The sequence below is a fragment of the Mus musculus genome, chromosome 7 (assembly GCF_000001635.26).
Source record: "Mus musculus strain C57BL/6J chromosome 7, GRCm38.p6 C57BL/6J".
NCBI lineage: Eukaryota > Metazoa > Chordata > Mammalia > Rodentia > Muridae > Mus > Mus musculus.
The window spans coordinates 9,852,030-9,924,118 of NC_000073.6; the positions used below are offsets into that span (position 1 = coordinate 9,852,030).

Sequence of the window (72,089 nt, forward strand, 5' to 3'; positions counted from 1 at the left end):
AAATACCTAATAAAACCCACCATTTGTATAAACTGAAACATTCAGATATGCAGCAGAATCTTCATGTGGGACCCCTACCAGCTGGAGTAGTAGCTGTCTTTGACTTTGATGCCTGTTCTTGGATTCCTTTCCCATAATTGGGCTGGCTTGTCAGCTTCAGTAGGAGAAATTTACCTAGTTTTACTGCAACTTGATATGCCAAGGTGGATTGATATCAATGAGAGGCCTCCCATTTACTGAGGAGAAAGGGAAGTGTAGTGGACAGTGGAGGGGATGAAATGAGAGGACTGAAAGGAGGAAAGGCAGGAGAGGCCGCAATTGGGATGTAAAGTAAATAAATAAGATAAGGCAATTACTATTACTATTACTACTAATAATAAGAAATAGTAATAATACAGGGCTAATATCTAACAAAACAATGTGATGGAAAATAAAATCAGGATAAACATAGTGAGATGGTTTGAATTTTTAGCCTTAGGGAGTAGTGCTATTTGGAGTTGTGGCCTTATTGGAGACCTTGTAGGATGAAGCATGTCACTGCATAGGTGGACTTTGAAGCCTTCTACATGTAAGCTCTGATTAGCGTAGAAGAGACCATCATCCTGGCTACCTGCAGAAGACAGTCTCCTTCTTTCTACCTTAAGACTGCTGGAGACTCTTGATTTCTAGAGTACCAAGTCTGCCAGAATGTTGCCACGCTTCCACGCTTCCACCATGATCATAATGGACTAAATCTTGGAAGCAGTAAGCCAGCTCCAATTAAACACTGTACTTTATAAAAGTTGTCTTGATTATGGTGTCATTTCACTCCATTTACACAATAGAGTACTACTCAGCTATTAAAAACAATGACTTCGAGCACCGGGTCACCTCGGGTGCAGAGTCAGCAGACACCCCCCAGGTTACCCTAGAGGATTCTCCATGCCATCTTAGGACCACCGGTGAGTGGAACACAACTTCTGCTCCAATCCAATCGTTCAGGACCTGAGACAGCATTAGGGAAGCTGAAAAGCCGGCCTGACCAGGGTCACAAATCTCTTCTGGTCAGTGCCAGCAATGGGTCTGCTAGTTCTGGGGACGGCAGACACCCCCAAGATCCCTAGAGTACAGCTTCTGAGGCAGACCCCATTTTGGGCTCCAGACATCTGGGATCCTTCCCTGCCAGAGGAGAGGTGTCCGTCCCACCCAGGAGGGCTTTACAGGAGTATCTGGGGGTGCTATCTTGGTTCCCGGATCCTTGAGACTAGTCTGCACAGGTGAGAATGTGGACTACAGAAGCTAACAGCTTCTGGGACAGGCCCTGTTTTGGGCCTTCATCCTCTGGCAGGAGGGAGGTCCGAATACCAGATATCTGTGCACCTTCACTGTAAGAGGAGAGCTTGCCTGCAGAGAGTGCTCTGGCCACTGAAACTCTGAGGAGAGAGCTAGTCTCCCAGGCCTGCTGATAGAGGCTAACAGAATGACTAGAGGAACAAGCTCTAACCAGACACAACTATAACACCTAACTCCAGAGATTACCAGATGGTGAAAGGCAAACACAAGAATCTTACAAACAGAAACCAAGACCACTCACCATCATCAGAACACAGCACTCCCACCTCGCCCAGTCCTGGGCACCCCAACACACTCAAAAAGCTAGACCTGAATTTAAAAGCATATCTCATAATGATGGAGGAGAACATCAAGAAAGACTTTAATGAGACATCCAGGCACCTTCTCTGTCAGAGGAGAGGCTTCGTCCAGGCCCAGGAAGCCATTGACTGAACATCTGCCAGAGACATCTTGGTTCCCAGATCCTGCCAAGACAAGTCAGCAGAGGTGAGAGTGTGGACTACAGAACCTAACAGCTTCTGGGTCAGGCAGGAGCCACAGAGCTTCTGTGGTAGATCCTGTTTCACACTCCAGACATCCAGCACCTTCCCTGCCAGAGGAGAGGTGTTCACCCCTCCCGGGAGGGCTTTGCCTTAGCATCCTTGGGAGCCATCTTCCTTCCTGGATCCCACCAAGACTAGTCTGCACAGGTGAGAGTGTGGACTACAGAAGCTAACAACTTCTGGGACAGACCCTGTTTCAGGCTTTCATCTTCTGCCAGGAAGCAAATCTGAACAACAGATATTTGTGTACATTCTCTGCAAGAGGAGAGCTTGCCTGAAGAGAGTTCTCTAACCACTGAAAATCAGAAGAGAGCTAGTCTCTCAGGTCTGCTGGTAGAGGCTAACAGAATCATGATAGGAACAAGCTCTAACCAGAGACAACTATAACAACTGAGTCCAGAGATTACCAGATGGTGAAAGGCAGATGAAAGAATCTTACTAACAGAAACCAAGACCACTCACCATCATCAGAACCCAGAACTCCCACCTCAGCCAGTTCTGGGTACCCCAACACACCCGAAAACCTAGACCCGGATTTAAAGGCACATGTTATGATGATGGAAGAGGACATCAAGAAGGACTTTAATAATTCACTTAAAGAAACACAGGAAACACTGCTAAAGAGTTATAAGTCCTTAAAGAAAAAGAGGAAAACACATCCAAACAGGTGATGGAAATGAACAAAATGATACTAGCCCTAAAAAGGGAGGTAGACACAATAAAGAAATCCCAAAGTGAGGCAAAGCTGGAGATAGAAACCCTAGGAAAGAAATCTGGAACCATAGATGCGAGCATCAGCAACAGAATATAAGAGATGGAAGAGAGAATCTCAGGTGCAGAAAATTCCATGGAGAACATCGGCACAGAAATCAAAGAAAATACACAGTGCAAAAATATCCTGACTCAAAACATTCAGGAAATCCAAGACACAATGAGAAGACCAAACCTACTGATAATAGGAGTGTGTGAGAATGAAGATTCTCAACTCAAAGGGACAGCAAATATCTTCAACAAAATTATAGAAGAAAACATCCCAAACCTAAAGAAAGAGATGCCCATCAACATACAAGAAGACTACCGAACTCCAAATAGACTGGAGCAGAAAAGAAATTTGTCCTGACACATAATAATCTGAACAACAAATGCACTAAATAAAGATAGAATATTAAAAGCAGTCAGGGAAAAAGATGAATTAAAATATAAAGGCAGGCCTATCAGAATTACACCAGACTTTTCACCAGAGACTATGAAAGCCAGTAGATCCTGGTCAGATAATATACAGACACTAAGAGAACAAAAATGCCAGCCCAGGTTACTCTACCCAGCCAAACTTTCAATTACCATAGATGTAGAAATCAAAGTATTCCACTAGAAAACCAAATTCACACATTATCTTTCCACAAATCCAGCCCTTCAAAGGATAATAACAGAAAAAAAAACCAATACAAGGACGGAAACCATGCTCTAGAAAAACAAGAAAGTAATCCTTCAAAAAACCTGAAAAAAGACAGCCACAAGAACAGAATGCCAACTTTAACAACAAAGATAATCGGAAGCAACAATTATTTTTCCTTAATACCTCTTAATATCAATGGACTCAACTCCCTAATAAAAAGACATATACTAACAGACTGGCTACACAAACAGGACCCATCATTTTGCTGCTTACAGGAAATCCATCTAAGGGAAAAACCCTTACACCACTTTCACCAATGGACAGATCATGGAAATATAAACTAAACAGGAACACAGTGAATCTAACAGAAGTTATAAGACAAATGGATCTATCAAATATCTACAGAACATTTTATCCTAAAGCAAAAGGATATAACTTCTTCTCAGCACCTCATGGTACCTTATCCAAAATTGACCATATAATGGGTCACAAAACAGGCCCCAACAGATACAAAAATATTGAAATTGTCCCATACATTCTATCAGATCCCCGTGGACTAAGGTTGATCTTCAGTAACAACCATATGATAGAAAGCCAACATTCATGTGGAAACTGAAAAACACCCTTCTCAATGATAACTTTGTCAAGGAAGGAATAAAAAAAGAAATTAAGGACGTTTTGGAGTTTAATGAAAATGAAGCCACTACATACCCAAACTTAAGGGACACAATGAAAGCATTTCTAAGAAGTAAACCAATAGCTTTGAGTACCTCCAAAAAGAAAGTAGAGAGAGCACATACTAGCAGCTTGACAACACACCTAAAAGCTCTAAAACAAAAGGAAGCAAATTCACCCAAGATTAGTAGAAGGCAGGAAATTATCACGCTCAGGGGTGAAATCAACCAAGTGGAAACAAGAAGAACTCTTCAAAGAATCAACCAAAGGAGGAGGTGGTTCTTTGAGAAAATCAACAGGATAGATAAACCCTTAAGAAGACTCACTAGAGGGCACAGGGACAGCATCCTAATTAACAAAATCAGAAATGAAAAGGTCTTCATTCTATGAAGCCACAATTACTGTGATACCTAATCCAAAAAAGACCCAACAAAGATAGAGAACTTCAGACCAATTTCCCTTATGAATATCAATGCACAAATCCTCAATAAAATTCTCGCTAATCAAATCCAAGAACATATCAAAACAATCATCTATCCTGCCCAAGTAGGTTTCATTCCAGGGATGCAGAGATGGTTTAATATATAGAAATCCATCAATATAATCCATTATATAAACAAACTCAAAGACAAAAACCACATGATCATCTCTTATACTAGGAGAAAGCATTTGACAAAGTCAAACATCCATTCATGATAAAAGCCTTGGAAAGATCAGGAATTTGAGGACCATACGTAATCATGATAAAAGCAATCTACAGCAAACCAGTAGCCAACATCAAAGTAAATAGTGAGAAGGTGGAAGCGACCCCACTAAAAACAGGGACTAGACAAGGGTGTGCACTTTCTCCCCACATCTTCAAAATTGTACTTGAAGTCATAGCCAGAGCAATTCGACAACAAAAGGAGATTAAGGGGATACAAATTGGAAAAATAGAAGTCAAAATATCACTTTTTGTATATGATATGATAGTATATATAAGTGACCCTAAACATTCCACCAGAGAACCCCGAAACCTGATAAACAGGTTTAAGAATTATCAGGATATAAAATTAACTCAAACATGTCAATGGACTTTCTCTACACAAAGGATAAACAGGCTGAGAAAGAATTTAGGGAAACCACAGCCTTCTCAATAGTCACAAATAACATAGAATACCTTGGCATGACTCTAACTAAGGAAGTGAAAGATCTGTATGATAAGAACTTCAAGTCTCTAAAGAAAGAAATTAAAGAAGTTTTCAGGAGATGGAAAGTTCTCCCATGTTCATGGATTGGTAGGATCAATATAGTAAAAATGGCTATCTTACCAAAAGCAATCTTCAGATTCAATGCAATCCCCATCAAAATTCCAACTCAATTCTTCAATGAATTGGAAAGGATAATCTGCAAATTTATCTGGATAACAAAAAAAAAAAAACAAAAAAAAACTAGGATAGCAAAAACTCTTCTCAAGAATAAAAGAACCTCCGGTGGATTCACCATGCCTGACCTAAAGCTGTACTAGAGAGCAATTGTGATAAAAAACTGCATGGTAATGGTATGTTGACAGAGAAGTAGACCAATGGAATAAAATTGAAGACCCAGAAATGAACCTACACCTATGGTCACTTGATCTCGACAAAAGAACTAAAACCATCCAGTGGAAAAAAGACAGCATTTTCAACAAATGGTGCAGGCATAATTGGTGGTTATCATGAAGAAGAATGTGAATTGATCCATTCCTCTCTCTTTGTACTAAGGTCAAATCTTAGTGTATTAAGGAACTCCACATAAAACTAGAGACACCGAAAGTTATAGAGGAGAAAGTGCGAAAAACCTCAAAGTTATGGGCAGAGGGGAAACATTCCTGAATAGAACCGCAATCAATTGTGCTGTAAGATCGAGAATCGACAAATGGGACATCATAAAATTGCAAAGCTTCAATAAGGCAAAAGACACTGTCGATAACACAAAGAGACCACCAAATGATTGGGAAAGGATCTTTACCTATCCTAAATCAGATAGGGGACTAATATCCAGTTTGTATAAAGAACTCAAGAAGGTGGACTCCAGAAAATCAAATAACCCCATTAAAAATGGGGCTCAGAGCTAAACAAAGAATTCTCCCCTGAGGAATACAGAATGGCTGAGAAGCACCTGAAAAAATATTCAGCATCTTTAATCATCAGGGAATTGCAAATCAAAATAACCCTGAGATTTCACCTCAAACAAGTCTGAATGGTAAGATCAAAAATTCAGGTGACAGCAGATGCAAGCAAGGATGTGGTGAAAGAGGAACACCCCTCCATTGTTGGGGATTGCAAGCTTGTACAAACAATCTGGAAATCATTCTGGTGGTTCCTCAGAAATTTGGACATAGCACTACCAGAGGATCCTGCAATACCTCTCCTGGGCATATATCCAGAAAGTGTTCAAACCAGTAAGAAGGAAACATGCTCCACTAGGTTCATAGCAGCCTTATTTCTAACAGCCAGAAGCTGGAAAGAACCCAGATGCCCCTCAACAGAGGAATGGGTACAGAAAATGTGGTACATTTACACAATGGAATATACTACTCAACTCTTAAAAAGAATGAATTTATGAAATTCCTAGGCAAATGGATGGACCTGGAGGGAATCATCCTGAGTGAGGTAACCCAATCACAATAGAACTCACACAATATGTACTCACTGATAAGTGGATATTAGCCCACAAACTTAGAATACCCAACATATAATATACAATTTGTAAAACACATGAAACTCAAGAAGAACGAAGACCAAAGTGTAGACACTTTGCCTCTTCTTAAATTGGGAACAAAACACCCATGGAAAGAGTTACAGAGACAAAGTTTGGACCTGAGACGAATGGATGGACCATCCAGAGACTGCCAAATCCGGGGATCCATCCCATAATCAGCTTTCAAACGCTGACACCATTGCATACACTAGGAATATTTTGATGAAAGTACCTTAATATAGCTGTCTCTTGTGAGACCATGCTGGTGCGTAGCAAACACAGAAGTGAATGCTCACAGTCAGCTATTGATGGATCACAGGGCCTGTAGGAAACCATTTCAGACTCCCTGGCCAGCCTGATTTAAATCTGTGCCAGGCAGTAAACAAGCCCATATTTGGTGGATGGCTTACCCTTAATCCCTGATTGGCTGAGCAAGCCTGCCCGGGGAGGTGATGTGACCTGTGGTGATTGGTTGAAGCATGGCGGTGGCTTGAGTGGATAAAAACGCTTGTACCCTGAAACACGGGGGATTTGAAGAGAGAAGCTGCCTGAGTAAACTGCTTTAAGAAGAACCAGTGTTTGGAGCTGAGATGAAAGGATGGACCATGTAGAGACTGCCATATCCAGGGATCCACCCCATAATCAGCATCCAAACGCTGACACCATTGCATATACTAGCAAGATTTTATCGAAAGGACCCGGATGTAGCTGTCTCTTGTGAGACTATGCCGGGGCCTAGCAAACACAGAAGTGGATGTTCACAGTCAGCTAATGGATGGATCACAGGGCTCCCAATGGAGGAGCTAGAGAAAGTACCCAAGGAGCTAAAGGGATCTGCAACCCTATAGGTGGAACAACATTATGAACTAACCAGTACCCCGGAGCTCTTGACTCTAGCTGCATATGTATCAAAAGATGGCCTAGTCGGCCATCACTGGAAAGAGAGGCCCATTGGACTTGCAAACTTTATATGCCCCAGTACAGGGGAACGCCAGGGCCAAAAAGGGGGAGTGGGTGGGTAGGGGAGTGGGGGTGGGTGGGTATGGGGGACTTCTGGTATAGCATTGGAAATGTAAATGAGCTAAATACCTAATAAAAATGAAAAAAAAACCAAAAAACAAACAAACAAACAAACAAAAAAACAATGCTGGAAAAAAAAAAAAAGAAGAACCAGTGCTTGCATTTTCCTTGTGTGCTGAGTTGGACACAAGAAGTGGTGCCGAAACCCGGGACCCGACTCCCCCACTGAAGAGGTTCATAACTTTCTGTAGTCAGGGTCTGTCGACAGGATGAGTACTGTAAGGAACTCACCATCCTGAGGTTGGGATTAGGCTCTCTGTAAGAGACGATTAGGTTCTTGGTATGAGACAATTAGTCTCTCGGTAAGAGACAATTAGGCTCTTGGTAAAGAGACAATAAGGCTCTCGGTAAGAGACAATTAGGCTCTTGGTAAAGAGACAATTAGGCTCTCTGTAAATAGACAATTAGGCTCTCGGTAAGAGACAAAAAGGCTCTCCGGCTCTGGAGACAAGAAAGTGAAGGTAAGATGGTAGTGAAAGTAAGAGGGTAATAGGGACAGTCTATGGATTACTTTCTTTTTCTAGCCATTTGGGTAACTTTTCTAACTGCATTTTGGTTTAAGGACTGGCCAAAAGGATGGCCGATTCAGGAGTCAGAACAAATATTACAAGGCCTGGGCTATGCGAAGAGCCCAGATGTAAGTGCCAGGATGCTCCCCTGGAAAGATAAGGAATGGCATAATGGGATGTTTCAAACATATGTGCTTGAACTGCCCATTAGCTTATGGGGTAGGTATTTGTTGAAAATAGTGTCCTATTTAGGAGCAAGGATTGCCCCTACGGCCATTTGGCCTCAAATGATACAGTTGAGGGTTGATTCCTTGCATTCTTTAAATGATTTTCAGAAATTGTTAGGCGATATCAATTGGATTCGGCCCTATTTGAAGATCTCAAATGTTAAATTAAAACCTCTGTTTCAAATTTTAGAAGGAGACTCATAGTTAAGTTCCAAAAGGGAATTAACACCTGAGGCTAGAAAGGCCCTTACCCTAGTGGAAGAATTGGTTAAAGCCCAGCTTCAGCGTTGTAGAGAAGGGTTACCCATCATTTTGATAATATTACCTACTGAGATGCAACCCACAGGATTATTGTGGCAAGGAGGCCCATTGTGATGGATCCATTCCAAAATATCTGCTGGGAGGACATTAGATCATTACCCTACAACAGTGGCTTCTTTAGCCTTGTTGGAAATTCAGCATTGTTTACAATTTTTTTTTTTGGTATAAAACCCAGCTGTATTGTAATCCCTTATGATGGGTATCAGCAAAAGGTCCTAACAGCAAATATTGATGAGTGGGCTATTTTAGCCTGCATTAATGAGGGCCCATTTGATAATCATTATCCCAAACATCCGTTAATGACCTTTTTTAAGGAACATCCAGTCATTTTCCCTCAAGTGGTGAGGAAAACACCCATTAAGGATGCAGTTAATGTGTTTACTGATGGATCAAAAACTGGATGCAGAGTAGATATGTTAGAGGGGAATGATCCTGTGTCAGGCAGTATTATCACTGTACTCCGCAGATGGTGGAATTACAAATAGTTATTGAGGTCATTAAGGATTGTGATTTTCCTTTTAATCTAATTTCAGATTCACAAAATGTAGTTAATTTAGTTTTATACCTAGAAGTGGCTGGCCAAATAAAAGCTCGTAGTACCATCCAAGCCTTAGCCTTGCAGAAGTTGCTGTGGGAAAGACGCCAACCATTATCTATTGGACATGTCTGCCTATAGTGGGCTTCCAGGACCCTTAAGTAGGGGAAATGATATTGTGGATAATTGTACTCATATGGAGTTCATATTTTTAGCATCCCCTATTGAGTTAGCCTCACAATTTCATTCTAAATTTCATGTTAATGATAAAACTCTGCAGAGAAAATTTGGAATCTCTAGAACACAATCTTGGGATGTAGTCACTACCTGTGGACGTTGCCTTGAGTTTCAACACCCACCTTTTTATGGAGTGAATCCTAGAGGATTGCTCCCTCTACAGGTGTGGCAGATGGATCTGACACATTTTTCAGAATTTGGCAAATTGAAATACATTCATGTATCCATTGATACATGTTCAGGAATAGTTTATGCATCTCCCATGGCATGGGAAAAAGGCCTCCCATGTTATACAGCATTGTTTGGAGGCCTGGGCAGCTTGGGGTAAACGCCAACAACTTAAAACAGATAATGGCCCTGCATATACTGCCAAAACCCTGGTGTCTTTTTGTCAACAGATGGAAGTACAAGTTAAACACAGCCTGCCATATAATCCTCAAGGCCAAGGTATCATTGACCAAGCACATAGAACCTTAAAGGAATTATTAATAAAACAAAAAGGGGGAATAGGCTATGGCCATACTCCAAAGATAAGACTCTCCTTAGCTCTTTTTACCTTAAATTTTTTTGCAATTGGATAAGGAAGGTCGCTCTGCTGCTGAACGGCATGCTAATACCAGCCCCAGTAAACTGGGGTATGCTAAATGGAAGGATGTGCTTACAGGATCATGGAATGGTTCAGATCCCGTGTTGGCCTGGGCGAGAGGGTGTGTTTGCATGTTTCCACAGAATCGCGCAGAGCCAGTGTCGATTCCAGAGTGGCTAGTGTGACACTGTCAAAATGAAATAGCTGATCTTGCTGGTGATGAGCATGTGTCTGCCCCTGATGGGTGCAGAACCCAGATGGGGGATACTGTAGGTGTTTAAATTGGACTGCAAATTTTGATGGCAATATGAATGAGCTTTGCTCGGCAATTGTCATTGTGAATTCTACCTGAGTGGATCCTGGCTTGGCATTGGGAAAGAATGGGCTGGGATAGGTGCCCTTGCTGTGGCCCTTGTTTTGGCATGCATGTTGTGTGTAAATACAGAGATTGCAACCTGATGTTTTTACTTTTTTATTTTCATTTTGGCACTAAGTATTGTAAACAGACATAGGGAAATTTAATTGAGGCTTTTTTTTTACCCAACACTATCCTGTCCTTATGAGTTTGAAGCTTTTTATTAATTGGTAATTGATACAGGTGTGTCCATCTCACTATGGGTAGCAGATCCAGTAAGTAGTATTCTTGTTTTCCATCTTTTTTTTTTTTGGATATTTTCTTTATTTACATTTCAAATGTTATCCACTTTCCTGGTTTCAATTCCTCGTGAAAACACCCTATCTGTTCTTTAATATCTATGCTTTAATGCCCGTTTCCCAATATCCACACTTGTCTTTTCATGAGTGTATATAAGCCATATATCAAATCTTTCCTTCCTACTTACTTTACTTATTATCATAGTTTATTTAAAGCAACAGAAAAGCAAGTTAGTATTGGAAGAAATTTGAAATAGGAAAAAATATGTCCTTAAATTACAGATAAGAAATAAAACCTTGAATAAATAAGCATGGCAAAGCATGAAAGACTGTTTATGAAAAACAGTGGAACTTGCAGACACCGGTTTAATATTGTTGAAAACGATCAATCTATGTGTAGTGACCCTGAATATGGAGTGTTCCATGAAGATACCCTTATATGTTATGAAAATTTTGCCCTATTATGATGTCTTAATTTTTTTTAATTTTGTTTTACTTTGTTATTTTCCCATAGAATCCTGTTATTTCCTAATGAGTAAGAGAAAATGTATCTGATGGAAAAAGCTGTTGGGAGGGAAATAAGAGTATTAATTATGATATATTGCAAGTAAAACTGAGAATTGGTCATATCCCAGTAGAAGGAAAGGAAACTGTAGGTAGGATATATTATGTGAGAGTAACATGCTATTTTCAATAAATAAAAAAGAACTCTCAATTCAAAAAAATTATCTCTGTTGTCAGAGAATGAATTTTCTGTTTTGTGTTCTGTTTTTTTTTTTCCTCTCTTTTTTGGGTGGGTAGGTGTTTTTGTCAAGAATTATTCTATAAATATCTATCTCAAATTTTCTCAAATTTTTATTGTTCTCAAATATCCTTTCTCCTCTTACTAAACATTATGCTTTACTCATTTTTAAAATAAAGAAATGCTCTCCTCTTGTATGTGAATGTGTCTCCCCACCTTCTGCAGGCAACTAAGGAGTTTCTTAAAAAATTTAAGCCAGCATTGTTGTCTTTGATTTTATTTACAGAATTTTAACAAAAGTGTTCACTTATAACTGAAAATTACTTGTTGCTTTTGTCTGGTTGCTATTATTGCTGTACTTGAGGTGTGTTAATAGGTATTTCTTTGTTTGATGTTTTAGTGCAGTTCCTTTGAAATTCTGTTCATCTTAATTAAAAATATGACTGGGTTCTTCAATTTATTAAAAAGTCATGTTTATGTGAATATGAATTTTTATAATTGTGTTCATTATTGAACGTGGTATGTATCCGTTTGTTTTGTGGGAAAACATTTTTGGGTAAAATGACAAGGGTTAGCAATTATGGCTCATAGCGTTTCCTAATTGTAACATTGGTCTCTCTCTTACCAACACCTGTTTCAGTGGTTTAAGGTAAGGGAATAGATTACTGTGTAATAACAGCAACAAAGTGAAAAATATTTTGTTTAATTTAAAGGAAAGAATATCAAACAGTGATGAAGAACAGTTTGTATTCATTAAATTTCAGAAAATAGTTCTGATATGACATAGGTATATTTTATGCATGTTTGAATCTTCAAAGAATTGGGGAAAATGTCAAAATAAACATAATATAGGAACTTAGAAATTGTTTCTTGATGTTAAAGTATTTTTTTCATTTCAATATGTTAATGTGTATCCACTTGACAGTGTTTACTGCTGTGTATTATAAATCAATAAGTTAGTACACACTCACCTTTCTCTTTGCTGTAGCCAACTTGAACATGTCTACATATAAGTGAAAATATTCACCATGTGGAAAATATCGGCTGAACTTTCCTAACTTCACCTTTATCCCAAGGTGTTGTGAGAGATTCCCAAAGTGAAAAATGTCATAGTCTTCCTGCACTATCACTCTCTGTTTCATAATTACTTTGCCCCCCAAGCAGACTCATAAGGTGGGCCTTTCTCATAAAGGAGTTTACCTAACATACAAGCATTGCCCTATATTGTATATACCATTCCCTACATGCTAACCACTAGTTGATCCATCACCTTTGGTTGAAAATGCTGTCTTATTTCCACTGGATGGTTTTACCTTATTGTCAAAGATTAAGTGACCATAGATATGTGGGTTCATTTCTGCATCTTCAGTTCTATTCCATTGATCTACCTCTATGTTGCTATACCAGTACCATGCAGTTTTTATCACAATTGCTCTGTTGTACAGCTTAAGGTCAGGAATGGTGATTCCCCCAGAAGTGTGGGAAGCCAACTCCAAGATGGCACCAGTTTCTGGTTGCTGTTTTTATAAACAACACCACTGCAAATTTGCACTGCATGCAAATTGGGTGCTGGCAAACTGACCAATTCCAGGGGGCCACGGAGCCTTCTCCTGTGCTGGGGTGCATATAAGCAGGGCTCCCTGGGTGACCAGGGTCCCCATAGAAGCATCGAGGCGTTCCTGCAATAAAGGCTGTTGAACAGAATCCAACTGTGTCATGTCGTTCTTGCTGGTCGAGAGCAGATGCAACATATGGTAGCCCATATGAGGACCCGAGGATCTTGTGGATTCAGAATTCTTCAGCTGGGGAACGGCAGTACCAGTAAGTCTCCCAAATTGATCCCCGTGTTTAAGGGGGATATGTTTTTTCTTGCCCATAGACCCAGTGTGGGTAGCTCTTATCCTTGTTGTTTCGTTTTCTGTACAGGTCAGAAAATTCTTATGGAACAACAAGAAAGCATGTCAGAAGAGGACAAAGAGCGTATGAGCAAGAGAACAAAAAAGGGCGAAAAAGAAAAAGGAAAAGAAAAGGGAGGAAAAAATAAAAGGAATCAGTGATGAAGAAAAGGAAATAGAGAAGATATTTAAATCTTTAAAGGATTTAAGTTTATCAAGCTCCACTTCCAGTGACTCGGAGCTTAGCAAAGATGAGGAAGCTGACCTAGAGAAAGAGGCAGCTTGGTATGAGAGGGAAAGATATGACCCGGATTGGTCATATAGAACCAAGCTAATGAAAAGGGGAGCATCAGCTAATAAAAGAACAAAACCGAAAGTGCCAACAGTTCCACCTTACAACCCTGATTACACAGGAAAAAAGGTCCACTAGGGCTGTTAGACCAGGTACCTCCTTCTGCCCAGAGGTGTGGAAAGAAATAGGATTAACCTTTCCAGTTTTTAGATTGCCAAACTCAATGGCACTCGACTGGACCCAGTCACCTTGGAGGACTTCACCTCCTGGATCACCATTGCCTTCTCATATTTTAAGGAATGGGGGAAAATGTTGGCCTGGGGGGGGGCAGTGGTCCTCCTGGGTTGTGTCTTCTGCATCTGATCATTGTGTCGACTAAAAAGAGAGCATGCTCTACATAAAGCAGTGGTGTACCAAGCTCTGTTGGCAATTGAAGATGGCGCATCTCCCAATATTTGGCTGGCCTCTTTGAAAAACTTAGAGTTCGCCCTAGGTCATTTGGCAATTGTAGTCAAACAGATCCATGGTATCCAGAGACAGGCAACTTTCCTCATGCACAGACCAACCTAAGACACGGGGCCTAGAGGCGATAGGGCTACCCTATGACAGGTAAGGCTGTGACACTAGAAGATCAACTTAAAACAGGAGCCATGGCCGATGGACAGATTTACCCAGACCTAGTCCAGCATCACTAAACAAAAAAGGGGGAGATGTGGGAAGCCAACTCCAAGATGGCGCCAGTTTCCCGTTGCCATTGTCATAAACAACACCACTGCGCAGGTGTCAATTCGAATTTGGCGCCAACCCCTCCTGAGCGGGTGCATGCAAATTGGGTGCTGGCAGACTGACCAATCCCAGGGGGCCAAGGAGTATTCTCCTGTGCTGGGGTGCATATAAGCAGGGCTCCCTGTGCACCCGGGGTCCCTGTAGAAGCATCAAGGCATTCCTGTAATAAAGGCTGTTGAGAAAAACCCAACTGTGTCCTGTCATTCTTGCTGGTCTAGAGCAGACATGACACAGAAGTTCTTTTATTGCTGAGAATATTTTTTCTAGATCCTGCATTTTTTAGTTATTCCAGATGAATTTGCAAATTGCTCTTTCTAACTCTATGAAGAATTAAGTTGGAATTTTGGTGGGGATTGCATTGAAACTGTAGATTGCTTTTGGCAAGATGGCCATTTTTACTTTATTAGTCCTGCCAATTCATAGGCATGGGAGATCTTTCCAACTGCTGAGATCTTCTTTGATTTCTTTCTTCAGAGACTTGAAGTTCTTGTCATACATATCTTTCACTTCCTTGGTTAGAGCCACATCAAGGTATTTTATAGTATTTGTGACTATTGTGAAGGATATCATTTTCCTAATTTCTTTCTCAGCCTGTTTATCCTTTAAGTAGTGGAAGTCTATGATTTGTTTGAGTTGATCTTACATCCAGCCACATTGTTGAAGTTGTTATTCAGGTTTAGAGTTCTCTGGTGGGATTTTGGGGTCCCTTAAGTATACTATCATATCATCTCCATATACTGATATTTTGACTTCTTCCTCTCCAATTTTTTCCCTTTCACCTCCTTTTGTTATCAAATTGCTCTGGCTTGGATTTCAAGTACTATATTGAATAGGTAGGAAAAGAGTGGGCTGCCTCGTCTAGTCTATGATTTTAGTGGGATTGTTCCAAGGTTCTCTCCATTTAGTTTGTTGTTGTCTTCTGGTTTGTTATATTTTGCTTTTATTATGTTTAGGTATGGGTCTTGAACTCCTGATCTTTCCAAGACTTTTAGCATGAAGGGATGTTGAGTTCTGTCAAATGCTTTCTCAGCATTGAATGAGATGATCATGTGGGGTTTTTTTCTTTGCTTTTATTTATATAGTGGGTTACTTTGATTTCTGTATATTGAACAATCCCTTCATTCCTGGGAAAAAACCTACTTCATCATGATGGTTGATTGTTTTGTTATGTTCTTACACTCTGAGAATTTTATTCAGTATTTTTGCATCAATATTCACAAGGGAAATTGGTCTGAAGTTATATTGTTTTGTTGCATCTTTGTAAGGTTTGGGGATAAGTATAATTGTTGCTTCATAGAATGAATTGAGTAGTGTCCTTCTGTTTCTATTTTGTGAAATAGTTAGAACAGAATTGGTATTACTCTTCTTAGAAAGTCTGATAGAACTCTGCACTAAACAGAGTTTGGTCCCAGGCTCTTTCAGTTGGGAAACTATTAATGATTGCTTCTATTACTTTAGAAGTTATGGGACTGTTTAGATGGTTTATCTGACCCTTATTTAACTTTGGTACCTGCTATGTGCCTAGAAAATTGTCCATTTCATCCAGATTTTCCAGTTTTGATGGGTATAGGCTTTTGTATTAGGATCTAATAATTTTTAGGATTTCCATGGTTTCTGTTGTTATGTCTCCCCTTTCAGTTCTTATTTTATTAATTTGGATACTGTCTCCATGTCCTCTTGTCACTCTGGCTAAGGGTTTATCTATCTTGTTGATTTTTCTCATTGAACCAGCTCTTGGGTTTATTGAATCTTTGTATAGTTCTGGTGTGATGTGGTATCCAGGACTTGCTATAATGGGAAAACTGGGTTCTGATGATGCCAAGTAACCTTGGTTTCTGATGCTTGTGTTCTTGATCTTGCCTCTCTCCATCTGTGTATCTCTAGTGCTACATGCACTCAATGTCTCTGACTGGAGCTTGTCCATCTTGTTTTTCTGGTTGTATCAGAGCTCCTCAGAGTCCTGATGTCTCTGTGATCCATTGATTCTGAAATTCTGTGTGTAAGAGAGCCTGGGAGTCAAGGTGCCTCTAGGATCCTGAAATCCTGGCATGATCAAACTCCTAAGAACCTGTAATCCTATGATCATGGGTGTGTTAGAACACCTGGGAGTCCAGCATCCTCTGGGTGTTGTGTGGTTGGGTGCAGAGCTAGCACCTGAAATCTACTCAGGGCACTGGCTAAGACAGGAAGGCACCAGTTTCTTTAGATCTCCCAGAGGGGCTTGTCCTTAATACCAGCATTCAGAACCCAGAATAGGGAAGGTCTCTGAGTTCTACGACAACTTGAGACACACAGAGAAACAAGTGAGACAAACCAACATGGTAAGACTGTATATAAACAAAAAAGGAAACATAGATACAGGGTGCTACACAGAGCTGGTCCCCAACAAAAGTAGTGACACAATAGTTATGAAGACTTTATAGTAAATGATCATTTATCCCATGGACTGCAATATTCAGTGAGGGAAAAATGGCAACCAATAGAACAAACAACAATAAATATATATGTCTTATTTAAACTGAGGTCACTCTCTTCCTCCCCCATTCAAAGTCAGCCACATGAAGACTCCACTCAATACTGGTGCAGTGCAGCCAAGAACACAGCTTCCTCTTGCTAAGTCCCCAGAAAGCATTAACTTCTTAGGAATAAGATGGCACTAATCCTCATCTTGATCCATGTTCTTCTTTGATGAGTAATTTTCAATGACTTGCTTCCTCACAAAAGCCACTCTCAGAACTTCTTTGCTCAGACTCACATTCACTCCTAAGGCTCAACAAGCTTGGTCAATGGTTGAAGCTTTCTCTACGTTTGCATTCACAAATCTATCTGGGTTGTGTCTGTGTTGCTAGTAAGAACAAACTTTGTTCAAAGTCTTCCCCAGATTCAGTGGGTTCATGATGCATGTCTGCACTGTGGCTTCTTCAGTTAAATATGATGCAAGTGTGGGTGAACGCTCCGCACATCTGAAGCACTCTTGACTTTTGTCCAGTGAATATCCTTTTGTGTAGATAGGGTAGATCATGGAAACAATTTCCCATGTTCATTGCACTCAATACATATACTCTATTTAGTGTGGTGCCAGTCCTGCAGCAAAACACTTTGCCACATTCTGTGCACTCATGATGCTTTGCTGCATAAAATCCCTGATGTTAAATGAGGCTGCATCCCCCACACACTACACATAAAATCCTTTCCTCTACTATGAAGTTTGTTGGTCATTGATGAGATGAGTTTCGTTTTTTAACACTTTCAAGATTCATGATTTTTAAATTTCCTTTCCCTTATATGAGCTTGGACATGATAAACATGGCTGGAATTTTCCTTATATTATTTATGCATTTGATATCATGTCTTAGTTAGTGTTTTTATTGCTTTGAAAGGAACTTTGAAAACTTTGAAAAGGTAACTCTTATAAAGGAAAACATTTAATTGGGTCTGGCTTACATTTTCAGAAGGTCAATCCATTACCATCTTGGCAGGAACCATGGCTGCATGCAGGCAGACACGGTGCTGTGGAGTAGAGGTTTTATATCCTGATCTAAAGGCAGCCAGGACGAGACTCTCCCACACTGGGTGGAGCTTGAGCACTGAACCTCAAAGCCCATCCCCACAGTGACACACTTTCTGCAAGAATGCCACACCTATTCTAAGAAGGCCACATCACCTAATAGTGTCACTCCCTATGGGCCAAGCATTCAAACACATGAATCTATAGGGCCAAACCTATTCAAACTACTATAGTATACTTCTATGGATTTTCTCCAGTATGGACCCAATAATGATATAAAAGGCTGGATCTGTTCATGTATGACTTGCCACATTTAGCCCATGTAACAGTGTCACTCCTGTGTGAACTCACTGATGAGCAACAAGGTAGCAGTTGTGCTTGAAGGTTTTGCAACACTCACTGTACCTGAATGGCTTCTCTGCGGTGTGAATTCTGAAATGCTTAATAAGAAAGGCTTTTTGGCTGAAGGACATCCCACACTCCCTGCACTGAAAAGGCTTTTCTCCAGTGTGTATCTTCCGGTGTCGATTGAGGTGGGATGTGCTAGTAAAAGTTTTGCCACTGTCGCTGCGTATGCAGTTCTTCTCACTCTGAATGGCCTCTCTACTCTCAGTGTTTGTGGGGGTATCCCCAATAGTGTAAGTCACTTGATGCTTTAGAAGACCCTAGGAGGTCTGGAGGATCATCACATTGTCCATGCTTAGCAAGGGTGTCTCAGCACAGCACAGCACAGCATGTGCTGCTGCAGCGTGGATGGACTGGCACCTTCTGCAGACAGACTCTGCTCAAAGGGTGACATTTCACTCTCCACTTTGATCCAACAACCTGGACACAGAGAAATCCTGATGAGTGGCATGTAGACTATCAAATGACAAACAGACAGACAGACAGAGATACATCATCTATTAGTAATGGTGATCTGAGGTTTCTCACAGAACAAAGGGGCTAGGGTCCAATACCATGCTGAATTTGTCAATATCTTATGTTCTATGGACCTTAGGAGCAGCAAGAACACAAGCATGGAATAAGTAAAAGGGAGGCATGCTATTTACGGTAACAAACTCTTTCCTCACCAATAGCTTTCTGCAAGCTTCAATTGCTGGGGATTCAAGACACAGTGCAGAAGGCTGTGTAGAGCTATATGGCATGGTACCTAAAGAACCTGAATTTAAGTACCACCAAGGTAAATTGCATGGTAGATGAATTGTAATCCAACGTGCTCCTCTGGTTGGAATACTGGCATTCCTATAGTACACACATTTAATCCAAAACATTGTTCTACCAACTAAAGCTATTTCGTAGATAAAGCAGCCATGGTGGAAAGTGACATCTAATTGAGAGTCAGGCAAAGTGATAAATCAGAGAAATATTTGACTAAATGAATCAGCGATAAGACAGGAAAGTGAGTCTAAGTCAGAGCAGACAGAGTGTTCAGATGAAGTTTTGACCTGAACATTTTGACAGGCAGGTTGCAGAGAGAACAAACTAGATAGAGGTGAAGACAGAATGAACCAGAGAATGAGAAGCCAGAAGATTAGTACAGATTGCTTGAGTTACTTTGAGACCAAATAGAGCAATTCAGTCACACAGTAAAAGAAGCCAGTTTGAATCGAAGGAGTTTGAGCCAAAATAGCTGAGTTGACCATCCTGCCAGTGTTCAGAAATAAGGTAGAACAGGTGAGGTTATTCAATAGTAAGTCTAGGGGGTTGAAACCACTCTAGTCCTTGATTAGATTGCACATAGGCTAGAAACTTCCAAGACTAGGCCTTGCTTACCAGTTAGAAAATCACTGCCTCTCAGATGACAATTACATCAGGCAAATAAGAGTTACATTTACAGTGCACACCATCACAATACAGGAACAGCTGTGTATCACAGGGTTGCAAGGCAACAGGCAAAACATTCAAGACTGATGCCCAAGGGACAGTTCTGGTTCAGAATTAATACCTCCAAACATCAATAAAACCACCACACTCTATGTACCTATAACATACCTGGAGTCAGGAATCTCAATGCAGGCACAGAGGGCTCTCCCCAAGACTCCAGCTGAGTCATGTCACGGATCCCAGAAGGTATAAGTCCTAAAGGACATGATAGAAAAAATGACAGTTTTGTATTAAGTTATGTACACCATACAGTAGATAAGAATAAAGCCTAGTGAGAGTAATTCTGTTAAGGGTGCCTTGCAAAAATATAAAATAAAGTAAAATAAAATAAAATAAAATAAAATAATAAAATGAACTTACCAGTGCCAAATTCCAGTTACATTCAAACATAAGGCATGTCACCAGAAGTACTTGAGTCACAAAGATCCCAAATATTTAGAGTGTCATCAGGTCACAGGGTAGCTGTCAGTGTCAAGACTCCTGACACCAGGCCAGATGTGTTTGTGAAGTCCATTAATTACAATACTCAATAGACAGAGCAAGAAGACCTTGGCAAGTCAGAGGACAGCCAGGTCTACATAGCACATCCAGCACAGCTAGGATTGTAAAGATAGACTGATGTCTCAAACTACACCCCAAAAATTCCTAACCCCAAATTGATTCCTGTGTGCCTTTGCTGCAATTGAGAGAAACAGAGCTGTTGTGAAACTTGACTTGGTTCCTAACCTGTATTTTATACTCTAAGACTGTGGGGGAAAGATTTAGTATTCACAGGCCAGCTTTGAGAAAGATACAGCTCTCTCTAAAAAACAAACAAACAAACAAACAAACAAACAAAAACAAAAAAACACAATCCCCCCCTCCAAAAAAACAAAAACAAAAAAAAACAAAAACAAAAACCAAAAACCAAAAAACAAAGGAAAGCCTAGACATGCTCTGAAATGATGGCAGGACAGGGTCTTACAAGTAAAGACATGAGTGTTCATATTTCTGACATCAAAGTCTGGTGCAGCATCCTTTGAGAGTCATCAAGCAGTGTCCATTCCTCCCAGGAGAAGTCCACAGCCACATCCTCAAAGGATAAACAGTCCTGAATAATGGAGAAAGTTGAATTTATATGAATCCTCCTTGTCAGGGATTCCTGGTACCCTTAAGTCATTCCCACTTAGCTTTCTACCTCAGAGTATACCAGGCTGTGAACCTATTCTATTGATAGCCAGTTTCATGTTCCCTCCGACTACTGTGCTCATCACTCAGCAACATGAGTTAAGTTGACATAGTGGCTTAATTACTTTTCTATTACTGTGAAGAGACACCATGACCAAGGCAACTTATGATAACAAGGAGTTTATTGGGGCTTAAACCTCAGAGGGTCAATCTGTAACCTCCATGTCAGGGAGGATGAATACAGGCACACACAGCATTGGAACAGTTGCTGAGAGCTTACATCCTGATCCATAGTACAGTACCAGGGAGAGAGAGTTAACTGGGAATGGAAAGAGCTTTTGAGACCTACAAGCCCACCCCCAGGGACACACCTCCTCCAACAAGGCTATACATCATTATTATCTCTAAAGTGTTCCACCAATAAGGAACAAGTATGCAAGTCTATGACTTTCTGGAGGGTGAGTTCATTGAAACCATCACAGCTGGAGTCAATCCAAGCTAGAAGAATGTCCCTCCTTTCAATCATAGAATTCACATGGACTCCTTCCAACCAGACACTAACATGGATTCCTCCCAATCTTCTGTTTCACACAGACTACATTTGGGGCACTGTTGTCCACTCTGTCCCTGGCACAAAGGTCAGGAAGCCATATGTACAAGATCTCAGGACACACTTCAGTCTTCACACTGAGCTTCCATTCACACTCAGTATGCAGACTTAGCCCTCAACTGTTGTGCTACTACAATTCCTATCTTCCACTAAAGCCAGCTGATCTCATGCATGCCTGAGCATTTCTAATCATCCCCAACCCATCTCACTTCCAGGCCTGGTCTAATGTCATCATTGGAGCTTTAAGACCTTTGAATCTTCAGCCAATGGTTACCATAAAGGGAAACCTGTCCATGTAATCCCTGCTGTGGACGTGGGGACCTTTCATTCTGAGCATGTGCCAGGGAAATCCAGTGTCAGGACAGAGACAATTCCAGCACAGAGTCCCAGGACACCACAGTCCCTGAGGTCACTTATGTGTTAAGTCAGGAGTGTGATTCCTGGGCACCCTCCACTTACTTCTTTCTGGTTAGCATGTTTCACTGAATACTGGGAAACCTGTAGAAAAACAAGGTTGTGAGTAATAAGCAAGAGTGTTGGTATCCCAAAGGTTCACCCAAGTCCTCTGTCTTACATGCAGTCAGGTACCCACTGCTCTCAATCCCTTAATGGTCTCTCTTACTGGGTGACCTTGGACAAAGAATCAATCTCTTCTGTTTGTTACCTGAGGATAAAATTTACTGTTTTATTGCCATGAAGAGACACCATGGCCAAGGCAATTCTTACAATAAAAAAAAGCATTTAACTGGGTGCTGGCTAACAGTTTCAGAGTGTTCATCTAGGATTAGCTTGGTAGGGAGAAGAGAGGCATGGGACCATGGCAATACCTGAAGACTTTACATTCTGATCTACAGGCAGTAGACACACACACACACACACACACACACACACACACACACTTGCACTGGATTAGGCGTGGGCTTCTGAAACCTCAAAGTTCACTCCCAGCCAAGCCCTTCCTCCAACAATACCTTACCTCCTAATCCTTCCAATTCTTCTCAAACAGTTCCACACCCTAGGGACCGAGCATTGAAATATCTAAGCCTATGGGAACTGTTCTCATTAAAACTAACATACCTTCCTATTCCAAAAAGAGACTAATAGGGCTGGAGAGATTACCCTCTTTTGGTGTGTCTGAAGATAGCAACCATGTACTCATATACATAAAATAAATAAATCTTTAAAAAAACAAACAAAAGAGAATCACAGTCTCAAACTCAGTCCTGTGTGTCAAGTATTTGGTACAGGCTCTTCCTGAGCACATGACTAATGCTTCTTTCAAAAGTTTCACAAATGGGTACATATGATTTCAAAATGTTGTTTTGTCTTCCCACATTGAATTAAGACTTTGGAATTAATTAGCCTTTACACAACATTTGCAAGGCAGAAGCAAGCAGACTTTTGTGCATCTGAGGCCAACACGATGTATATAGGTCAGCTAGAGTCATGGGGCGTGTCAATGGGGAGAGGGAGTATAGCTAATAACAAGGCAGACTTTACTCAAATACTGAATGCAATTACAGAGTTGTAAAACATTTCAGTAATACTTAAAAATTAGTAATATTATTAATTGTTATTACTAGTGTAATTTAGTAATATTTTTTAAAAAATAAAATTTATTTTTAATTTAATTTTCCCTCACAGCTATGCTTAGCACAGCAGCATGTCTTGATGGCTGAGTTTTTAAAACTCATTGGAAATGTAGGAGAGGTTGGCTCTAATTAGGGCACTTCCACCATGAACCAGTGTTCAGTTGGCAGCCCTTACCCAAAGGAGACCCTAACTCACAAGAAGGCAAATCTCTGTGAATTTGAGGCCAGTGTGGTGTAAACAGTGAGTTTGAGCCAAGATCAAAAGTAAATGAATAAAGTAAAAATATAACAAAAGGTGCTTTAATCTCATCACTTGTGAAATAGAGATAGAAGAATCTCTCTGAGTTTGAAGACACCCTGATACATAGAGAGACTGGACATCCATGACTACATAGAGAGGCCCAGTCTGAGGGAGAAGGAGGGATGAGGGGAGAGGGAGAAGAAGAGGAAGATGGAGAGGGAGAGGGAGAGGGAGAGGGGGAGGTGGAGGGGGACGGGGAGGGGGAGGGAGAGGGAGAGGGAGACGGAGAGGGGCAAAGGAATAGGCAGAGGGGTGAAGGAAGAGGGGAGTGTGGAAAAGGGAGAGGGAGGGAGGGATAGCAGGAACCCACCAGGCCCCCTGGGGGACAGTGGAGGTGGAAAGGAGGTGGGGAAGAGGGGCATACAGAGAGAATAAAATAACTCCATCAAAGATCTGAACACCACCATCACCCACCCTACAACTCCCCCACCCCTGCTACAGCTTGCATTCCAACTTGAACATGAGTGCACAGGATTTACCCAAGGATTCATAGGTCTCTGCCTACACCCATATTACCCCCACCCCAAGCTAGGAAACTGACTAGATGGAATCTCTCACCTGTTCAAATCTTCTTGGCCACCAGAGTCTCTCTAAACAAAAGTCAGGTCCTTAGGTTCACTGAGCCCTTTCCCTCATGTAATGCCAGTAGAGGTCACTCCAGGGCTCTTTGTCAGAGCTCATGCCCTCCCACAAGCCTTGAGAGGTACAGTCCACCAGACACTGAGTCAGAGGGTTTGGTTCTAGCAATCTAGCAGACAGATGTCAAAAAACAAAACAAAACAAAACAAAATAAAAAAAAACAAAAAACAAAAAACAAAAAACAAAACAAAACAACAACAACAAAAAAACCAAAAATCAAAACAAAAACAAAACCAAAACCAAAACCAAAAACAAAAACAAAAAATAAAACCAAAACCAAACCAAAACAAACAAAAACAAAACTACAATAATTTCGTCCACCGGTGCCCTACAGTCGGGGACATGGGAGTCTACCCTGTTGGCTCCTGACCCAGATCTCAGTGCTCCAGAACTCAGGTAGTTGGGCGATCACTAGGCACTCACCTGGGGCAGGGCTCCACCAGCAGCCTCCACAATCACCATCAGGCTCCAGTGGCCAGCCAGGCCCTGGGACGTGGCCATCCCTCCTCGAAGCTTGGATTAGATCACACGGGCTGTCGAAAACCTCAGCTCTGTCTCCGTGACGGAGGAAAAACGCCTCAACTCTACCATTTTCCTGCCATGACCAATACTGATAAAACCAGTTTTCTGTGAACCAGACTGACAGATCCAGAAAGTTTCAAAGAACCTCCTGCACGCAAAGCCGAAAGTCCCGCCCAGCGTCCTTTTGTCGTCACTAACGCGCCTATTTTCATTGGCTATTCTCGGTGCAATGTCTTCTGGACAATGTAGTTCAGACGTGATCAAGCGCCAGGAAGTGGACACACCTCCCCAGATGGAGCCTTACACTCAATCTGTTAGGGAGAGTGTTGTGATTATAGATGTGCCAGTATTTCCTTGAGCCTCAAAGGCCGGGCTTGCTGAAACACTCCTGAATTACAGAACTGCTGGCAGAGGTAAGTTGATGTTTGGGATTAGAAACTAGCCTGTCACAGTGAGTTCCAGACCAGACAGAAAACCTCTGGGAACCTTACAGAGTGAACATTACCCTAAGCTGGGCCATGTGAGGAGAGGAGATCTGAAAAGAGAAAGAGGGGAGTCCAACCAAGAAGGACCGCCTGAGCCAAGAGACTAGCACAGCTAAAAGTGGCTGAGTTATATAGTGGTCAGAGTAGCTGGAAGGAGGAAAGCCCAGGGGATCACCTGGACTGGGGAGTTTGGGCAGTGTGGTGGCTGGGGGGTGGGGGGAGGCATGCCAGCCAGGGACAGAGGGATGCTGAGGCCACTGTCCAGTTTGATATGTTAATGGACACTTTAGTTCAACATTTTTGCCTTGGATTTAAGACCCAACAGGTTGTAGGTCTTTGTGGGAATGATACTTGACAGGTCTTCTTACAAAGAAAACTTAGGAAATTACCATAGAGGAATAAAAAAAAAAAGACATATTTGGAATCGAGTATTCTTTCACCACTGATCTCAAGAATTCAAACTCTTCTCAGTTATAAACATCAGACAGGAGGTCATCACGAATAACTTTTCTATTGTCCATCCCCATGCTAAGAGAAATTTGGAGATGCATAACAGGATTCAGCCCAGAAAATGACTTTGGTGTGGCACTGAGGATGCACTTCACTTCAGAAGGAAAGACTCGAGCAGCAGCTTCCCGGGGGCGGGGGGGGGGGGAAGGTAACACTAGAGTATATGTAACCGTATTTAGTCTGCAGGGAGTCCTGTTAACTCCTTAACACTGCTTCTCCACTGTCCATCTCTGCAACTGCCCTGGTATCCATGGCAAAGCTGTCTGAACTACGTTAACCAGAACCCACTGTGTGCAGAAGGGCAGGAAGTGTGGAGGGAGGTGTTAGTGTATACATATAATCCTAGTGGATATCTGAGTTTGTGGCTAGCTTGATCTACCATCTAGTGCAGCCAAGGCTACACAGAGAAACTCTGAGTCAAAGGAAAGAAAGAAAGAAGAGAGGGGGAGGGGGGGAGGGGGAGGGGGAGGGGGGGAGGGAGAGGGAGGAGAAAAGGTTTTCCCCCGGAACTGATACAGGTCTGAAGTCTGCACCACCACAGTATAACTGGTCTAAGCCTTGGGTACAAACGCCCCTATTCATGTGCCGCTCTGGACATCCCTGTCTGCTGGCCTGTTGATGCTGGATGGGGTAGCAGAGAATCCTTAGCTTACCTGGTTGTTGCAGCACCCTGGTGTGTGGGTCCTAAGCCCAGGCAGAGGGCTGATGTCCCTGATAGTGATCCAGTCTTACAGTCCCATTTTATTTATTAATTTTACTCTTATAAAGATGGTGTTTGCAGCCATGTGGCAGTGGCACACATGTCAGGCAGATGATGGAGTTCAATGTCAGCCTGGACTACAGAGTGAGTTTCAGGACAGCCAGAGCTACAAAGAGAAACCCTGTCTCAAAAAGCAAACAAAAAACAAACCAACCAGAGTGACTGAGAGACAGAGAGAGACAAAGAGACAGATGCAGACAGAGATGTAGCAAACACCAATGCACAGTGATCTAGTTCTATGCTGATTTTGTAATGAAGACAATAAATTCATGAGTTCTTACTTACCCAAAAAAGGTGTGTACGTGTGTATGTCCCTACACTTATGCAAGTCAGAGTACAATTTGGAAAAATCACTTTTTTTCACCTACCATGTCGATTCAGATGATTACATTTATGTAGCTGCTTTCCCCCTTATCATATCACTTATGCTGAATTTCTACTTTAGGCAACCATGTGCAAGACTAGTGGTGCTCACTCTTTCTAATACTAGGACCCTTTATCACAGTTCCTCTTGTTATGGTGACCCCCAGCCATAAATGATCATTTCTACCTCATAACTGTAGTTTCACTACTGTCATGAATCTTAGTGTAAATATCTGTGTTTCCTGATGGTCTTACATATCCCCTAAGAGATCATGATCCACATGTTGAGAACCAACGTGCTAGAGTGTTATGTCTTCTGACTGTCATTGTATTTTTGTTTGAAGTTGTGTTGTTTTTGTTGTTGTTTGAGGCAGGATCTCTCCATGTAGCCCTCCCTGGCTGTCCATGGAACTCTGTTAGCATTGAATCCAGACCTGGTTGGGTTTAGTTGTTTGACATTTGATTGGGATTGTGTGTGTGTGTGTGTGTGTGTGTGTGTGTGTGTGTGTGTGTGTGTGTGAGAGATTCCATGGTGCTAGTGGTATAGAAGTGAGTTGCCACACCCAGCTTAGGTGCTTGTGGTACAGAGGTGAGCTGCCATACCTAGCTTGGGTGTTTGTGTTAAAGAGATAAGCTGCCACATCCAGCTTAGTCATTTCATTTCTTTACTTTTTTTTCTTTTTGCCTCTGCCTTAAGAATGCAGGAATTAAAGGTGTTCACCACCACACCCAAACCCAGTTCCACTTGCTGCTCTTCCAGAGGACCCAGGTTCAGTTTCCCCTTGTGGCACACACCATTTGTCACTCTTATTCCATGGCATCTGATGCCTTTTTCTGTCCTCCATAAATACTCCATATATTCGATGCTTATGCATATATGCAAGCTGACACTCGTATATAGAAAATAAAATTAAATGGTAAAATACAAATTGTGTTTGTTGGTTTTAGGTGGGCTTTGACTATTTATAGTTTTGGATTTGTTTAATATTTATACCCATAAAGACACAGGAGTAGGGAGCTGAAGTTAAACACCTGCAAGCTCAGTAAGGTAACTTTATTTTCTTAACTATATACAAAATATCCATTTTAAAGCCTGATTTTATAATTAAACGGCTGGCTTTTTAAAAATCTCATTCTATCTATATCACTCTATGCAGCTAGTCTACTGTTCTCTTGAGCTAATCCAAACCCAAGAGGACACCTTAGCTCCCTTTTCTAGAATATTGTCTCACCTATGTCCTACCAGCTTTTTCTATTTGATTCCTGCAAGCCCAGAGAGAGAACTCCTATTTTTTACTTGGATTCCAGGCCAAAAGAGAGAGCAAGAGAGCTCCCAAAAGTCCAATTGCTAGCAAAGTCTCTAGCTCCTGCCCTCCACCCTTTGGCAGGCTGAACCATGTTACCTTCCTAGTGGGGGCTACAAGCCAACTCAGTAGAGCCAAACCCTTTCACCTTCAAGCCCATCCAGCTGACTTTGGCTTGAGTCATGAGCAAAGAACATAAGACACCTCCAAAAACAATTTCTGTTTTTTAGCATTTTTATCTATGGAGACATTTAGAGGCACACTCAAACTTCATCTCTTCAGGACACACCTTACTGCACCTGACATCTATTTAAGCCTTCTATATTTTGTGAACAAGTAGGTTTTCTTTGTACAGTAATCAAATATCCTGTAACAGGGTTTGAGAGAAGAGGAACGAAGAAAAAGACCTGGAGAAAAGGACTTCTTCCACTGGTGTGAACTCCTGTGCTATGTAGTTCTGACTGGTGGATTCAGGAGTGACTATTTCTAGGAGACCTAGCTATTGGTGGTATGGCAGTCCTTCATGGCCATCGCTTTGGAAAAAAGGAAGATAAGCCAAGCAGTTAGAGTAGCCTATTTGTGCCTTCTCAGCCTACAGAGAGGAAGAATGACCTCCTACCCCTATGGAGGGACCCTGCTGCTCAGGGTTATATTCACACTGCACTCTCCCAGATGTGTCTGCCTCTGGCTATTCTCTCTCTCATATCTACAATAAAACTTTCCCTCCACCATATCTAAGAGCAGTCATGCCCTTTTCTTTTTATTTATCTTTTTCTCTCACCAAGTTCATGACAGGTAAGAATGAGTTTGACACATTAATACTTCTTTTGGAGGAGGGGTAATATTTTTTAATCCCCATATTCCTTAGGATAGCAAGGAAGAGTTTGTTGCCTTGTTTGAAAGCACACAGTGCCTCACTGAGGATTGAGGACAATATAACAGCTATATCAGCCTGCACATATGAGGGAGGTTCTGGGTGGTCTTTGGTTATTCAGAGCCTTTTTTTTAACCATAGGTTCCTTTAAATGCAAAGACACTATAATGGTTTGAATAGGTTTCACCCCATACACTTATGTGTTAGAATGCTTAGTCCACACTGAGTGACACTATTTGGAGTCATGTAGTTGTTAGAATAGGTGTGGCTTTGTTGACAAAAATGTGTCACTGTGGCATTGAGAGCCTGTGCTCAATCTACACTAAAGTGCAGAAGAGACCCTCTTCCTAGCTGCCTGAAAAAGAGACTATCCTGCTGCTGCCTTTGCATCAAAATGTGGAGCACTCAGATCTTATTATAGCACTATGAGTTCTTGGATGCTGCCATGCTCCCTACCATAATGATAATGGACTGAACCTCTGAAAGTATAAGCCAGCCAGGATTAATTGTTTCCTATTTATAAGACTTCCCTTTGTCATGATGTATCTTCGGAGGAATGGAAACCTTAAGTAAGACAGAAACTCTCATGTAAATTAGCTGTTTGTAAGGAGAGACTCTCTAAAAGGATATTAAAAGGGTACAATTTGGAAAGGAGGAAGTCAAAATATCACTGTTTGCAGAAGATATGATTGCATTTATAAGTGACCCCCAAAATTCAACTGGAGAACTCCTAAAGCTGATAAACAATTTCAGTGAAGTAGCTAGATCTATAATTAACTCAAACAAATCAGTGGCCTTTTCTACACAAAAGATAAATAGGCTGAGAAACAAAGTAGGCAAACAACACCCTTCAAAATAGTCACAAATAATATAAAATACCTTTCTGTGACTCTACTTAAGGAACTCAAGATCTGCATGATAAGAACTTCAAGTATGTGAAGATTAAATCAAAGATGATCTCAGAAGATGGAGATCTTCCATGTTCATGAATTGGCAGGATTGATATACTAAAAATGGCCATCTTGTCAATAGCAATTTACAGGTTCAATGCAATAAACATCAAGTTCCAACTCAATTCTTCAGAGTTAGAAAGGGCAATTGCAAATTCATCTGGAATAACAAAAACAAAACAAAAACAACCAAAAAATGATGATAGATAAAACTACTTTCAACTATAAAAGAACCTCTGTTGGAATCACCATGAGTGACCTCAAGCTGTACTACAGAGCAAATGTGATGAAAAACTGCATGGTACTGGTACAGCGACAGACAGATAGATCAGTGGAATAGAATTGAAGGCACAGAAATGAACTCACACATCTATGGTTACTTAATCTTTAACAAAGGAGCTACAATCATCCAGTTAAAATAAGACATCATTTTGAACAAATGGCACTGGTACAACTGGCAGTTGTCATGTAGAAGAATGTGAATTAATCCATTTTTATCTCTTTGTACAAAAATCAAGTCTAAGTGGATCAAGGAACTACACATAAAATCAGAGACAATGACCTTATAGAGGAGAAAGTAGAGAAGAGTCTCGAAGATATTTGCACAGGGGGAAAATCCTGAACAACAGAAATGGTTTGTGCTATAAGATTGAGAATTAATCTCATAAAATTGCAAAGCATGTGTTAGGCAAAGTATGTCAGTAAGACAAAACAGCAAAAAAAAAAAAAAAAAAAGATTGGGTAAAGATCTTTACCAATCCTAAATCCAATGCTATTATAAATAAGGCTGCTATGAACATAGTGGAGCATGTTTCCTTATTACAAGTTGGAAAGTCTTCTGGGTAAATGCCCAGGGGAGGTATTGATGGATCCTCTGATAGCACTATGTCTGCGAATTTTCTGAGGAACTACCATACTGATTTCCAGAGTGGTTGTATCAGCTCTCAATCTCACCAGCAATGGAAGAGTGTTCCTCTTTTACCACATCCTCGCCAGCATCTGGTGTCACCTGAATTTTTGATCTTAGCCATTCTGACTGGTGTGAGGTGGAATCTCAGGGTTATTTTGATTTGCATTTCCCTGGTGATTAAGGATGTTGAACATTTTTTTACGTGCTTTTCATCCATTTGGTTTTCTTCAGTTGAGAATTTTTTGTTTAGCTCTGTCTGTACTCCATTTTTAAATGGGGTTATTTGGTTTTCTGGACTATAGCTTCTTGAATTCTTTATATATATTGGATATTATTCCCCTATCAGGTATAGGATTGGTAAAGATCTTTTCCCAATTATCCTGTCCCGCGGGATTCAGTTATTTGTGGGTGTGAGGGGGACCGCAAACCTGGAAGGAAATGGGAGGAAGAAAAAGAAGAGCAGGAGACCAGGAAGGATACCTATCGAGGTCTATTATGCTGAGGTGCCTTCTTTTTAAAGCATACATCACAGGGAATATGGGAGGGGTCGAGGGAGAATTATACAAATAACAAAGAAGTGGGCAACTGCTGACATGGGGGCCGAAGTCAGGCGCCAGGCAGTGGGCACTCTGCATCTTATCTCTGGAACATAGATCCTCCTTGACAGCCTTGGGGGTCAGGCTGGGCTCAGGTGTAACTCATGTCCTTGGATGGCAGGGGAACTCAGGAAGAGATAGGAAAGAGGGGACTATAATTTAGCTTTTACAGCCTCAGGTGCCAAGAAAGGAATAGGGAGGAAGGGGGTTGATAACCAGCTCTTAGTACAAGGCCATTTGGTCTGTTAGGGAGATTGTGAAGGGCTCACTTTCTCACGGGATGGTCTCTGACACCCAATCTGTTTGTTGATGTTTTGTCTTACTAACATACTTTGACTAACAGAAGCTTTGCAGTTTTATGAGGTCTCATTTGTCAATTTTTGATGTTACAGCATAAGCCACTGCTGTTCTGTTCAGGAATTTTCCCTCTGGACCCATATCCTTGAGGTTTTTCCCCACATTCTCTACTACAAGTTTAAGTGTTTTTTTATGTTTTTATAAGACACTATTTATTATTTATATAAACATATATTTATATATTATATATTAATATTATTTCCATATTATACTTTAAATAGGGTATATATTATAATTATGTAATTATATATTCACATTATTTTATATTAAATGTGAATATATATATTATATAAGACTTTAGTATATATATTGTATATATGACTTTATACATTTATATATTTTTATATTATTTGTATATTATAATTTTATATATCATATATTATAATTATAGAAGTATATATTTATATAAATTTTATATTAACTATTTATGTATATCATATAAGACAGTAAATTTTTATAAATTTTTATAAGACACTATTGCCTATGCTAGCAACAGTTTCTGACAGGACCCTGATATACCTGTCTCTTGTGAGGCTCTACCAGTACCTGGCAAATCCAGAAGTGGATGCTCAGTGTCATCTATTGGATGGAACATAGGGCCCCCAATGGAGGAACTAGAGAATGTACCCAAGGAACTAAAGGGGTCTGCAACCCAATAGTAGGAACAACTATATGAACTAACCAGTACCCACAGACCTCAAGTCTTTAGCTGCATATTTAGCAGAAGTTGGCCTACTCGGCCATCATTGGGAGGAGAGGCTCTTGGTCTTATGAAGATTATATTCCCTAGTAGAGGAAAATGCCAGGGTCAGGAAGCAGGAGTGGGTGGGTTGGGGAGCAGGGCGGGGGAAGGGTAGCCTTTTGGGATAGCATTTGAAATGCAAATAAAGTAAATATCTAATTAAAAAATAAAAAATAAATAAAAAAGAATAAATTTGCGTAGAATTCTTTAAACTGTAGTGTGAATATCAAATCTTTCTTTGAAACAATGCCATCTTCCACGAATTTTCAATAAGTAAAATGTGGATGTTAATGAAGAATGTGTTCTTTAAAGGGACAGTGCTAATGATCATATTTCCATGAAGACTGACTGAGGGAAGTGGTTGTTTTTGTTAATGCATTTTAGACCCATTTGGTTTCCCATTATGTAATGAGAATTGATAAATGTGAAATATTTACTGTAGCTGCAAACACTCAATTTTCATTTTGAAAAGTCGTTTTCTAGAAAGCAGCGTAATTAAAGCATCTGCCTCTCATTCTGTTTTCCAGAATTTTCTGTGTCCAAGACCTCACTCAGAACTGCACACAGAGGGAAAACTCTGAAAGGAATTAGGTTCATGCAAATGTCAGTAGTTTTGCCTATCCCTTCCATAACTACAATATGAATAGCAAGTTGACATATCTACAAACTTATTTTATTTCATTTTTTATTTCTTATTATTTAATCTTTTTTAACAGTCTAGTAGTTATCTCCCTCCTGATCTGCTCTCCTGACTCTTCCTCATCTAACATCTCCTCCCACATTTCCAAGATGATATCCCTACATCCCCTACGCCCAGCCCTTCCCAATCCCTGGGGATTTAAGTCTCTCTGGGGTTAGGTGTGTCTCTCCCACTGATGCTAGACCAGGCAGCCTTATGCTGCATATTTGTTGGGGGCTTCACATCAGCTAGTGTATGATCTCTGGTTAGAGGTTCAATGTCTGAGAGATCTTGTTTGTCCGGGTTTGTTGAGACTGCTGGTGTTTCTATGGGTTGTCCTCCTCCTCTCCTTCTTGCAACTATTCCCAATTCATCCACAGGGGCCCCTGGCTGATGTCCATTGTTGGATATAATATATTTGTATTTGACAGCAGAAAAGGAACATTTCCTCTTTAGACTATTGGCCAATAGCTTGAAGAACAGCTGAAAAAATAGGCAGTATTTTGTTATGTGTGTGCTCCTACTGGAAATCAGAAAATGTATTCTGATTTCATCTTTGTTGATTATTTAGTTAGTCTGTGTTTCTAATTGTTTATATGATTTGGTAGATGGTTTCCATGTGTAACCCTGTGTGTCTTGGATCTCATTTTTCTATACAAAATGATGGATTCAACTGCCTTATCAACATTTTTTTTGGAAGTTAAAATGGGGAAATCTCCATGAAAGCAAAATGATGAATAAAATTGTAATAATTAGAAAGATTAGTTCTGTGAGAGGAAATGAAGCAAGTGAATGAGTGCAAGTTTTGTGGACTCTACACAGAAGTTCAGTAGATATGATACTTAATGACATCACTAGAGCAACCAGTGAGAGTGATTGTAAAACTAGACACATTCACTATAACCCAATATTTGGTGGGTATGTACCAACTTTACATTGGACACAATTCCTGAATTATTCGTTCAGAAATATGATTTTTCTTTGATCTTTTGAGTAGAATTTCTAACTTTGATCTTTTGGGTAGAATTTCTGTCTGGTCTCATTAAAATGATATAAATCTTGGGTGCAAAAATACATCCAAGCATTCCTGCACTGGATGCCAAGATGGAGAAGATCTCCACAGCAACCATGACCTTGCCCTTGGTGCTATGGTAGACAGGGAGGAAGGTGACCCAGACACTGAAGAACACTAGCATGCTGAAGGTCAAGAACTTGGCTTCATTGAATGCGTCAGGCAGATTCTTGGCCAAGAAAGCCAAAGTGAAGCTTCCCAGTGCCAGGCAGGCCAAGTATCCAAGGACACAGTAGAATGCAGTATCTGAGCCCTTGTTGCACACAATGATGATGTGGCCATGCTGAGAGTGTTCATCAATATCAACAAAGGGAGGAGAAACTTCTAGCCAGATAGCAGACAGAATACATTGGAGTAGGGAACATATGGGAATAATGTAGTTGGGTGTCCCTGATACCAGGAAGTTTCTCAATCTTCTCCCTGGGTCTGTGACTTTGAAAGCAAGAACCACAGTGACTGTTTTGGCCAGAACTGTAGAAACAGCCACAGTGAACACAATTCCAAATGTGATTTGTTGTAAGACACAGGTGGCTCTGTTAGGATGACCAATGAAGAAAAAAGAGCACAGAAAACAGGACATGAGTGATATCAATAATATGTAGCTGAGGCTTCTGTTATTGGCCTTCACAATAGGAGTGTCATGATGCTTCAGAAAGACACAAAGTACCAGAGCTGTGAATGCAGAGAAACAGAAGGCCATTAAGGCAAGTGCCATCCCCAAGGGGTCTTCATAGCTTAGGAAGGTGACACCTTTCTGAATACATTTGTTCTGTTCTGTATTGGCATATTGGTATTCTGGACAATTCACACATTGATCCATATCTGATTTCCAAAGGAAAGCTTAGATAGGTCTGATTTAGAAATTTTATTGACAAGGTATTTCAAGTAAGGGTAATGAGAGAAGCCTTGAAATGCTGCCTTTGATGCTGAGAATGTAATGTGAAGGATATTGCTGCTGAGTATTGCTTTCAATCCATAATGTCCATAAAGATTTAACGGAAATAAAACCAAGCATTTTTTTCTTTGTCTAGTTAACGTTTTGTATCATTTATGACATTATTAGAAAGGGGTTTGTGGAGTGTGGGCGTGACAGGGGAACCAAGCCCTGAGGACCAGCATAAAGAATATAAACAGGTAACCTCAGGTAATAGGAGGGTGCATGGACCCACTAAAATGCACCAGAGACTTGGGAGGTCAGAGACCCTAGATGAAATGTACTACAATAGATAGATGGAACGTACAGAGCCCACCTCCGGCAGGAAGACAGGACATCAAGTGAGTGATGGGGTTCCCATCCCATAGTCACATCTCCAGCCCATAATTGTTCCTGTCTGAATGCAAGGATGAAATGGAGAGGAGCCTCAGGAAAAGAAGGTCCAATTACAGGACCAAAGTGGGATCTAGGTCAAGAGGAGGTCCTATGGCCTCACATTTTACTGAGGCTATGGAGCACTCACAAAAAGGATCTGTCATGACTGCCCTCCTAAATACAGTTATTTGCAACCAACTAATGGAGAGAAGCAACTAACCCCTGGATTAGGGAAGGCTGAAAGTAGCTGAGGGGAAAGGCGATCTTGCAGAAAGACCAGCTGTCTCAATTAATCTGGACTGCAGAGATCTCTCAGACACTGGAGCATCAAACACACAGCATACACCAGCTGATATGGGTCCCTCAATTCATATACAGTAGAGGACTTCCATGTCTGTGATCATACCAAAATGATGCACCTAACACTCAAAAGCCTGGAGGCCACAGGGAGTTTAGAGGTCAGGTGGGTTGGAGGATGGGGGGGATCAACATGAAGACAGTTGGGGTGGGGAAGAGGTGTGTAATGTGACATATTGGATGGGGTATGGGGTCTTTTCTCTTTTCTCCCATCATTTTCTTTAAATGTATGTTAACCCTTTGTAATATTTAAAAGACTATTTTGAGTTAGAGTAAGGAATGTGGGCATATGTTTGTACTTTATGTTAATTTAATTTAAAGTAGTTTTTCCATATCACACATGGCTTTTTTCGTACTCACAATATAGGGCAGACTGTCAAGAAACAGACAGAGATTTCCAGATCTCTGCCTCTAAAGTGCTTGGATAAAACATGAACCACAAAAACAACCTGATATTATTTCTGATTTTCATGGATAATAACATTCTCTTCATGTATTATAGTATTGTCAATAATTTTGGGAAAGAAAGTGTTATTATATCAATAAGTGTTCCTCCTGTTCTATCACTATTTTTGTTTTTTTATCTCTAAATGAATGTTGGACTTGGTTAAGAGCCATTTCTGAAGGTTTTTGTAAAATAATTTAATTCCACATTTTGTGGTGTACTACTCTTAATGGATACATATATTGAACTATACTTGCATCCCTGGAATAAATTCTCCCTGGAGGAAGAGAGTAGTGGGAGGGGAAAAATAAGAGAAGAATCAGGTATGAGAGAAGGTGGAAGATCTGTACAGAGGTCAGGAAATTGAACAGAGGTGTGTAGCAACTAGGGACGGGGAACTGTTTGTAGCAACCAGAAAGTCCCAGATGCCAGGAAATCAAGAGCATCCCAGGACGTACAGTGATGATATTAGCTGAAATATCCCAGAATCGGGAAGGAGAATCTGTCGAGACAATAGCCAGAGGTTAGGCATGGCTCCCACCCACACATCTACAAAATTTTAACTCAGAATTGTTCCTATCTATTGGAAATAATGGGACAAAGAGAAGATCAGAGACTGAATTAAAGGCCACACACAGCCTGGCCCACCTGAAGATCCATCACAAATGCAGATACCAAACCCAGACACTATTGTGGATGGCAAGAAGTGCTTGTGGAAAGGAGACTGATACAGCTGTCTCCTAGGAGGCTCTGCCAGATTCTGACCAATACAGATGTGGATGTTCACAGTCAACCATTGGATTGAACACAGGGACTCCAATGAAGGTGTTAGGGGAAGGACTGAAGTAGTTAAAGCTCCCTATCTGTCATCAATGGGAGGGGAGTCCCTTGGTCCTGTGAAGGCTTGATTCCCCAGTGTAGATGAATGCTTGGGTGCTGAAGCAAGAGTGGGTATGTGGGTAGGGGAGCTCCCTCATAGAAGCAGGGTAAGGGGGGATGGCATAGTGGATTTGCAGAAGGGAAACAGTGAAAGGGGACAAAATTTGAAATGTGAACAAATGAAATCTCCAATTTATAAAATTGAAAAAATCCACAAATACAAAATCACCATAAAAATGGGAGTATATTTCAATCTTCAACCCTAATAATATAATAAACAACTGTAATATAAAAGCAGTTTTATTTAGTAAGGCTTTACATGTCATACTTGTATTAAGCTAAAGGCAGCTGGGCAGTGATGTTTCATGTCTTTAATCGAAGCATTTGGGAAGGAGAGGCAGGCAGATTTCATAGTTTACAGCCAGCATGATCTACAGAGTGAATTCCAGGTCAGCCAGGACTATATAAAGAAACCCTGTCTCAAAAAAAAAAAAATCAAAACAAAACAAAAACCCAAAACAAAAACCAAAGAAAACAAAACAAAGGCATCAATATTTTAAGAGCCAAACGATAATCAGTTTATATGTTCTTAAAGATATGTTAGTTTATAGTATTATATTCAGACTATTGTCATGCTTATTGAAAATTGTTAACCTAATTTTACATCATGAATAGAGCTATAAAATACTAATTTTTATAACTTTCTTATTTAAACATGAATCTTAATGTATTCATTTGCTGACAATTAATATAGAAGTTTGTAACAAAACTCAAGATCACCATTCTTTAGAGCACCACTCTACTATAATGTGAACTTGAAGGGAAAAAGTCCAATAGGGAAGTAAAACTCAAGCATAAAGCACCACTTAAGACGACCTGATAAAAACGTTGCGATGCTTCAGGTAGAGAAAGCTCAGAATAAGAGCTCAGAATGTCTGGAGAAAGAATGATGTCAAAAGATAATTCCCCATTCCTACATTGCCTGTAGTAGGTCATGCAATGATGTTTTAAATGTGAGAAATAAAGAAAGAGTTAGGATATCCAACTTGAAAATTAGCCCTGATAATAAAACTAGGTTTGGTTTTGTCTATAGCCTCCTTAAAAAGTATACCAGTTGAATGTTAGGAATATAATTGCAATTTTTTTTCAAAGCGCTACTATACATCAGGCAATAGGTAAAAATAATAAATTTCTCTATATATAAACTTGTTATTTACTTACTGTTTCTCCACATAAAATGTTAAAGTATACTGCAATAAATGATGCTTATATGTCCATGCAGTGTGCGACATGGACACATATGAGGGGTATATAACTCTCATTTATGGTCAAGTAGTGCTTCCTAAATATGTTATAAGAAGCACAACTCCAAAAATAATTATTTTCTGTGTGAATGATAGGAAGTTGACAAAAATCCAAAGTAGGAAAAAGAATGAGCAATCCAGGGATATCAGCAGTTTTTGAGGAATATTAGCTCTAATATTTTAGCAAGCAAAATAGAGAATTGGTCTCATCCCAGAAACGTTAAAAAATCCTGTCTACAATAGATGGAATAGTCAAGTGGAAGCAATGAGTTGGTCTCATTTGGGATCAAATGTCAATGTGATTGTATTATAAGTCTTATGCTCCCAAGGCCTGAGGACATTCAGTTTACATAAGATTAAATTCCAGGTGGAGGAACAGAGCATTTGTGAGTCACAAAAATTTCCTACTGTTCTTTGTATTTGGAAATTATGTTATGGTTAATCAGTGATAAAAGAAGATACCAACAGTGTTTGACTACCAGATTTTTGTGTTTTGGCTGGCTATGAAAAGGACAGTCTATTTCAGGGTTTTTATATAGAATTCCCATTGACATATAACTTGATTTTGTCCAAGGAGTTCCTTTTGCAGTTTGACATTAATAGTTTTTAGGAGCATCTTATTATGCTTATTCACATGCAAATATGAAAAAATAATTGGCATCAATAATTCCATATGTTCTGATTATAGAATTTACAATTTCAATTATAGTTTCAAAAATAAAGTATTCTTAGTACTAAACCGGGAATAAATATCACTCAATTGTCTATCACTAACTCATGCTTCACTCACTACTATTCATATAAGCTATGAGGTAGGATTTCCTGGTCTTTTCACCTAGCACCATTTCATATGACTAGTTACCATAATGGGATATGCAAATTTTGTCCCATTATGATGGCTTAGTTTTTGTTTAATCTTGTTTTATTTTAGTATTCTCCTATAGAATCCTGTCATTTTCTAATGAGTGACAGAAAGTGGATCTGATGGAAAAGGCAGTTGGGAAGGAAATCGGAATATTAACTATGATATATTTGCCAGCAAAACTGACAGTTGGTCACATCCCAATAGAAGGGAGGTAAATTGTAATTAGGATACATTATGTGAGGATAACAAGTTATTGTCCAAAAATAAAACAATCACAATTACAAAAAAATTCTCTGTTTTCAGAGAATGATCTTTCTGTTGTGTGTTGTGTTCTTTTGTTACGTGTTTTTGTCAAGTATTATTCCATGCATATCTATCAAATGTATTGTTCCTGAATTACCTTTTTCCCTCTTATTAAACATTATAATGTTTTCCTCCATTTTTTTTAATAAAGAAAAGTTTTCCTCTTGTATATGAATGTGTCTTTCTACCCTCGGTAGGCAAATTAGGAATGTCTCAAAAAATAAACCAGCCTTGTTGTTCTTGGTTTAATTTAGAGAATTTTAAGAAAAGTGTTCTATCATAATGGAAAATTATTTGTTGCTTTTGTCTGGTTACTGCATTTGCTGTATTTGAGGTGCGTTAATAGCCATTTCTTTGTCTGTTGTTCTAGTGCTGTTTATAGGCTCTCTTGACCTTCTGTTCATCTTATATAAAAGCATGAATGGATTCTTCAAATTTATTAAAAAGTGATGTTTCTTTAAATATGAATTTCCATAGTTGTGTTCATTAGTGAATGTGGTAAGTATCCTTTTATTATATTGTAAACATTTTTGGATACAATGAAAAGGGTTAACTCTTATGACTCTTGTTATTTCATAACTTTAACATTAGACTCTATCATATGAATATCTGTTCCAGAGGTTTAATTAAGAGAGGAGATTACATTGTCCAAAGATCAATTATATGGAGAAAAATATGTTCAATTTAAAGGAAAGTATATCAAACTGTGGTGAAGAACAGTTTTATTTTTTTATTTATTAAATGTCAGATAATGGTTCTGATATAACAAAGGTATATTTTATGCATGTTTGAAATCTTCAAATTGGTAAAATTGTCAAAAATAAAAAAATATACAACACCCACCTTTCTACTTCCTGTGGCAACCTCAAGCATGTCTACATATAAGTGAAAGTTTCGACCATGTGAAAAATATGGGCTGAACTTTCCTAACTTCACCTTAATCCCAAGGTGTTGTGAGAGATTCCCAAAATGGAAAATGTCATATTCTTCCCGCATTATTACTCTTTGTTTCATAATCACTTTGTCCCCAAGAGGATTAGTGAAGTGGATCTTTCTTAGAAAGGAGTTTACCTAAAATACAAGCATTGTACTATTATGTATTTAAAATACTTTCAAGTCATAAAATGCATTCTGATTTTATAGCAAAGGCAACTACATTTAAAGAAAGAAAGACAGAAAGAGGGAAATCACAACAAAGCAATTGGATAAATGAAATTATCATAATATTTCAAGAATTTCAATCCTCTCAGTCAAGAATACCAAACACAGAAAAAAGCAGAACCAAACACAGCTATGCAACACACACATACACACACACAGACACACACACACGTTGACATAAAAACACTGGGAGAGGCATAAATATATAAGCACCAGCCATGAATGATATTGACACATAGAGAAATTTATACTCAAACCTAAATACAAAAAGGCAGGCAATGTCCATGCCAAGTAAGAAGAAATAGGCAGACTCATACACAGCAAATCAGGTACAAATCCGTATAAGTACTTATAAACACTCACAAAATACACACAATGTACACAAAGAAACCTACTCTGACAAAACCACAAAGAAACATATGCACATATATAAACAAACACACTTATAGAAAGAAATTCCTACATAGAAAAAATTGTCGCTTACTTCCACTTTCATATAGAGATAAACATGTATGTTGAAAGTATCACAAGTATAAACACAGATACACAGAAAGAGTAGAAAATAGATATATACACAGTGAGAAACATACATTCACACATATAAACACTTTTCTACAGACAGAACTGAATACCAACACTATTTCTTGTTTAGTTACTCTCAGAAAACCCAGAATGATCTCCAGAGCCTACACTCTTGGTAGAATCACTGGAGACCACTCCTTAAATGATTTCCATATAACTGACAAATATAAATAAAAACTCATCTTCTAATCATGGAGAAAATTAATGAGTAAGGATAGTTTATATTCAATATTGGAAGGGGTATGCTGATGGATATTCACATGCTCTGTATAAAACCACCCATTTTCATTGCTAGTCTATGAATTCTTTTTCCATTCACATTCATAACAATCTCTAGACTGCCTTTCTTTAAGGAAAAATGTTCAGAAACCTATTATTTTGGAAAACATTTCCTATTTCTTTAAGTCTGGGCATCTGAAAGACTCTAAACAGCTATGCAATTGAAGACATCAAACCTTGTCCAATAGAAGAAACTTTACCTTCAAGCAGTGAGAACTGGCTCCTTTCCCATTGTCTATTGCCTGATTATCAACCTGCTGCAAATTCACCTCATGGAGTGCATGGGCTATGGCATGCACAGCATTGTATATGTTATGACTACTCTCACTAAAGGCCATGTCAAACTTCTGTTCCATTAGCCAATCAAATGAGGCATCAGATGAATTGTTCTTCAGTATTTTACACTTAGATGCTGAGGATTCATATTTAAAGTATTTCCACTCTGGCATTACTAGATATAAATCTTTGCTTCTGAGATGGAACCATGTCTGTACAAAATCTTTAAAGCCAGAAATCCCACCATGGTGGGGTAGAAAAGTAAGTGATCCATAGAATGTGCCATGAGTTATGTCTCTCTTACTGGTAGGGAAATTCCATTGTTTTGTGGTGATCCATATTCTCTGTAAAACTGGAGGTTCCCACATTCTGAAGATCAAATCAATGAAATCGATTGTTTCCTCATAAATGATGATAACATTTGAGGATGACATCACAATTTGTTTGTAGCACATTTCAGTTTTGTGTTCAAATGAATTGTCATCAACAGAGATCATTTTCACAAAGGCAAAGCAAATTTCCTTGTTTTCCCTCTGTTTTTTCAACTCTAAAAGAAATTGGTTTCCTTGATCGTCATCTGGGATGACAAGGCCAATCCAGTTCCAGTTGAAGTAAAGTATGAAGGAGACCATTGCCAATGCTAGAGATGTGTCCTTTGGGGCCATCTGATAGAGATAGGGATATTGTTCATCATCACTGAAGATGGAACTGAAAGGCCCATAGGTAAGCTGAAGGATCTACAACACAGAGACCAGCATGAGGTGTAGTGTCCTTGAAAACACTTGTAATCATATTTACCTGCAAACTGTTGATTACCTGTGACTTATACTCTCATCTCTAATTCAAATGTGCAAACATGGAATCCTGGCAGATCCACTTCTAATGGGAACAGCAAGCATAGCTGTTTGACAAGAAGTAACAAAATATATTTGCATGTTATAATATCTGCCTTTCTGTCTTTCAGTTTTAATCTTGATATCCATGTTTCCAATGTTTGAAGGGATTTTGATACTTTTACAATTTGGGGTATTTGATTAGTATTTTTTAAAGAAGGTGTTTATGCTATAATCCAGGATTCCTTCTACGATTGAGCAGGAGAGTCTTGTACATAATACTGATTTAGCATTTCGAAGAGATATTCTTATATTGCCCTACTTGAAGGTAATATTGTACACTAGAGTTTTGACTCACATAAAAACGCCAGAGATCTCCTATTTAGACTAAGGTTCTGAAATATTCTGGCAATGTCTGCCTCTGTGCCTCTTCATGAGACAGATAATAGGATCAAAGAAAGTGTAAAAATTTAAACAAGATTTGGCAGCCTAAAAGTGTTACCAGCAAATCAGATTAGAAAAAGTCATACCCAGGTAATTATAGGGCAAAATAAATCAGACTATAAGTTGTACCTCTTGATAAAAATATACAGAAATAAAGTTAGATTGGATGAAGTTATCTCCTACATCCAAAGTGTCTTATAATGATGGATAAATTATAGTGTAGAAAAATATGAAAGAATGATGTATCAAATTCTCAAAACCCCTCTTTCTTAGAGAAGTTCACTTGTGAAGTTCTAATCTTGTATATTATGACATAGAAATAATAGAATATAAAAAACTATATGAGACATAGCAATAAATTTTACAGAGATATAGAATTATTATATTATTAAAGAAAAGGACTTAATATGTCTATAACACTATGGGCCTGAATTCTTTGCCAGAGATCTAATGCCAATTTAAATTCTGACTCTAAATAGTTAGTTATACACTCACAGGTAGTCAAATGGCGAACTCCACATACTGGATTGGAGTTTTTCATCCTTTCTCGTTGCTAAAATGTCATGAGTAGTCAGGCTAAGGATGGTATTTCATGCCTTTGCAAAAAAAAAAAAAAATACCCCAGATATTTAAAAGCTGGGTTATAGAGAAATGTTGTTAAAATTTCTTTCTAAAACCTCACAGTTTATCACTGATGACTAAATTTATATAACTACTATGACTGTAAATAATAATGCTGTTATTTCAGTTTACCAATGATAATGTAAAATTGTGACCAAGATGAAGATAACTCCTATCCGGAGACAGAAATAATATGCTCTATGTTTTGGAACAGCATGAACAAATCTTTTCTTGCTGAGCTTGGTATAAATAATGAAACACTCTGACTGACAGTCAGTCAAGGCTGTAAGATTCTCTCTTCCATCATGCCCGACTTAATTCTAGATGGCCTTCTCTATTCCTCCATGAAGGTATCTGTCAACTTCTGGTGGTAGTCCCTAGTTGAAAGCCTATCATATTTCTGAATAGTAAGTATCCTGGAACAACCTAGATTGACATAAGCATAAGTCCAACCACATCCATTAACTTTCTTAATAGCTATCAAATTCCCCCAAAGAGACATGATGTTAAGAATTTCTGTCCCATGATAACTCACACGTGGAGATAAGAAGCTGTCCAGGTACTTCCAGAAACTTATAGATACCCCCCAATTGGGTCCTGTAAGCAGAAACGAACACATACTCTCTTCATTACAGAAATAATTAGGGATAGGGCTGTGTTTTTTTTATGTAATAAATATGGTGTAGGTATTATAGTTTTTCCATCACAACCGCCTAAAGTGTATCTTATGATCAAAGACATATTTGGTAAAAGATCAGGATTCTTGCTGATTTCATCCATTGAAAAGGCCAATGCCAACGCATATTTGTGGTTTTTAGTTGTTTTTCTGTAAAAGAGTACAGTGTTTATTATGGACAGGTGATTATACATGAACATTTGTAGTCAATGGAAGTTCTATACTATATTGGAAATTTCTGCATCTGACATCTAAAGACTGGAACAAATGACTTTGTTGTGAGATTGGATTGACAGAAGAACCTGGAAAATAGAAAGCAATTTAAAAGTTCATGATGGTGTTGGTCCCATAAATAAGAGATGACATTGACCTCATACACAGAAATAATTTCCATTTTTTGTTTTTGAGCACTTGATCAGAAGGTAAAGAGAAAACCACAGATATTGACAAAACTAATTTTGATCATGTCTTCATTTTGAAATTATTGAGCAATATAAAAAAACTTGTTATTTGAGCCACTGAGTTCATATTTTCTTGTGAAATCAACTGAATTTGTTAAGGAAGTAAAAACATGATTTATCAATGCCTAATGGTCTTTCTCCAGCAACATTTAATTCCTGTACTTACAATCACTTATAATTAGTGGTCAAAATTCTTGATGTGTCCCCTCATATCTATATTCATCTTGTTATTTTTTTCAATCTTAATGGAAAGAAAATCTTTTAGAAAGATTTATTTTTAAATAAATTCAAAAATCATACATGAATTTAGTAATTGATACATGTGAATGACTAAGGTTGTATATATTTGAGCAAGGATTATTTAGGTTATAAGGTGGCAATACATCCAAATGTTTTATACGATACCTTGCTGTAGACTACCCTCAATTAAAATGCACAGGTATGTAGTAGTGCAAGGTATTTTGTGCAGAGATTAAGGGCTTGTCCCACCACCAATGTATCTTCCTCCTACTTTTTATTTACAAAGTAATGTGATATATTCACTCTGAGTACTTCATTCATTATAAATTAATTTATAGGAAACATCTTTGGCAAACTTTCCAGGTACAGTAAAACAATACTAGCATCCTATTGAGAACTAGGAAAATAAGGAAATTGCAGTGATATTTGTATATGCCAGTATTATATACTTATAAAACAGAAGAGATTTTGGTGTAAATTTATAGAATATGTTCATTTTTTTTTGTAAAAATAAAAAGTGGGCCACTAGGCAATGGGAATGGAATAATACCATATTGAGATCATTTACGTTTATGTAGAGAAAAACGCAACCTGTTTTATCCTTGTCATTTCATATAATCTTATGAATAAACACTAAATATGCACCTACATATTTAATGATTGAAATGAAGTAAATACAATTAGGTTTTCACTACAAATTATACAACTATTGTGTTTTCGTTCTATAACCAATACAATGGTTCATTTTCGAACATTCTTTATTACTACACACACACACACACACACACACACACACACACACACACACACACAATCTCAATTAAAGTTTTACTAATATAGAAAAGGAATTTGAGAATAGATGTTGTACAATTGTCAAACTACTTCCTACAAATAAACTTTAGGAAACTTCAGTTACTTAAGCTGTCTTTGTAGCCTAGTAGTCTAAAGGGCTGTGTTTTAAAGAAATGATCAGCAATCCACAAAAATGGGTATTGATACCACACTGGGAATGTGTACTAATATTTACTAAAATTATTGAAATAAGTTTCACAAGATTTAAAAATTTTAAAAGGGCCAGAAATTAGCCAACTGAGACATGAATAGAGAAGATATTTCTCTTAATGACAAAAAAAAAAAACCCAAAAAACAAAAACAAAAAACAAAACAAAACAAAACAAAAAACCTAATAGAAAGCTCCCGGTATTACTGTTCTCAAACGTTCCAACTATCCCACAATACAATTGTCACCCATGCCAGTGACAAGGGACATAAGCAGTCACCACTGTTACTGATAGCCTGCCTATTCAAAGAATGTAATCACATCATTGGATTCCATATGTTCCACGTATGATTTATTCTAAAGAGAGAGTCCTGAGCTGAACTTTATAAAACTTAAAAGCCAGTGATTGTACAGGAACAGTGTGAAGCATGAAGCCACAGTGCTTTTGGATTTTATCTTTTAAACACTTTGCTGTCTTGACCCCCAATGAGATAACTATTCCTTGCTCATATACATACAAAAAATTCCATCCAGGTATTCATATGAAATAGGAATTTCTGAATGTAAAGATCTCTTTCTGAATCTGATGAAGCTTTAGAAGTCAATAAGTGACCACATGCAATGACTTTGAGACAGTAAGTTTGTATGTATGTAAAGTTTTTGACAACTATATGTGCCACGAATATTACTGGAACCAGCATCAGCATATGCTCTAGGTGCAACACACTTATGGAAGGACTTTCAGCACAGTTCATGAGCATTTATTTACATGAACTTGGGATAAAACATAATGCAATATTACAGGATCAATGTCAATAAGCCATCACTGTCTAGAGTGCAATATAAACTGTCAAAAGGCAGGCTTTATGTTAAGGATCAATGTAGATATTCCTTTATTCCTAAGCTTCCAACCTTTAAATCAGAAGCCACCTGAAAGAAAACCAAAACCTGAACTGGATTCATTAAAAGGAGAAAATAGGATCGAAAATGTAAAGGAATTAAGGTTGGTTCTTGGTGTTCAGACTTAGCAACAGGACAGAAGACTAAAGAATTTGACTAATATCCTTGGAGCATTCAAGAAGTACTGAAGTTGTCATTTCAATTTGAAACTCAAATTTACTTACAGGAAATTCAGAGTCTTGTTGAAATAATCTTTCTCAATAGGTTTCTGAACTGCTGCCAGGATGAAAGCACAAGTTAATCCCAAATATTCATCCTGAATTTCATTCAAATTTATTCTCCAAAAGCACCTGGGATCAATAAAATTGGCCATGAAAAGTGAAATGTTAAGGAAGAAGAAGACTCCCATCAAAGTGAACATATTTTTCCTGTGTTAAATCTGGGCAGCGTGGATTGCGATGAGCCATGCATATCAGTACATCAAATTTCTCCTTGCATTTGTTTCTTTGTGCAAAGGTGAGGTTTATTGCATATTCATGACTCATTTTATTTTTAGGTTTCTCCTGAGCCCTGAAGAAACTTAAATACTTTCTTACCTGGGGCTCTGCAACTGGTGTCCACAGCCCATTTAATAAACACATGTAGGTAAATACTTAGGAGGATAATTCATTCCCAGTCTCCATGATATCATTCATGTTTGTGAATCTGTGGAAGGAAGCCCCTGTGTTCAAATTTAGTCCTTGGAAAGTTTCAACAATCTGATTATGTGAACACAGTCAGAAATGATGTCAGTGGATTGTATCACATTATTCACAGTGAGACATCCAGTAATAGCAAAACTGGAGCTACTGAGGACACACAGGACACTTTATTACACAGCCCAAGTCATGCAGAGGCAGACTCATGTTTACAGTCACTGAGATCCACAGATCATGTAGAGTGTGGACTATGTCACTAAGTGACAGAAATATGTAAACAAGACCTGTGCTTCCATTATCTTGAGAATATATAAACAGATCAAATCCCAAGTACAGGTAATTGAGGTCTATCTGAAATCATACATTTTTTCACATATCCACCATTAATTTACAAGGTAAAGATTGAGTTTTAAAGGCTCAAGACCCATAAAATATGCCATGCTTTGTTCTTTATTTCGAATAAAATAAAAAGTCACTCCATTTTCCAAAAAATAGTTAGTCATGAAAAAAATCACGCTAATATTTGAGTTCCAAACCATTATCTCCCTCCCACGTGCTCATTTTTTTCAACTTAATATCCTAGGCTGACGCATCTATTCTATATTATATTTTTTCCTACATTGTTTTTTATCATTTTACATTGAGGTAGTGGCTGTGAAAGAATCTCATTTACAAATAGCTATTAAATATCTTAGAAACAAATAGTGACTGAAAAAGAGCACTGCGTTTCAATGTGTAAACTTTTCCTATACATTCTCTCTACACATGTATATTTGGTTGCAGTCTAGAATCAACAGTGACAATCTGAGAATTTACTGAATATTGTACACTCATGAACCTGTTTCATTGGACTTGGACTGGAAACAGGCAGAGTATATATAGGCAGTTCATCAGTTTGGGTGATGATATGCTCCATTTTATGTTTGAATAACACAAACAAGTTTAGTGTTTTGCATTGTATATTTCTGCATTATGTAAAAGTAACTGTTTTTCCTGTGTATGACTGCTGAATGTCTGGTAAATTCAGAGTGCAGAGACTTTTTATCTAGAAGAATGATAATGGAGCAGTCTTTCAAGTTTGCAAATGAAATTTTCAGTAGTTAAATTTTGTTAAATTTATTTGTTTAATAATTATTATTTCCTGTAAATTACCATGCATTATTGATTGTTTCATTGTCACACATTGACACAAATATAGCATGTACTTTGCTGGTATCTGCACCTCCATGGCCCATGTCTGTTGCCTATCTTGCCTGTGACTCATTCTTCAGTTCAATTCACCTTCCTCTCCCTTCAAGACATTCTTGTCATGCTCAATTTGCAACTCATGAATGATATTTTTCTTTAAATTTTCTGACCATAGGCTTCATATTTCCTTTAGTCCTTTATGCCTTCCCAATTGCTTTATGCCTCTTTAGTCAAATAATTTCTCACTTTCTTAAGTTTTTTTACTTTTAGATCTATTCATTTATTTTATTTCTATGTATATGCACGTTTTATTAATAATTGTTGCTTATTTTATTTCTTTGCATTTCAAAAGTTATCCTCATTCCAAGTTTCTCCTTCAAACCCTCACAGCAAATCCCCTCCCTTCTGATTTTATGAGGGTGTATGCCCACCAATGCACCCACTCCCACCTTACTGCTCTAAATTTTCTTAAGCAATGGCACCAAGCCTTCACAGAACTTAGTTCCTCCTCTCCCATTGATGCCGGATAAGCCCCCCCCCTCTGTTATATATGCTGCTGGAGCCATGGGTCTCTCTATGTGTATTCTTTGGTTGGTGTTTTCGTTCCTGTGAGTTCTGGGGTGTCTAGTTGGTTGATATCATTGATCTTCCTATTGGGTTGCAATACCCTTCAGCTCCTTTGTTATTTCTTTAACTCACCCACTGGGGTTCCTGTACTCATCCAATGGTTGCCTGCAAACATTTGCAACTGTATCTGTCAGGTTCTCCTTGTGTCTTTCAGGAGACATCCATAACTGTTTCCTGTAAGCAAGCACTACTTGACATCAGCAATAGTGACTGGGATTGTTGACTGCATATGGAATGGATCCCCAGGTCGGAGAGTCTCTGGATTGCCTTTCCTTCAGTTTCTGCTCTACTCTTTTTCCCTGCATTTCCTTTAGACAGAAGAAATTCTGGACTAAATTTTGAGAAGGGGTGGGGGTGTGGCCAACCCTCAACTGGCCATTCATAACCTCTGGATATGGTCTCTACTTCTCTCTCCCTTTTGTTGAGCATTTCATCTAATGTCATCCCAGTTTTGTCTTGAGAGCCATTTGCTTTCCTGGCATCAGGGACTTTCTGTTGGCTACCCCGTTTTCCACCTCCCATTGCTACACACCTTTCTTTAATTTATTGATCCTTGTATATCTCTCTCATCTCCCCTCACACTTGATCCTGCCCCCTTTTACTTCTCCCCTTCTATTCTCCCAAATCCTTTTCACCCTGTACCTCCTGTGACTATTTTGCTCCTACTACTAAATAGGAGTGAAGAATCCACACTTGGTCTTCCTACTTCTTGAGCTTTCCATGGTCTGTAAGTTGTATCATGGGTATTTCAATATTTTTACCTTATATCCACTTATCAGTGAGTACATACCATGTGTGTTCTTTTGTAACTGTGTTACCTCATTCAGGATGACATTTTCTAGTTCCATACATTTGCCTGTAAATTTCATGAAGTCATTGTTTTTAGTAGCCCTGTAGTACTTCATTGTGTAAATGTACCACATTTTCTGTATCTATCCCCCATTACATATTTATTTCATTTACATTTCCAATGTTATCCCAAAAGGCTCTTACACCCTCCCCCATCCACTCCCCCACCTGCCCACTCCCACTTCTTGGCCCTGGTGTTCACCTGTACTGTGGCAGATAAATTTTGAACGACCAATGGGCCTCTCTTTCCACTGATGGCCACCTAGGCCATCTTCTGATACATATGCAGCTAGAGACACGAGCTCTGTGGGGTAATGGGTAGTTCATATTGTTGTTCCACCTATAGGGTTGCAGATCCCTTTAGCTCCTTGGTTACTTTCTCTAGCTCCACCAGTGGCACTGTGATCTATCCAATAGCTGACTGTGAACATGAAGTGCCCCAGAATGCCAACTTTAACAACAAAAATAATAGGAAGCAACAATTATTTTTCCTTAATACCTCTTAATATCAATGCACTCAACTCCCCAATAAAACTTTTCTTCACAGCTAAGCTTAGGATAGCAGCATGTTCTGATGGCCGAGTTTTTAAAATTCATTGGATATGTAAGACAGGTAGGCTCCAATTAGGGCACTTCCACCATGAACCAGTGTTCAGTTGGCAGCCCTTACCCAAAGGAGACTGTAACCCACAAGAAGGAAAATCTCTGTGAATTTGAGGCTATGGTGATGTAAACAGTGAGTTTGAGCCAAGATTAAAAATAAATAAATAAAGTAAAAATATAACAAAGGGTGTGTTTTCTTATCAATTGTGAGTTAGAGATAGAAGGATCTCTTTGAGTTTGAAGATAGTGTGGTACATAGAGAGACAAGACAGCCTTCCGGTCCAGTGCAGCACCAGGGTTCCTGGCCCGGGGAGTCTCCGGACACCCACAAGGACCCACACAGGATCCCCCAGGGGATCCTAAGGCCTCTGGTGAGTGGAACACAGCGCCTGCTCCAATCCAATCCTGCAGGACCTGAGACTGCATTAATTGAGGAAGCAGATAACCAGGCCTGATCAGGGGCACAAGTCCCTTCTGGTCCACTGCAGCACCAGGGTTCCTTGTGCACTGAGTTACTGGACACACCCAAGGTCCTCACAGGACCCTTAGGGGATCTTAAGACCTCTGATGATTGGAACACAACTTCTGCCAGGAGGCAGGTTCGAACACCAGATATCTGGGCACCTTCCCTGCAAGAGGAGAGCTTGCCTGCAGAGAGTTCTGACCACTGAAACTAAGGATAAATCTAGTCTCCGAGGTCTGCTGATAGAGGCTAACATAATCACCTGAGGAACAAGCTATATCCAGAGACAACTATAACATCTAGCTCCAGAGATTACCAGATGGCGAAAGGCAAACGTTAGAATCTTACTAACAGAAATCAAGACCACTCACCATCATCAGAACGCAGCACTCCCACCCACCTAGTCCTGGGTACCCCAACACAACCAAAAAGCTAGACCCAGATTTAAAAGCATATCTCATGATGATGGTAGAGGACATCAAAAAGGACTTTAATAAATAACTTAAAGAAATACAGGAGAACACTGCTAAAGAGTTACAAGTACTTAAAGAAAAACAGGAAAACACAACCAAACGGGTAGAAGTCCTTAAAGAAAAACAGGAAAACACATCCAAACCAGTGATGGAAATGAACAAAACCATACTAGACCTAAAAGGGGAAGTAGACACAATAAAGAAAACTCAAAGTGAGGCAACACTGGAGATAGAAACCCTAGGAAAGAGATCTGGAACCATAGATGCGAGCATCAGCAACAGAATACAAGAGATGGAAGAGAGAATCTCAGGTGCATAAGATTTCATAGAGAACATCGGCACAACAATAAAAGAAAATACAAAACTCAAAAAGATCTTAACTCAAAACATCCAGGAAATACAGGACACAATGAGAAGACCAAACCTACAGATAATAGGAGTTGATGAGAATGAAGATTTTCAAATTAAAGGGCCAGCAAATATCTTCAAAAAATTTTTAGAAGAAAACTTCCCAAACCTAAAGAAAGACATGCCCATGATAATACAAGAAGCATACAGAACTCCAAATAGACTGAAGCAGAAAAGAAATTCCTCCCGACACATTATAATCAGGACAATAAATGCACTAAATAAAGATAGAATATTAAAAGCAGTAAGGGAGAAAGGTCAAGTAACATATAAAGTCAGGCCTATCAGAATTACACCAAAGTTTTCACCAGAGACTATGAAAGCCAGAAGATCCTGGACAGATGTTATACAGACACTAAGAGATGCCAGCCCAGGCTACTATACCCGGCCAAACTCTAAATTACCATAGATGGAGAAACCAAAGTATTCCAAGACAAAACCAAATTCACCCACTATCTTTCCACGAATCCATCCCTTCAAAGGATAATAACAGAAACAAACCAATACAAGGATAGAAATCATGCCCTAGAAAAAGCAAGAAAGTAATACCTCAACAAACCTAAAAGAAGACAGCCACAAGAACAGAATGTCAATTCTAACAACAAGAATAAAAGGAAGCAACAATTACTTTTAATTAATATCTCTTAATATCAATGGACTCAATTCCTCAATAAAAAGACATAGACTAACATACTTTCTACACAAACAGGACCCAACATTCTGCTGCTTACAGGAAACCCATCTCAGGGAAAAAGACAGTCACTACCTCAGAGTGAAAGGCTGGAAAACAATTTTCCAAGCAAATGGTCTCAAGAAACAAGCTGGAGTAGCCATTCTAATATCTAACAAAATCAACTTCCAACCCAAAGTTATCAAAAAAGACAAGGAGGACACTTTATACTCATCAAAGCTAAAATCCTCCAAAAGAAACTCTCAATTCTGAATATCTACGCTCCAAATGCAAGGGTAACCACATTCATTAAAGACACTTTAATAAAACTCAAAGAACACATTGCACCTCACACAGTAATAGTAGGAGACTTCAACACACCACTTTCATCAATGGAGAGATCGTGGAAACAGAAACTAAACAGGGACACAGTGAAACTAACAGAAGTTATGAAACAAATGGACTTAACACATATCTACAGAACATTTTATCCTAAAACAAAAGGATATACCTTCTTCTCAGCACCTCACGGGACCTTCTCCAAAATTGACCATATAATTGGTCACAAACCAGGGCTCAACAGATACAAAAATATTGAAATTGTCCCATGCATCCTATCAGACCACCATGGACTAAGGCTGATCTTCAATACCAAAATAAAAAATGGAAAGCCAACATTCACATGGAAACTGAACAACACTCTTCTCAATGATACCTTGGTCAAGGAAGGAATAAAGAAATTAAAGACTTTTTGGAGTTTAATGAAAATGAAGCCACAAAGTACCCAAACCTATGGGACACAATGAAAGCATTTCTTTTTTTTTTTTTCTTTTTTTTTTCTTTCCATTTTTTATTATGTATTTACCTCATTTACATTTCCAATGCTATACCAAAAGTCCCCCATACCCACCCACCCCCACTCCCCTACCCGCCCACTCCCCCTTTTTGGCCCTGGCGTTCCCCTGTTCTGGGGCATATATAGTTTGTGTGTCCAATGGGCCTCTCTTTCCAGTGATGGCCGACTAGGCCATCTTTTGATACATATGCAGCTAGAGTCAAGAGCTCCGGGGTACTGGTTAGTTCATAATGTTGATCCACCTATAGGGTTGCAGATCCCTTTAGCTCCTTGTGTACTTTCTCTAGCTCCTCCATTGGGAGCCCTGTGATCCATCCATTAGCTGACTGTGGGCATCCACTTCTGTGTTTGCTAGGCCCCGGCATAGTCTCACAAGAGACAGCTACATCTGGGTCCTTTCGATAAAATCTTGCAAGTGTATGCAATGGTGTCAGCATTTGGATGTTGATTATGGGGTGGATCCCTGGATATGGCAGTCTCTACATGGTCCATCCATGAAAGCATTTCTAAGAGGGAAACTCATAGCTCTGAGTGCATCCAAAAAGAAACTGGAGAGAGCAAACACTAGCAGCTTGACAACACATCTAAAAGCTCTAAAAAAAAGGAAGCAAATTCAGCCAAGAGGAGTAAACTGCAGGAAATAATCAAACTCAGGAGTGAAATCAACCAAGTGGAAACAAGAAGAAATATGCAAAGAGTTAACCAAACGAGGAGTTGGTTCTTTAAGAAAATCAACAAGGTAGATAAACCCTTAGATAGAATCACTAGTATGCACAGGGGCAACATCCTAATTAACAAAATCAGAAATGAAAAGGGAGACATAACAACAGATCCTGAAGAAATCCAAAACACCATCAGATCCTTCTACAAGAGGCTATTATACTCAACAAAACTGGAAAACCTGGACGAAATGGACAAATTTCTAGACAGATACCAGGTACCAAAGTTAAATCAGGATCAAGTTAATTATCTAAACAGTCCCATATCCCCTAAAGAAATAGAAGCAGTCATTAATAGTCTCCCAGCCCCCCCCCAAAAAAAAAACCCCAGGACCAGATGGGTTTAGTGCAGAGTTCTACCAGACCTTGAAAAAAGATCTAATTCCAGTTCTGCACAAACTATTCCACAAAATAGAAGTAGAGGGAACTCTACCCTACTCATTCTATGAAGCCACAAATACTGTGATACCTAAACCAATGAAAGATCCAACAAAGATAGAGAACATCAGACCAATTTCCCTTATGAATGTAGATGCAAAAATACTTAATAAAATTCTTGCTAACAGAATCCAAGAACACATTAAAGCAATCATCCATCCTGACCAAGTAGCTTTCATTCCAGGGATGCAGGGATGGTTTAATATACGGAAATCCATCATCGTAATTCATTATATACACAAACTCAAAGACAAAAACCACATGATCATCGCATTAGATGCGGGAAAAGCATTTGACAATATCCAACACCCATTCATGATAAAAGTCTTGGAAAGATCAGGAATTCAAGGCCCATAACTAAACATGATAAAAGCAATCTACAGCAAACCAGTAGCCAACATCACAGTAAATGTTGAGAAGCTTGAAGCAATCCCACTAAAATCAGGGACTAGACAAGGCTGCCCACTTTCTGCCTACCTATTCAACATTGTACTTGAAGTCCTAGACAGAGCAATTCCACAATAAAAGGAGATCGAGCAGATACAAATTGGAAAGGAAGAAGTCAAATTATCACTTTTTGCAGATGATATGATAATATATATAAGTGACACTAAAAATTCCACCAGAGAACTCCTAAACCTGATAAACAGCTTTGGTGAAGTAGCTGGATATAAAATTAACTCAAACAAGTCAATGGCCTTTCTCTACACAAAGAATAAACAGGCTGAGAAAGAAATTAGGGAAACAACACCCTTCTCAATAGTCACAAATAATATAAAATATCTTGGCGTGATCCTAACTAAGGAAGTTAAAGATCTGTATGATAAAAACTTCTAGTCTCTGAAGAAAGAAATTAAAGAAGATCTCAGAAAAAGGAAAGATCTCCCATGCTCATGGATGTGCAGGATCAACATTTTAAAAATGGCTCTCTTGCCAAAAGCAATCTATAGATTCAATGCAATCCCCATCAAAATTCCAACTCAATTCTTCAACGAATTAGAAAGAGCAATCTGCAAATTCATCTGGAGTAACAAAAAACCTAGGATAGCAAAAACTCTTCTCAAGGCTAAAAGTACCTCTGGTAGAATCACCATGCCTGACCTAAAGCTTTACTACAGAGCAATTGTGAAAAAAACTGCATGGTACTGGTATAGAGACAAACAAGTAGACCAATGGAATAGAATTGAAGACCCAGAAATGAACCCACACACCGATGGTCACTTGATATTCAGCAAGGGAGCTAAAAACATCCAGTGGAAGAAAGACAGCATTTTCAACAAATGGTGTAGGCACAACTGGTTGTTATCATGTAGAAGAATGCAAATTGTTCCATTCTTATCTCCTTGTACTAAGGTCAAATCTAAGTGGATCAAGGAACTTCACATAAAACCAGAGACACTGAAACTTTTACTGGAGAAAGTGGGGAAAAGCCTCGAAGACATGGGCACAGGGGAAAAATTCCTGAATAGAACAGCAATGGCTTGTGCTGTAAGATGGAGATTGACCAATGTGACCTCATGAAACTTCGAAGCTTCTGCAAGGCAAAAGACACTGTCAATAAGATATAAAGGCCACCAACAGATTGGGAAAGGATCTTTACCTATCCTAAATCAGATAGGGGACTAATATCCGATATATATATATCAATAGTGTGGACTCCAGAAAATAAAATTAAAAATGGGGCTCAGAGCTAAACAAAGAATTCTCACCTGAGGAATACCGAATGGCTGAGAAGCACCTGAAAAAATGTTGAGCATCCTTAATCATCAGAGAAATGCAAATCAAAACAACCCTGAGATTCCATCTCACACCAGTCAGAATGGCTAAGATCAAAAATTCAGGTGACAGCAGATTCTAGTGAGGATGTGGAGAAAGAGGAACACTCCTCCATTGTTGGTGGGATTGCAGGCTTGTACAACCACTCTGGAAATCAGTCTGGCGGTTCCTCAGAAAATTGGACATGGTACTACCAGAGGATCCTGCAATACCTCTCCTGAGCATATATCCAGAAGATGTCCCAACCGGTAAGTAGGACACATGCTCCACTATGTTCATAGCAGCGTTATTTATAATAGCCAGAAGCTGGAAAGAACCCAGATGCCTCTCAACAGAGGCATGTATACAGAAAATGTGGTAAATTTACACAATGGAGTACTACTCAGCTATTAAAAGGAATGAATTTATGAAATTCCTAGGCAAATCGTTAGACCTGGAGAACATCATCCTGAGTGAGGTAACACAATCACAGAAAAACTCAAATGATATGTACTCACTGATAAGTGAATATTAGCCCAGAAACTTAGTATAGCAAGATATAAGATACAATTTGCAAAACACATGAAACTGAAGAAGAACCAAGACCATAGTGTGGACAAGTTGCCCCTTCTTATAATTGGAAACAATCACCCATCGAAGGAGTTCAGAGACAAAGTTTGGAGCTGAGACAAAAAGATGGACCATCTAGAGACTGCCATATCCAGTGTTCCATCCCATAATTAGCCTCCAAACGATGACACCATTGCATACACTAGCAAGCATTTAGTGAAAGGACCCAGATATAGCTGTTTCTTTTGAGACTATGCCGGGGCCTAGCAAACACATAAATGGATGCTCACAGTCAGCTATTGGATGGATCACAGGGACCCCATTGGAGGAGCTAGAGAAAGTATCCAAGGATCTAAAGAGATCTGCAACACTGTAGGTGCAACATTATGAACTAACCAGTACCCCGGAGCTCTTGACTCTAGCTGCATATGTATCAAAAGATGGCCTAGTCATCCATCACTGGAAATAGAGGCCCATTGGACACGCAATCTTTATATGCCCCAGTACAGGGGAACGTCAGGGCCAAAAAATGGGAATGGGTTGGTAGGGAAGTGGGGGGGGGGAGGGTATGGGGGACTTTTGGGATAGCATTGGAAATGTAACTGAGGAAAATACGTAATAAAAAAAAGAGACAAGACAGCCATGACTATATAGAGAGACACAGTCTGAGGTATAGGTCGGTGAGGGGGAGGGGATAGGGAGAGTGAGAGGGGCAAAGGGAGAGGGGAGAGGAAAGGAGGGAGGACATGAGCTCACAAGGCCCCCTGTGGTGAGGGCAGCAGAGCAGGAAAGGACAGAGGGTGTGGGAAAGGGGCATACTGAGAGAATAAAATAACTCTATCAAAGATCCGGACACTACCATCACCCACCCTACAAGTCCCCCGTGCCTGCTGCAGCTTACATTCCAGCCTGAACATTAGTGCACAGGATTTACCCAAGGATTCACAGGTCTCTGCCTACACCCAAATTCCCCCCCACCTTTGGAAAACTCACTACTAGATCGAATCTCTCACCTGTTCTAATCTTCTTGGCCACCAGAGTCTCTGTATACAAAAGTCAGGTCCTTAGGTGCACTGAGCCCTTTCCCTCATCTAATGCCAGTAGAGGTCACCCCAGGACTCTGTCTCCAAGCACATGCCTGCCCACAAGCCTTAGGGTGTACAGTCCACCAGACCCTGTGAGTTCGAGGGTATGGCTCTAGTGATTGAGCACACAGATATCAAAAAAAATATTTTTTTCCACCTGTGTCCTACAGTCAGGGACATGGGAGTTTACCCTGTTGGCTCCTGACCCAGAACTCAGGGAGGTGATCGATCACTAGGCACTCACCTGGGGCAGGGTTCTTCCAGCAGCCTCCACAATCACCACCGGGATCCACTGGCCTGCCAGGCCCTGGAGCATTGTCATCCCCCATTGAAGCCTGGATCAGATCACATGGGTTATAGAAAACCTCAGTTGCACCTCCTTGATGGAGGAAAGACGCTTCAACTCTCCCAATTTCGTGCCATGACCAATACTGATAAAACTAGTTTTCTGTGACTGACAGATCCAAAAAGTTTCAAAGAACCTTCTGCACACAATTCACACATTGATCCAAATCTGATTTCCAAAGGAAAGCTTAGTTAGATCTGCTTTAGAAATTTTATTGTCAAGGTCCCATTATTTTGTCTTCACCAAAATGCCTATTTTCTCTGGCTATTCTCAGTGCAATGTCTTCTGTACAATGTAGTTCAGACATGATGAAGTGCCAGGAAGTAGACACACCTCCCAAGATGGAGCTGTACACTCAATCTGTTAGGGAGAGTGTTGTGATTATAGATGTGCCAGTATTTCCTTGAGCCTCAAAGGCCGGGCTTGCTGAAACACTCCTAAATTACAGAACTGCTGGCAGAGGCAAGTTAATGTCTGGGATTAGAAACTGGCCTGTCACAGTGAGTTCCAGACCAGACAGGAAACTTCTGCGAGAGTTACAGAGTGAACATGACCCTAAGCTGGGCCATGTGAGGATAGGCGATCTGAAAAGAGAAAGAGGGGCCACCAACCAAGAGGGGCAGCCTGAGTGAAGAGACTAACACGGTTATAAGTGGCTGAGTTATATAGGTGTCAGAAGATCTGGAAGAAGGAAAGTCCAGGGGATCACCTGGTCTAGAAAGTTGGGGCTAGTTTGGGGAGTCATGCCAGCCAGGAGGGACCTATATGTAGTAGAGACAGAGGGATGCTGAGAGAAACTTGAGGCCACTGTCCAGTTTGATATGTTAATGGACACCTTAGTTCAAAATTTTAGCCTTGGATTTAAGACCCAACTGGTTTTAGGCCTTTGTGTGAATGATACTTGGCAGGTCCTCTTGCAAAGAAAGCTCGGGAAATTACCGTAGAGGAAGAAAGAAAGGACATATTTGAAATCAAGTATTCTTTCACCACTGATCTCAAGAATTCAAACTCTTCTCAGTTATACACATCAGATATGACGTCATCACCAATAACTTTTCTATTGTGCATCCCCACACTAAAAGAAATTTGGAGATGCATAACGGAATTCAGCCCACAAAATCATTTCGGTGTGGCACTGAGGATGTACTTCAGAAGGAAAGTCTCCAGCAGCAGCTTCCAGAGGGGTGGGGTGGGGGGAAGGGAACACTGAGCATATGTAAATGTATCTAGTCTGTAGGGAGTCCGCTTATCTCCTTACACATTGGTTCTCCACTGTCCATCTCTGCAACTGTCCTGGTATCCATGGTGAAGCTGTTTGAACTACATTAACCAGAACCCACTGTGTGCATAAAGGCAGGAAGAGTGGCAGGAGGTGTTAGTGCATACATATAATCCCAGTGGATATCTGAGTTTGTGGCTAGCTTGGTCTACCATCTAGTGCAGCCAAGGCTACACAGAGAAAGGCTGACTCAAAGGAAAGAAAGAAAGGAGAGAGAGAGAGAGGGAAAGAGAGAGAGAAAGGCATTCATTCACCTGGATCCTAGACAGGTCTGAAATTTGCACCACCACGGTATAACTCTTCTAAGCCTTGGGTAGAATCACCCATATTCATGTGCCTCTCTGGACAGCCCTGTCTGAGGGCCTGGAGATGCTGTATGGGTTGGCAGAGGATCCTTAGTTTACCTGATTTTTGCAACTCTGGGATTTGGATTCTAAGCCCAGGAAGAGGGCTGATGTCCCTGATAGTGATCCAGTCTTACAGTCCCATTTTATTTATTAATTTTACGCTCATAAAGATGGTGTTTGCTGCCCTGTGGCATTGGTACATATAGCAGACATATGAAGGAGTTCAAGGTCAGCCTGGACTACAGAGTGAGCTTCAGGACAGCCAGGGCTACACAGCTATTATAAATAATGTTGCTATGAACATAGTGGAGCATATATCCTATTACAAATTGGAACATCTTCTGGGTATATGAACAGGAGAGGTATTGGTGGATCTTCCATTAGTTCTATATTTGCCAATTTGCTGATAAAACACCAGATTGATTTCCAGAGTGGTTTTACCAGCTTGCCATCCCGTCAGCAATGGAGGAGTGTTCCTCTTTTACCACATCCTCCCCAGCATCTGCTATCACCTGAATTTTTGTTCTCAGCCATTCTGACTGGTGTGAAATGGAATCTCAGGGTTGTTTTGATTTGCATTTCAGTGATCATTAAGGATGTTGAACATTTCTTTAGGTGCTTCTCTGCCATTCAGTATTCCTCAGTTGAGAATTCTTTGTTTAGCTCTGTTTGTACCCCATTTTTAATGGGGTTATTTGGTTTTCTGGAGTCCAGCTTCTTGAATTCTTTATATATATTGGATATTAGTCCCCTATCAGATTTAGGATTGGTAAAGATCTTTTCCCAATCTGTTTGTTGCCATTTTGTCTTACAAACAGTATACTTTGTCTAACAGAAGCTTTGCAATTTCATGAGGTCTCATTTGTCAATTGTCGATCATACATCACAAGCCACTGCTGTTTTGTTCAGGAATTTTTCCCCTGGGCCCATATACTCGAGTTTTTTTTCCCACGTATTCCTCTATAAGTTTTAGTTTGTTTTTATAAGACAGTACATATTATATATATAGAAATATGTATTTATATATATATTTTTATTTACATTATAGAATTATATTTTTATATTATTTCTATATTACAATTTATGTTATATATTATAAGTATATATTTATATATTTATATTACTTTATATTAAATATTTACATATTTATATAAGACCAAAAGTTTATATATATGTTTATATTATACATGTATATTGTGTATTAATATTATTTATATATTATAATTTTATATATTATATATTATAATTTTATATTTGTATATTTATATTATCTTTATATTACATATTTATATATAATATAAGACATATATATATATCATATAAGACAGTAAGTTTTTATAAGACACTATTGTCTATGATAGCAACATTTTCTGACAGGACCCTGATACAGATGTCTCTTTTGAGGCTATGCCAGTGCCTGGCTAATCCATAAGTGGATGCTCAGTGTCCTCTATTGTATGGAACACAGGGCCCCCAATGGAGGAGCTAGAGAAAGTACCAAAGGACCTGAATGGTTCTGCAACCCTATAGGAAGAACAACAATATGAACTAACCAGTACTCCCAGAGCTCATGTGTTTAGCTGCATATGTAGTAGATGATGGGATACTCCACCATCATTGGGATGAGAGGCCCTTGATCTTGTGATGATTATATGCCCCAGTAGAGGGGAATGCCAGGGTCTGGAAGCACGAGTGGGTGGGTTGGGGAGCAGGGTGGAGAGAGTATATAGGGGATAGTATTTGAAATGTAAATGAAGAAAATATCTAACAAAATAATAAAAAATTAGTTGTTGTGCCGATGTTCTAACTCAAACAAGTCAATGGCCTTTCTCTACACAAAGAATAAACAGGCTGAGAAAGAAATTAGGGAAACAACACCCTTCTCAATAGTCACAAATAATATAAAATACCTTGGCGTGACTCTAACTAAGGAAGTGAAAGATCTGTATGTTAAGAACTTCAAGTCTCTGAAGAAAGAAATTATAGAAGATCTCAGAAGTTGGAAAGATCTCCCATGCTCATGGATTGGCAGGATCAATATAGTAAAAATGGCTATATTGCCAAAAGCAATCTACAGATTCAATGCAATCCCCATCAAAATTCCAATTCAATTTTTCAACGAATTAGAAAGGGCAATCAGCAAATTCATCTGGAATAACAAAAAACCTAGGATAGCAAAAACCCTTCTCAAGGACAAAAGAACCTCTGGTGGAATTACCATGCCTGACCTAAAGCTTTACTACAGAGCAATTGTGATAAAAACTGCATCTTACTGGTATAGCGACAGACAAGTAGACCAATGGAATAGAATTGGAGACCCAGAAATGAACCCACACACCTATGGTCACTTGATCTTTGACAAGGGAGCAAAAACCATCCAGTGGGAAAAAGACAGCATTTTCAACAAATGGTGCTGGCACCACTGGAAAGAATGCGAATTGATCGATTCCTATCTCCTTGGATTAAGGTCAAAGCTAAGTGGATCAACAAGCTCAACATAAAACTAGAGACACTGACACTGTATAGAGGAGAAAGTGGGGAAAAGCCTCAAAGATATGGGCACAGGGGAAAAATTCTTGAATAGAAAAGCAATGGCTTGTTCTGTAAGATTGAGAATTAACAAATGGGACCTCAGGAAACTGCAAAGCTTCTGCACGGAAAAAGACACTGTCAATGAGACAAAAAGGCCACCAACAGATCAGGAAAGGATCTTTACCTATCCTAAATAGGATAGGGAACTAATATCCAATATATATAAAGAATCAAGAGGTAGACTCCAGAAAATCACATAACCCCATTAAAAAATGGGACTCAGAGATAAACAAAGAATTCTCACCTGAGGAATACCGAATGGCTGAGAAACACCTGAAAAGATGTTCAGCATCCTTAATCATCAGAGAAATGAAAATCAAAATAACCCTGAGATTCCACCTCACACCTGTCAGAATGGCTAAGATCAAAAATTCAAGTGACACCAGATCCTGGTGAGGATGTGGAGAAAGAGGAACACTCCTCCATTGTTGGTGGGATTGCAAGCATGTACAACCACTCAGGAAATCCGTCTGGCATTTCCTCAGAAAACTGGATATGGTACTATGGGAGGATCCTGCAATACCTCTCCTGGGCATATATCCAGAAGATGTTCTAAACAGTAAGAAGGACACATGGTCCACTATGTTCATAGCAGCCTTATTTATAATAGCCAGAAGTGGAAAGAACCCAGATGCCCCTCAACAGAGGAATGGATACAGAAAATGTGGTAAATTTACACAATGGAGTACTACTCAGCTTTTAAAAAGAATGAATTTATGAAATTTCTAGGCAGATGGATGGACCTGGAGGGTACCGTCCTGAGTGAGGTAACCCAAACACAAAGGAACTCACACAATATGTACTCACTCTAAGTGGATATTATCCCAGAAACTTAGAATACCCAAGATATAAAATACCATTTCCTAAATGCATGAAACTCAAGAAAGACGAAGACCAAAGTGTGGACACTTTGCCCCTCCTTAGAATTGGGAACAAAACACCAAGGAAGGAGATACAGAGACAAAGTTTGGATCTGTGTCAAAAGGATGGAATATCTAGAGCATGCCATATCCAGGGTTTCATCTCATAATCAATTTCCAAACGCTGACACCATGTCATATACTAGCAAGATTTTGCTGAAAGGACCCAGATATAGCTGTCTCTTGTGAGACTATGCCGGGGCCTAGCAAAAACAGAAGTGGGTTCTCACAGTCAGCTATTGGATGGATCACAGGGTCCCCAATGGAGGAGCTAGAGAAAGTACCCAAGGAGCTAAATGGATCTGCAACCCTATAGGTAGAACAACATTATGAACTAACCAGTGCCTTGGAGCTCTTGACTCTAGCTGCATATGTATCAATAGATGGCATATTCGGCCATCACTGGAAAGAGAGGCCCATTGGACTTGCAAACATTATATGCCCCAGTACAGGGGAACGCCAGGGTCAAAAAGTGGGAGTGGGTGGGTAGGGGAGTGGGAGGGAGGGTATGGGGGACGTTTGTGATAGCATTGGAAATGTAAATGAGGAAAATACCTAATAAAAAGTATTAAAAATAATAAAAAAGTAAAAAAAAAATAAATTCGTGAAGAATTCCATTAAACCGTAGTTTGAATATCAAATCTTTCTTTTCAACGATGCCATCTTCCATGAATTTTCAATGAGTAAAATGTGGATGTTAATGAAGAATGTGTTCCTTAAAGGGACAGTGCTAATGATTATATTTCTATGAAGACTGACTTAGGGAAGTGATTGTTTTTGTCAATGCATTTTAGACCCATTTGGCTCCCTTTATGAGAAGAGAATTGATAAATGTGAAATATTTACTGTAGCTACAAACACTCAATTGTTCTTTTGAAAAGTCGTTTTCCAGAAAGCAGCATAATTAAAGCATCTGCCTCTCATTCTGTTTTCCAGAATTTTCTGAGTCCAGGACCTCAATCAGAACTGCACACAAAGGGCAATCTCCGAAAGAAATTAGGTTCATGCAAATGTCAGTAGTTTTACCTTTCCCTTCCATAACTACAATATAAATAGCATGTTGACATAGCTACAAGCTTATTTCATTTCATTTTTTATTTATTATTACTCAATTTTTTTTACAGTCTAGTGGTTATCCCCCTCCTGGTTTTCCCCTCCTGACTCTTCCTCATCTAACAACTCCTCTGCCATCTCCAAGATGATATACCTACCTCCCCAACGCCCAGCCCTTCCTAATCCCTGGGGACTTAAGTCTCTTGGGTTAGGTGTGTCTCTCCCACTGATGCTAGACCAGGCAGTCTTATGCTGCATATTTGATGGGAGCTTCACATCAGCTAGTGTATGATCTCTGGTTAGAGGCTCAATGTCTGAGAGATCTTGCTTGTCCAGGTTTGTTGAGAATGCTGGTCTTTCTATGGGTCACCCTCCTCAGCTTCTTACAACTATTCCCAATTCATCCAGAGAGTCCCTGGGCTTCTGATCATTGTTGGATATAATATATTTGTATTTGACAGCAGAAAAGGAACATTTCCTTCATAGACTATCGGCCAATAACTTGAAGAACAGATGAAAAAATGTCAGTATTTTTATGTGTGTGCTCTAACTTGAAATCAAAAAAATATGTTCTGATTTCATCTTTGCTGATTATTTAGTTAGTCTGTGTTTCTCACTAATTATTTGATTTGGTAGATGGTTTCTATGTGTAACCCTGCCTGTCCTAGATCTCATTTTTCTACATAAAATGATGGATTCAACTGCCTTATCAATATTTTTTGGAAGTTACCAGAGGGCAATCTCCATGAAAGCAAAACGAAAAAGTAAAATTGTAATAATTAGAGTGTTTAGTTCTCTGAGAGGAAATGAAGCAAGGGAATGAGTGCAAGATTTTATGGACACTGTACATAAGTTCAGTAGATTTGATACTTCCTGATATCACTAGTGCAACCAGTGAGAGTGATTCTAAAACTAGACACATGCACTATAACCCAATATTTGGTGGATATGTACCAACTTTACATTTGACAGAATTCGTGAAATATTTGTTCAGAAATATGATTTTTCCCTGATCTTTTGGGTAGAATTTCTCTCTGGTCGCATTAAAATGATATAAATCTTGGGTACAAATATACACCCAAGGATCCCTGCACTGGATGCCAAGATGGAGAAGATCTCCACAGCAACCATGTGTTTGCCCTTGGTGCTATGGTAGACAGGGAGGAAGGTGACCCAGACACTGCAGAACACTAGCATGCTGAAGGTCAAGAACTTGGCTTCATTGAATGTGTCAGGCAGATTCTTGGCCAAGAAAGCCAGAGAGAAGCTTCCAAGTGCCATGCAGGCCAAATATCCCAGGATACAGTAGAATGCAGTATCTGAGCCCTTGTTGCACACAATGATGATGTGGCCATGGAGAGTGTGTTCATCAATATCAACAAAGGGAGGAGAAACTGCTAGCCAGATAGCACACAGAACACATTGGATTAGGGAACATATAGGAATAATGTAGTTGGGTGTCCCTGATACCAGGAAGTTTCTCAATCTTCTTCCTGGGTCTGTGACTTTGAAAGCCAGAACCACAATGACTGTTTTGGCCAGAACTGTGGAAACAGCTACAGTGAATACAATTCCAAATGTGATTTGCTGTAAGACACAGATGACTCTGTGGGACACAGTTAAGGAAACTCGAGCAGAGGAACATTTTCTTTCTATTCTTCAGCATCTCCTGCTCATTCGCAATGATCGTTTTATAAGAGAGCAGTATTTCAAATTAATTGATGAGTGTGTGTCACAGATTGTATTACATAGAGATGGAACGGACCCTGACTTCACATACAGAAAAAGACTAGATTTGGACTTAAGTCAGTTTGTAGATGTTTGCATAGATCAGGCCAAACTAGATGAGTGGGAAGAGAAAGCATCCGAACATTGCAAGAAAGTTGCTTGTATGCAGCTCATAAATGCTCTCGTTACATCTCCTGATGATTTGGACTTCAGGCTTCACCTCAGAAATGAATTTATGCGTTGTGGATTGAAAGAGATATTGCCAAACTTAAAGGGCATTAAGAATGATGGCCTGGATATACAACTTAAAGTCTTTGATGAGCATAAAGAAGAAGATTTGAATGAGTTTTTCCATCGCCTTGAAGACATTAGAGCTGAACTTGATGAAGCATCTGATGTTTACAGCATGTTACAGCATGCACACGAAAATAGGGACATTCTTATTTAAGTTAGAAAGCTCTTCCATTTCCTCTTCATAAAGCCTCTTTCGTTCCTTGAATTCTTCTGGCAGGAACGTAGCTATGAGTTCTTCCAGGATTACATTTTTGCTATATTTTCTTGATGGCAAGCACTGTAAAAGAACGTCTTTGCACAGTGGACACTTTGCATTATGATCTAGGCATCTCTCAAGACATTTCAAGCAAAAGGTGTGTCCACAAGGTGTTGTGACTGGCTCATAGAATAATCTCATACACAGTGAGCATTCAAGGTCAGATGCATCAAAGGATCCAAGTGGATTACTGAGATCTGGTTTGGCTCCCTGCTCAGCAGGAAAATCTTGTTTGGAGACTTTATTAGGCAATTCTGTGTCTTCTTGGGTTTCGATTTGGCAACGATTTCTCTTCTTTTCCTGGCATTTGCCGGTCCTGACGGAGGCAGCATCCCGGTCCTCTCCTTCCTGATCTTTCTTTCTGTCTTCTTTACTACTCACCTTTCCTTGAGCGGAATTTGCTAGGCTGCTGCTCTCTTCTGCAGCTGCTGCTCCCTCCTGATTAGAACAATGGGGAAGCTCCAGATTCTCCCTTTGAGCTTCAGATCTGGCGCTCTTGTTCTTTCCATCAAGGGATACGCAGTAGAGAAATTCTTTGAGTGCTTCTTTCACCTTGCCTAGAGTGGCTAAAGCTTGTGCTTTTCTGAAGTGTGCCTTAAAACCCATTGGCCGTAGTTTACATGCTATTTCTGCATCATGCAGTGCATCCTCATGAGACTCCATGTGTACATGACCTCAGGACACACACTTCAGTCTTCACACTGAGCTTCCATTCAATCTCAGTATGCAGACTTAGCCCACAGCTGTTGTGCTACTACAATTCCTACCTTCCCCTAAAGCCAGCTCACCTCATGCATGCCTGAGCATTTCTAATCATCCCCAACCCATCTCACTTCCAGACCTGGTATAATGTCATCACTGGAACTTTAAGACCTTTGAATTTTCAGCCAATGGTTACCATAAAGTGAAACCTAGCCATGTAATCCCTACTGTGGATGTGGGGAACTTTCATTCTGAACATGTGCCAGGGAAATCCAATGGAAGGACAGAGACAATTCCAGCACAGAGTCCCAGGACACCACAGTCCCAGAGGTCACTTATGTGTTAAGTGAGGAATGTGATTCCTGGGCACCCTCCACTTACCTCTTCCTGGTTGGCAGGTTTCACTGAATACTGGGGAATCCGTAGAAAAACAAGGTTGGGAGTAATAAGCAAGAGTGTTGGTATCCCAAAGGTTCACCCAAGTCCCCTCTCATACATGCAGTCGGATACCCACTGGGCTCCATCCCTTAATGGTGTCTCTTACTGGGTGACTTTGGACAAAGAATCCATCTCTTCAGTTTGTTACTTGAAGATAAGCAGGACAGCCTGTGTCATTTACTGTTTTATTGCAGTGAAGAGACACCATGGCCAAGGCAATTCTTACAATTAAAAGAAAGCATTTAACTGGGTGCTAGCTAACAGTTTCAGAGTGTTTGTCCAGGATTAGCTTGGTGGGGAGAAGAGAGGCATGGGTCCAGGGCAATACCTGAAGACTTTACATTCTGATCTACAGGCAGCAGCCACACACACACACACACACACACACACACATACACACACACACACACACACTTGTGCTGGATTAGGTGTGGGCTTCTGAAACCTCAAAGTTCACTCCCAGCTATGTTCTTCCTCCAACAATACCTTACCTCCTAATCCTTCCAATTCTTCTCAAACAGTTCCACATTCTGGGGACTAAGCATTGAAACATCTAAGCCTATGGAAACTGTTCTCATTAAAACTAACATACCTTCCTATTCAAAAAAGAGACTCATAGGGCTGTAGAAATCACCCTCTTTTGGTGTGTCTGAAGATAGCAACTGTGTACTCATATACATAAAATAAATAAATCTTTAAAAAAACAAAGAAAAGAGAATCACAGACTCAAGCTCAGTCCTATGTGTCAAGTATTTGGTACAGGCTCTTCCTGAGCACATGACTAATGCTTCTTTCAAAAGTTTCACAAATGGGTACATATGATTTCAAAATGTAGTTTTGTCTACCCACATTGAATTAAGACTTTGGAATTAGCCTTTACACAACATTTGCAAGGCAGAAGCAGGCAGCCTTTTGTGCATCTGATGCCAACACGATGTATATAGGCCAGCTAGAGTCATGGGGAGTGTCAATGGGGAAAGGGAGGATAGCTAATAACAAGGCAGACTACTCAAATGCTGAATGCAATAACAAAATTGTAAAATCTTTCAGTAGTACTTACAAATTAGTAATATTAATTTTAATTACTGTGATCGTTTGTATATCCTTGGACCAGGGAGTGGCACCATCTGGAGGTGTGGCCTTGTTGGAATAGGAGTAACCTGGTTGGAAAGGGTGTGTCACTGTGGGTGTGGGTATAAGATCCTCACCCTAGTTGCCTGGAAGTCAGTCTTCCACTAATAGCCTTTGGATGAAGACATAGAACTCTCAGCTCTGCCTGCACCATGACAGCCTGGATGCTGCCATGCTCCCACCTTGATGATAATGGACTGAACCTCTGAACCTGTGAGCTAGCCCCAATTAAATGTTGTTTTTTTATAAGACTTGCCTTGGTCATGGTGTCTATTCACAGCAGTAAAACCCTAACTAAGACAATTACTAATATAACTTAGTAATATTATTTAAAAAATAAAATTTATTTTTAATTTAATTTTCCTTCACAGCTATGCTTAGCACAGCAGCACATCCTGATGGCTGAGTTTTTAAAACTCATTGGAAATGTAGAAGAGGTTGGCTCCGATTAGGGCGCTTCCACCATGAACCAGAGTTCAGTTGGCAGCCCGTACCCAAAGTAGACCCTAACCCACAAGAAGGCAAATCTCTGTGAATTTGAGGCCAGTCTGGTCTAAACAGTGAGTCTGAGCCAAGATTAAAAGTAAATAAATAAAGTAAAATATAACAAAGGGTTCTTTAATCTCATCACTTGTGAAATAGAGATAGAAGAATCTCTCTGAGTTTGAAGACACCCTGGTACTTAGAGAGACTGGACAGCCATGACTACATAGAGAGGCCCAGTCTGAGGGAGAAGGAGGGGTGAGGGGAAAGAGAGAGGGAGAGGGGGAGGGGCAGTGGAGGGGGAGGGAGAGGGGCAAAGGAATAGGCAAAGGGGTGAAGGAAGAGGGAAGAGGAGAGAGTGGAAAGGGGAGAGGGAGGGAGGGAGAGCAGGAGCCCACCAGGCCTCCTGGGGGCGGTGGAGGAGAAAAGGAGGTGGGGGAGAAGGGCATACAGAGAGAATAAAATAACTCCATCAAAGATCTGAACACCACCACCACCCACCCTACAACTCCCCCACCCCTGCTACAGCTTGCATTCCAACTCGAACATAAGTGCACAGGATTTACCCAAGGATTCACAGGTCTCTGCCTACACCTAAATTATCCCCACACCACCCTTGGAAAACTGACTAGATCAAATCTCTCACCTGTTCTAATCTTTTTGGCCACCAGAGTCTCTGTATACAAAAGTCAGGCCCTTAGGTGCACTGAGACCTTTCCATCATCTAATGCCAGTAGAGGTCATCCCAGGGCTCTCCCTACAAGCACAGGCCTGCCCACAAGCCTTAGCAATCTAGCACACAGATGTCAAAAACAAAACAAAACAAAACAAAACAAAACAAAACAAAACAAAACAAAAACAAACAAAAAAACAACAAAAACAAACAAAAACAAAAGCAAAACTACCATAATTTCGTCCACCGGTGCCCTACAGTCGGGGACATGGAGTCTACCCTGTTGGCTCCTGACCCAGATCTCAGCGCTCTAGAACTCAGGTAGGTGGGCGATCACTAAGCTGAACTCACCTGGGGCAGGGCTCCACCCGCAGTGTCCACAATCACCATTGGGCTACACTGGCCATCAGGGCTCTGGGACGTGGCCATCCCTCCTCGAAGCTTGGATTAGATCTCACGGGCTGTCGAAAACCTCAGCTCCGTCTCCGTGACAGAGGAAAAACGCCTCAACTCTACCGTTTTCCTGCCATGACCAATACTGATAAAACCAGTTTTCTGTGAAGCAGACTGACAGATCCAGAAAGTTTCAAAGAACCTCCTGCACGCAAAGCCGAAAGTCCCGCCCAGCATCTTTCTGTTGTCATTAACGCGCCTATTTTCATTGGCTTTTCTTGGTGCAATGTCTTCTGGACAATGTAGTTCAGACGTGATCAAGCGCCAGGAAGTGGACACACCTCCCCAGAAGGAGCCTTACACTCAATCAGTTAGGGAGAGTGTTGTGATTATAGATGTGTCAGTATTTCCTTGAGCTCCAAAAGCCTGGCTTGCTGAAACACTCCTAAATTCCAGAACTGCTGGCAGAGGCAAGTTGATGTTTGGGATTAGAAACTAGCCTGTCACAGTGAGTTCCAGACCAGACAGAAAACCTCTGGGAAACTTACAGAGTGAACATTACCCTAAGCTGGGCCATGTGAGGAGAGGGGATCTGAAAAGAGAAAGAGGGGACTCCAACCAAGAGAGACCACCTGAGCCAAGAGACTAGCACAGCTAAAAGTGGCTGAGTTATATGTGTCAGAGGAGCTGGAAGGAGTAAAGCCCAGGGGATCACCTGGACTGGGGAGTTTTTTTTGGGGGGGGGGCGTGGCTGCAGGG

The 72,089-nt window shown here is 39.8% G+C and overlaps 1 long non-coding RNA gene and 3 pseudogenes across 2 annotated transcripts; all 4 read right to left on the reverse strand.

The window, feature by feature from the left end:
• Positions 1-16,834: 16,834 nt before the first annotated feature.
• Gm45351 (predicted gene 45351) lies at positions 16,835-24,938 on the reverse strand. 2 transcript variants are annotated; one of them, NR_015598.2, is made up of 6 exons: positions 24,658-24,934; positions 24,154-24,343; positions 22,162-22,200; positions 20,890-21,015; positions 20,034-20,120; positions 16,835-18,863 (listed from the first exon to the last, which is right to left on the reverse strand). It is a non-coding gene; the product is annotated as a predicted gene 45351 (long non-coding RNA). The 2 variants fall into 2 exon arrangements; NR_154463.1 differs by lacking the exon at positions 24,154-24,343 and having other exon boundaries at positions 24,658-24,938.
• Vmn2r-ps51 (vomeronasal 2, receptor, pseudogene 51) lies at positions 34,249-47,714 on the reverse strand (annotated as a pseudogene).
• Positions 66,226-66,846, reverse strand: Vmn2r-ps52 (vomeronasal 2, receptor, pseudogene 52; annotated as a pseudogene).
• On the reverse strand, positions 67,278-68,272 carry Gm5888 (predicted gene 5888; annotated as a pseudogene).